Source organism: Xiphophorus maculatus, chromosome 16 (genome assembly GCF_002775205.1).
Source record: "Xiphophorus maculatus strain JP 163 A chromosome 16, X_maculatus-5.0-male, whole genome shotgun sequence".
NCBI classification, from domain to species: domain Eukaryota; kingdom Metazoa; phylum Chordata; class Actinopteri; order Cyprinodontiformes; family Poeciliidae; genus Xiphophorus; species Xiphophorus maculatus.
This window is the reverse complement of record NC_036458.1, coordinates 10,188,370-10,259,351: the sequence shown is the minus strand read 5'-3', so window position 1 is coordinate 10,259,351 and position 70,982 is coordinate 10,188,370. Positions and strand designations below refer to the sequence as shown.

General features: G+C 38.9%; 4 protein-coding genes and 1 long non-coding RNA gene across 11 annotated transcripts in view; 3 read left to right on the top strand and 2 right to left on the bottom strand.

Moving 5' to 3' along the window:
- The window catches only part of LOC102231683 (dynamin-2), a 30,525-nt gene extending 2,628 nt beyond the window's left edge, over positions 1–27,897 (top strand). Inside the window, exons 2-21 of one of the 7 annotated variants that reach the window (XM_023349593.1) lie at positions 6,695–6,768; positions 6,989–7,138; positions 7,276–7,479; positions 7,614–7,712; positions 7,796–7,956; positions 8,045–8,187; positions 8,534–8,669; positions 8,785–8,852; positions 9,399–9,537; positions 11,296–11,382; positions 13,611–13,681; positions 15,312–15,363; positions 16,405–16,437; positions 19,178–19,288; positions 22,166–22,275; positions 22,402–22,513; positions 22,734–22,898; positions 23,007–23,230; positions 23,331–23,582; positions 27,335–27,897. In XM_023349593.1, the coding sequence (XP_023205361.1) occupies positions 6,695–6,768; positions 6,989–7,138; positions 7,276–7,479; positions 7,614–7,712; positions 7,796–7,956; positions 8,045–8,187; positions 8,534–8,669; positions 8,785–8,852; positions 9,399–9,537; positions 11,296–11,382; positions 13,611–13,681; positions 15,312–15,363; positions 16,405–16,437; positions 19,178–19,288; positions 22,166–22,275; positions 22,402–22,513; positions 22,734–22,898; positions 23,007–23,230; positions 23,331–23,582; positions 27,335–27,371 (2,428 nt within the window). In that variant the 3' untranslated portion in view covers positions 27,372–27,897. Of the gene's footprint in view, positions 1–6,694; positions 6,769–6,988; positions 7,139–7,275; positions 7,480–7,613; positions 7,713–7,795; positions 7,957–8,044; positions 8,188–8,533; positions 8,670–8,784; positions 8,853–9,398; positions 9,538–10,097; positions 10,237–11,295; positions 11,383–13,610; positions 13,682–15,311; positions 15,364–16,191; positions 16,204–16,404; positions 16,438–19,177; positions 19,289–22,165; positions 22,276–22,401; positions 22,514–22,733; positions 22,899–23,006; positions 23,231–23,330; positions 23,583–23,884; positions 26,156–27,334 lie in introns of those variants that run through there. The other 6 variants (XM_023349592.1, XM_005801491.2, XM_023349591.1 and 3 more) reach the window with 6 other exon arrangements.
- On the bottom strand, positions 19,303–20,091 carry LOC111611722. The gene is made up of 2 exons (XR_002754183.1): positions 19,859–20,091; positions 19,303–19,584 (listed from the first exon to the last, which is right to left on the bottom strand). It is a non-coding gene; the product is annotated as an uncharacterized LOC111611722 (long non-coding RNA).
- Positions 27,898–27,932: 35 nt separating the features above from the next.
- LOC102225011 (transmembrane emp24 domain-containing protein 1) lies at positions 27,933–31,331 on the bottom strand. Its single transcript, XM_005801546.2, has 4 exons — positions 30,899–31,331; positions 29,983–30,080; positions 29,701–29,887; positions 27,933–29,620 (listed from the first exon to the last, which is right to left on the bottom strand). Exons 1-4 carry the CDS (start codon positions 31,070–31,072, stop codon positions 29,402–29,404), a joined length of 678 nt encoding a protein of 225 aa, XP_005801603.1. The 5' UTR covers positions 31,073–31,331; the 3' UTR covers positions 27,933–29,401.
- A 5,058-nt stretch (positions 31,332–36,389) lies between these two features.
- LOC102225273 (tumor necrosis factor ligand superfamily member 14-like) lies at positions 36,390–39,233 on the top strand. The gene is made up of 4 exons (XM_023348655.1): positions 36,390–36,906; positions 38,191–38,224; positions 38,314–38,385; positions 38,500–39,233. The coding sequence occupies exons 1-4, from the start codon at positions 36,685–36,687 to the stop codon at positions 38,910–38,912; spliced, it is 741 nt and encodes a 246-aa protein (XP_023204423.1). The 5' UTR covers positions 36,390–36,684; the 3' UTR covers positions 38,913–39,233.
- Positions 39,234–51,870: 12,637 nt separating this feature from the next.
- Positions 51,871–70,622, top strand: LOC102232612 (phospholipid phosphatase 3-like). The gene is made up of 6 exons (XM_005801493.3): positions 51,871–52,623; positions 64,874–65,031; positions 65,124–65,410; positions 65,545–65,602; positions 68,852–69,028; positions 69,188–70,622. The coding sequence occupies exons 1-6, from the start codon at positions 52,416–52,418 to the stop codon at positions 69,290–69,292; spliced, it is 993 nt and encodes a 330-aa protein (XP_005801550.1). The 5' UTR covers positions 51,871–52,415; the 3' UTR covers positions 69,293–70,622.
- Positions 70,623–70,982: the final 360 nt, after the last annotated feature.

The window sequence follows — 70,982 nt, the reverse complement described above, 5'->3', positions numbered from 1 at the left end:
GCAGAGGTTAGCTTGAAGTAAAAAGAGCTAATATAGGTTGCAAAATCAGTTTAATAACCAATGTGTTCCATGTTTTCTATAGTGGTTTCAAACACTGGCATCTGTATTCACAACATTTGCAGTTTTGTTGAAGCCTAGACAAATTTTTCTTAGATATTTTAGACCCACTTTCTGTCAAAACTTGGTGTTTTGCGTAACATATTCACTGCTTTGTTTCTGTTGTTCCAATTAAAAATGAAACATACATTTTCAGATATCACATCTTTGTTTGCTGTTATTTCCTCACTGCACCAATGTTGCTATTTAGAGTCAAATCATGTTCACAGCCCTAAATAAGGATGCCGCCACTAGTTCACATAAATATATCATTGAATATATTAGTCTGTCCACACATAATGGTTAGATTTTTATTTTATTTTATCACCACAAATTGGATGGATTGGATGCTTCAAGTGCAGATTTTTTGCAGTGGTATTAGACCGTCTTTGGTGTATAACTTTGTTACTGCTGATCTATAGCAGTAACAAAGGAATAGAGCTTCCTCCATTTAGCTCTATTTAGAGAATCGTCTGTCTAACTGCCTGATGAGCTGAGTTATTCAGGTTTTTAAACTTTCTCAAAAGTTGAAGTTGTCTGAAGTACAGGGGAAGTTGGCTTTTTTGTTTGTTTTTGTTGTGAACCAGAACAGCATAAACGCCATGTATGATGATCAGCTGAAGAGACACACAGGCATAACTAATATGCCAGGGGAAAAAAAAAACTAACATAGCATGATTTATTATTTTTGAGCAGCTGAATCCATCCTGAAGTTGGACATTTTGTTTGCCTGCAAAATTTTCATTCACTATAATATACCTTCAAATGTTTGATTAGAATATGAGTTGGTTGGAAGACAGTTTTTATTATTATAACTTAAGTAAAGCATGTAGTAGAAACTGATTCTCTGCCTTGGAGTTTGCAGTAATAAGTATTTCTTTTGTTTATTTCCTCTTCAGTCTTATCATATTTGAAATTCTGAACAGTGAGACTTTTTCGCATAACTTATAAACAAACAACAGTAGCAATAACATAGCAGTTCATCTTAGAAATGGTACCTTCCTGGCACAGCCACAATGCAAATAACCCACACTCTTAGCTGTATTTGAAATTATTCATTTTTGTGTTGTGAAGTCATCATACTTGGTAATTCAGACATCATAGCTGGCATTGCGGACTGGTCTGGGTGGAAAGAGTTATCAGATTTGTGACGTAAACCATGGCAAACAAGCCCTGAAACAATTTGCATAGGTTTAGGCAAATTGTTTGTATAGCTGTAGGCTGCTGTTTGTGAATGAGCCATCCAGCAGTTGAACTTTGGTGCTTTGTCCTGTTAACTAAAAACCTAACTCTTAAAATTAGAGGTGCACTGATTGCAGTTTTCTGGTCGCTAACCGATCTTTAAAAAGCCTGATTTGCCAATACCAATTATTTTTTCTTCTTTTATAACTGACGCTGCCAGAGGCCACTGAAAACTTGCTAAATCTAGCAACAAAGTTGCCAATGATGATGTGATTATTGTCACCTCAGGACTGTGCAGTGACCTTCTGGACGGGTCTGTCAGTCAATCCTCTCTCACTGCAGAGTAAAAGCAGGCAGTGACAAATTTTCAGACCTTTGTGGAGTAAGATCGGTTTGCAAGTATCAGACAATTTTCAAAAATTAAGTAAATAGGCACCTAGTTTAAATCAAAGTTGTCTTAAAAGGTGGGCATTATCTCAACTCCGTTTGGTAAAGCAAACCTCTCAGCTGAAAACAGAAATCTATCATCCCTGAAGCTTGTGGGATAAGTAAGACATACAAATAGTGATTGAAGGGATTTTCCAGTAAGCAGTTGGATTTTAGTCATGTCTGAGGAGGCTTGGGTGCATGGGGTTGGCTTTTGGTTCTCACAGTGACTGAAGGATGTGGGAATGCGGGTAGCCATGATTATGTGTTCTTTGCCACTCTGATGGCCCATTGAAAGAGCTCGATCAAACCACAAACAAATTTCTGTGCAACCATACTCTCTTAAGAGTTTAGTATAACCTCAAAGTTTCTCACACTGGAAGTGTGTCATTGTGAGCCAAGTGTGTGCTGAAATAAATAAACTTTCGGCTGTGAGTTGTAGCTGTTTAGGGAGGCTGCCCTACTCTCCTCTGATTCCTCCTCTTTCTTAGAGGGAGCCACACAGACTGATGCTCTTAGCTTGACTATAAATGATTGATGAAATGATACACAATCTGCTGAGCCTCCTCTATCATTTAAAGGCCATCAATAATAGAATCATGACCGCTTGCTTCTTTTTATTATGCCGCTGCCATTTATCCAATTTTCTCTCTAAAAACCGAATGGCTCACTTCTGCCTTTGTGTATCGTTTCCACTGAGAAGACACAAGAGAACGACTTAAAGAATAATTCCCTTTTGTGTTTACAAGTTTAAAAGTAACGGAGCTTTACTTTTATGTTAAAAAAGTTTCACCCAAAGTTCCTGGTTAGCCTGGAAGGTTTAGCTGTTAAAAAAACAATGAAGGAACCTTGATTGTCAGTGTACTAAAAGGCTTTAGACAATTAAAAATAATCTTCTCATTTGATCTGCCAATGTTTTTAGAGAAGTCACTGCTGTGCTCAGTAAGAAGAATCTTTTTAGTATTCTGATAGTTGAGCGTCTTTGTCTTTTTCCCTCAGCTGGAATTGATTTTATACTTTGTCTCCTTCTCTTTCGCTTGCTTACAAGCTTCACACTGAGCGTCCTATACTGCCGAACATGGAGACAACGGTCTGACTGCTTCACAGTTTGTCCATGACACAACACCAGTGCTAAAACACAGACGTGTGGCATTTTGCTGACAAGCGCGTTTTTGTTCTGGGTTCCATCCAGAAGGTTCTACTCTGTGTGACCACAGTCTGGGAGCATACCATGGCAACTCTTGCCTTGTGGCAGACACATAGTATCTAATCTGAAATCAGATGGCTGGGTGAACATTGCCTCATTCTCTTCAGTTATGCAGGTCTGGCTCTGCTATGAAAATAAAGAGAGAATCATGTGGGTAGGTGCCATCCTGAGCCCTGCTACAATCATTCAGATTGAGTAATTTCCACCAGATGTATGTTTCTTACGACAGCAAAAGGAACTGCGTGGAAGAGAGGAGGAATAAGTATCATCAAAGGCTGACAGTTGGAACCAGAAATTGAAATAAACTGAATAAATAGAAACATTTATTCTAGACAGTCAGATTAGACTAGAATCCTGTATAATGCATATAATTCTGGTATTAAAGCTGAACATTGCAAAGAGAATATCGATTCCAATCAATCCTCAATTTTCCTGACTCTTCTTTCTTCACCATTACATGATGTTTAGTCACTAAAAATATAAATTATAGACAGTTAGAGTCAAATATATGAGGGACATCCATACTAGAAATGCCTGACTGTTGAAATATTACCATCTCACTAATATTGCATCAAAGCAGGCAGCCCTGTGAGGTTCTGATAATTTGACTTAATTTATTTTGCTGCTTTAAGTTAGCCTAAATTGTTCCTCTTTTAGATCGATTAGGATTTAAATATTTGTATTTATAAAATACCAGTATAAGGAAGAATGTCACTTTAAGAGAAAGTTGTATTTTTCTTAAATGTATGAGTTCACATATTTTTCCTTGGTAGCTCAAACTGTATTACTTGGGTTGAATATTTTGAGTAGCTGACTGAACATTTCCTACCTTAAACTGGAAAGGTTTAGGTTGCTTCCATACAGGATGCTGAGAAAACATGGGGTTTCAGCTGTATTGGTTTGTTGTTTAAGTTACTTCACCAGTTCTTTGCTTCTTGGTTGGTGGTGTACCTCAGACTGGTTTTGATCTAGTTCTTTATAGATGTTTATGGGCCCCCAATGTTCACTTAAGTTTAAAGTGCAGTAGTTACTTTGACAGAGAAGAAGCCAGTATAACCAGAGCTGTGGTGAGTAGAATCTTCCTCGGAGCTTTTTGGATAAGTATTAAAGACAATAAATGGCTAACTAGGAACAAACATCCCTTTTCCATGGTTTGACCTAAAATAGTTCATTGCATCACCAACTTTTCTTTTTTGTTTTGAGCTGAATGAGCAAAACTGAACCAAGGTTTTAGCTGCAGCTGAAGAGCTGCTTCTCTATTTGAACTATTGGAAAAGCCTTTGTTTCACAATTTGCACAGTCTGGAGAAAAGCAGTTAAAAATTGCAACTTTTTTTGCTATTAATAATTCTCACAATGGAATCACAATCACATTTATTGGCAAGTTTGTGCAAACAAACAAGGAATTTCACTTTGGTTTTGCTTTACTCTCAATTTATGGTCATTTTAAAATTACGTATTTATGATTACGCTAAGGGCTAATATGCTTAAAGTTGATAATTCCTCTCATGTCAGCCACATATTTTGTGCAAATGGCTTAAGGAGAACAGACTGAACTCTTTCTCCCCACCTGCCTGTGTCTCAATGATTCATTCTTGCACCTGCAGCATTTGTTGTGGTTAGTTTGTGACTGAACTATTGTGTTGTGCACTGCTTTGCAGGTTGCATTTTGCAATTAGCCTTTTGCAAAAAAGTGGTCAACAGTAATCATCACAGGCCAACACCATGTCTCAGGTCTGAGACATGGTGTGAGGGTGCTGCATATATGGTTTGTTGACACATCTCTCACTGTCAGAAACCACAGGAGCGGCTTCTCACTTAGGTCATATATTTTATTTGCTTTATTCCAAGTAGCAGAATTGGTTTTACAGATGTAAAACCAATGTACCTTCATCATTTTAAGTGACAAAAAAAAGGTCATATGGCTAAACCTTATGATCAAGACATGTGATAATCTCTTTGATAATTCAGTTATTTGTACTTTAAACTTATTTGTTATTGTGCTATTGTTTAAAATGCTTCTTTCAGGGCACCGCTCTTTGTTGCCACACTTCTTGCAGTTGTAGCTAAAAACAGAAGTTGTTCCGCTGCTAAGAGGCAGTCTGCACTTAGTTTCACCCTAGCTTAATTATTTTAGGCATTTCTTTTACATTTAGAGCTGATTAAATAGAATTCAAATCAGATAAAATATAAATCAAACCGAATAAGGATTTAGAACATAGGTGTATTTAAATAATAAACCTCTTTTAGGATACGAAACAGAGGAAAATGTGTTCAAGCGTATTTTGTCACCCTACAGCGGAGAACAAATTACTACTTCTCTTACTCCTAAAATAAAACTTGAAGGTTTAAGCCACCGAAACCATCTTATTTTGCTTATCTGACTGATATGAAAAAAGCTGTTGAGAAGCAGTTTTAAATAAACATGAATGTAACGCACTCATATTCATGTAGCACTTTAGTGACACTAAACCGGAACAGTGTCAGCATAATCAGTAAATTGTAATCATATTCAGAAAAATTAAAAACAATGTAAATTTTCTTTGTAAAAGTCTGTGTACAGTAATTCTGTGTCATTTTGTTCCACATTTATTCATTTGTATATTTTTCTGTTGGCAGCGTAAACGCTGATCAAGCATGAAACCTTAGGTGCTAAAAGGCAAACCTCTTAAAATTATGGTGTTGCAATAAAATCCTCAGGATTTTATAATGAAAGCCTTTTTGACCAGATCAGCACAAAGTCTCAGTTAAGGCATTAAAACAGTCACCTGCCCCTTTCACAGGTACAACAACTAAAATGTTAACATTTATTTAATCATTGTCAATAACAAAACTTTGAATCCATCATTTGAAGCAAGGGTATCTAACCACATAATTGAAGCACAATGATGATCGCTTGCTTTTTGTTCAGCTGCTAACGTTAATGTTGTTGTCAACGGCCATTAGATTGCATTGCAATCGGTGGTTTTTACAGTTATCTCTGCATAGCACATTAGAAGTCTAGGTAAACAAAATAAAATACCTTTTATCATGATCAGCACTGTGTGAGCTGCACTTTATTCCCTCTGACTCATTTTTGCTTCAACATTCATCCTTTTTGTACATCTGCTTATCTGTGTGGACTGGTGCCTGTTTCCAGTGGTGATTGCTTATCACCACTGGAATGGTGAGATGTGGGATACACCCTGAATGTGTCCATCACAGGGTGACCAAACTCGCTCCTGATGGGAATTTAAAACAATCAATTAATATCACATTTATGTTTTGTACTGTAGCAGAAAGCTGGCATATCCTACGAGAATCACATAAAGATTTAAACTTCAAGTTTTGAGTTGTTACAACTAGAATTAGCTTGGCTAACTTTATAGTATGAAAGATGCTTCCTTGTTTACTTATTTAATAACTGTAATCAAAAGTAGAACATGACTAGAGAATTGTGTAAAATATTGCAGAATTTGTGTTTGAGTAAAATTTCCTTATTTTAGAAGGGAATTCAGCAAATGCATTGATCACTAAAGCTTTAATAACATTGTGAAAGTCACATTTCATTTAGAAAGGTAGAGAAAAAAGAATTTGCATTTTCTTGTTAAATTACCAAAGGCTATGATACAAATTGAACTCTACTATAATGAATAATTAAATGTTATTGCTTGTCAGTTAGACGTTTGTTCTGTTTGTTTTTTGTGTTTGCTCCATTGAATCCAGCATGTTTTCTTTGTATTTATTTTTAGAGCTTTTGTTCTGCACCTTTCAGCTGTTTATTTTTTCTGCCTCTCTTGCTCAGGGACTTTCTTCCTCGCGGATCAGGCATTGTTACTCGCAGACCTCTCATTTTGCAGCTGGTCAATAATATAGCAGGTGAGTACGCCTTTCCCAGGAAACACAAAATTCCAATTTTCTTTCATCACTGCCCTGCATATGGCCTCTCTGTCACTGTGCCTCAAGCTAGGCACCCTATTTGCTACTTTCATGTCTCAAATTTAATTTTCTCATTCTCCTCACTGCTTTTTCTGTCTTACTCCCTGCTCCTTATTTTTCTGCCTACCTCTTGCAAACTCATTCCCCCTCTTCTGTGCAGAATATGCTGAATTCCTGCACTGCAAAGGAAAGAAGTTTGTGGATTTTGATGAAGTGCGGGCAGAAATTGAGGCGGAAACAGATAGGATTACAGGATCCAATAAAGGAATTTCTCCTATCCCTATTAACTTGAGGGTCTACTCCCCAAATGGTAATAACATTGTTGTAATTATTATGCAAATTCTTTATTAATAAACATGAACATTTACTTCATGTCAGGTTATGGTAAATTTCAAGAATAAAAGGAAATTTACATTATATTCTTGTTTTTTTTCCCCCTCGTGACAGTTTTGAACCTGACTCTTATTGACCTCCCGGGTATGACCAAGGTTGCTGTCGGAGATCAGCCCGCAGACATTGAGCATCAAATCAGAGACATGCTGATGCAGTTTATCATCAAGGAGAGCTGTCTGATCCTGGCAGTTACCCCTGCTAACATGGACCTGGCTAACTCAGACGCTTTGAAGATTGCCAAAGAGGTGGACCCACAAGGTGAAGCATGTAGTTTTTACAAAGTTCAACACTGAAACATCAGACTTGCAACATAGCATTACACTCCGATACTTTGTATTTCCCATTTAAAGCATATTTGACTAAAACATGCTGCTCTTTATGAATATGTTCAGGTCTTCGCACCATTGGTGTCATAACAAAATTGGACCTTATGGATGAAGGCACAGATGCAAAGGATGTTCTCGAAAATAAACTGCTTCCATTAAGGAGAGGTCAGTATCGTGTAGCACCCAGATATATATTTACATGAAACATGTACAGACTGACCATATAATTGTTCAAAATGTGTGTACAGGTTACATTGGTGTGGTCAACCGGAGTCAAAAAGACATTGACGGTAAAAAAGACATCCGCGCTGCTTTAGCTGCAGAGAGAAAGTTCTTCCTGTCCCACCCCGCCTATCGACACATGGCAGACCGTATGGGCACCCCGCATCTACAAAAAACTCTCAACCAGGTCTGTGTCATTCTGCTTGTGTTTTGAAACGATCTCTTTGCCGTTCCATGTTATCATCTACTAAAATACCATGACTATGGGTTTGCAGCAACTGACCAACCACATCAGGGACACTCTGCCCGGGCTGCGCAGTAAGCTGCAGAGTCAACTCCTGTCTCTGGAGAAGGAGGTGGAAGAGTATAAGAATTTCCGTCCTGATGATCCGACTCGCAAGACAAAGGCATTGTTGCAGTGAGTGTAGCTTTTGATGTCTCTGCAGAGAGATACAAATTAATGATTAATGTTTAGTACCTAAAGCTAGGGCACAGTAAGTGTTTAGTTGTACAGGCCAAAGTAAGATTTGGGGTTTTACTATCCCAGTACACAAATGTGCCAGTTGACACATTAAGGTTGCATATTGAGGCATCTTTGAGCTTCAGAACACAAAGAAATGTGAAGGGATTGTAAAGTTTCATAATCTAATATCATAGCTAGACTTTAAAGAGATCCAAACTCTTGTAAATGAAAGATGTCTTGTCTCAAACGCATAAAAAAGAGATGATTCTCAGACCTGCTTCTGTTTCTGTTATAAATAAAGGATGGTCCAGCAGTTTGGTGTGGACTTTGAAAAATGCATCGAGGGATCTGGAGACCAGGTGGACACTAACGAGCTGTCAGGTGGTGCCAGGATCAACCGACTCTTCCATGAACGTTTCCCTTTCGAGCTAGTCAAGGTTAAGAGCGCCAGTGTTAATTTCCTTCTTGGAGTTTTAAGCAGTTTGTGTCTTGTCAAATGCACTTTAACTGTAAGGTTTGTTAAAAGTCTTTATCATCTAACTTGCTCTCCAGATTGTATTTGATGAGAAAGAACTGAGGAGGGAAATCAGTCATGCAATCAAAAATGTCCATGGTGTCAGGCAAGTACAGTCCAACTTCAAAAATTCCCAAGATAACACTTCTGAAATATATTTGACTCTGAATACTGTTGTCCTTCTTTTGTCAGAGCTTTAATTCAAACCCAAGTATTACAGACTAGCAGTACCAGCCGAATGTGATGTATTCAGAAACTGTCAGCTGTTCTATGAATTATGTTTTCCATTCTGCTGTTTCTTAGTGACTGCCTCTCAGAAATGCCACCCACTCATTTTCGGTTTGTGTCTACTAGAGTGTTCAGTTTATCAGGTGTTCAAGTAATGTTGGTCTCTATTGTATTTTGTATTATGAGCCATCTTATGTGCCACATTCATTGTTAGCCTTGCATTGGCACTTCATATCTTCTCCCCATTTAGGTTGTCACTGTTTCAATCCTGTTTGTCTGCCAATTTAGATGTTTCCTCAACACCTGCTTTGTCATTTTGTTCCATTGTACTTTTAATTTTTTTTTTTTTTTTTTGCTTCAGCCCACATGTCTGTTAACTGTTATGTGTGTTGGCTTCTTTGCCTCTGTCTCTGTGCATCCTCAGAACGGGGCTGTTCACTCCAGATCTGGCGTTTGAGGCCATCGTGAAAAAGCAGATTGTTAAGCTGAAAACACCCTGTCTCAAATGTATCGATCTGGTCATTCAAGAACTCATCAACACAGTCAGGCAGTGCACCAGCAAGGTACTGCAAGAGTCCAGCATCTCCCGACCCAGCCAAGACTCAGAGCAGGGACAACCACGGGCATAGCAGAGGGCATGCTCTCACAGAACATTAGCTGTAGTATCTAGATTTAGTTTCTATGCTTTAATTGAAGAACGTCCCATGTAGTTTGCCCTCTGCCAGCCCGGCCCTGAAAGCTGAGTTCAGGCAGCGCTGTCGTATTGTGGAGTGTTGTGACGGGTGGTGTGTGGTGATGGATTAGAGATGTTTTCAGGACTGAGATTCTGCTATCTGTGCTGGACAAGCTGCAGGTCTCATAGCTCAGTACATGTAAACAGCAGAATACAATGTATATCTTTACCACCCAAGTTTAGAAGGAAGTGGATCATTAGGGAACTAAACAACCTGCAGCTTGTCCTCCACTGTTTGAGTTCTTTCTAATCAACTAGAAAATGGCTTACTGAACAAACACTTCCTGTCTTCTTCCTTTCTGTCTTTCCAAATATTCCTCTTTCTTTTTATTTCCACCCCCTCCCACCACCTTCACAACAAATTGCCAAACTAATCCTGTGACCTTTCAGAACGGGGCTCTTCACCCCGGACCTGGCTTTCGAGACGATTGTCAAAAAGCAGATCTGCAAACTCAAAGAGCCCAGCCTCAAATGTGTGGATCTTGTGGTGACTGAATTCACTGCTCTCGTCATGAAGTGTGCCAAAAAGGTAACCAGGGATGCATATCACAATATAATGCCATGACGGGAGAAGAGATTTTTTTTTTGTTGTCTATGACTGCCATTAAAGTCCAGTTTTCATCCACTGCTCATCATTGCTTTTAAAGTCTGCATCGCCCCGTTTTTCCTCTCTATTGATGTCGCAGTACCATTGAATATAAATATTTTTGTGCAAATTGTCCCCCGAACGACTTATTGTATACATATTTCTGTACCTCTGCATCAGCTTTTCAGATGTATTTTTTCCCCCACTCCCACTCTGCTTCCTTTTTGCCCTTGCTGTTTAAGAGCCGATCGACTCAGTTGTGTGTTGCATGCTTGTTGACCCACACAGCAAAGTGACTGCCATTCGGCTATCACCTGAACTGGAAAGAAATTGAACTTATAAGAGCGGTTAAAAGGAATAATACTCCCAGAACATACCCTCTGTGGCTTCTTGGACAAAAGCATTTCATTTGTAACAGTGCATCACTGCCATCTTGTGGACAACTGAGGGCACGACACAGTAAGAAATGCTGTAAGATGCATAGTTGGCCAAACTTACCTCTTCCCTGCCTTTTGGGTTTCCTCTGCCTCAGCCCAGACTGTCATCTATCATCCAGTCTTTACTAACATTTGTTTATTCAAACCTGTACTACCAGTCACAGATGACAGTTTAAACGTTTATTGGCATGTCTAAAGTTTGCACTTATCAGTGTCTTGCTACCAATATATGGTTTAGACTAAATGTGTCTTGATTAACATAACCAAACATATTTAAGGTCATCTTTGACTGTTGGTACATAGCCTCCAACACCAATAACCACCATGTCTTTACAATCTGTGGTGTGTTTGTGTTGGATTGTGGTTGCCTGCATTTGTGTGACACTAAAATGTCACTTGACAATGTTTTTACTCTTTTCTTTGTTTCCTACTTATTCTCACTTCTCACTCCTGTTTTTCTCTGATTCTTGTTGGTAAGTCCTACTAAGGTAAAGCTGTGCGTGAGTGTGTATATGTCTGTATTCCTGTGTTAAATGCTGCAGTTACATGATGTGTTTCCTTGCAGCTCAACTCCTACCCTAGACTGAGAGAGGAGACGGAGAGGATCGTCACCACCCACGTAAGAGAAAGAGAAGGGAAGACCAAGGATCAGGTGCGTTGCTAGGCTTTTAATCCGATGATCTAGTGCCTCGTTGATCATCTTGATCAGTTCATTGTGTTGCCCAAGGGCAACTTGAGACTTTACAGGACCTGGCATTATTCCCCATTGTTACCATTGGGCTTCTGAACCAAAGCTTTAAAAACATGTTTTAAAGGGTTTTGTGAGGAAATTGGGGATTTACTGTATGTGTTTTTAAGAGTAAGAGCACAATAACTACAGCAGAAGAGTTTATATACTACTAGCTAGAAAGAATGTTTGTGGAAGAGCAACTTTAGTTGGAAATCAAAGGAGTTGCTTGGAGAAACTTTGTTTGTGAGACAGCTGCCTAGAATAGAGTAGAAAAAATCAAAGGTTGTTGACAAACTCTGATGCTAACTGTGCTGAGTAACACCACTGGCCTAATGACGCGTTTTGATGTTTTGAGAGGGATTTTAAAAGATCCATAAAGTCTATATTGGCAGCAGTGAAGTAATAAACACACACTGTTTGAATGTTAGCAACTTGCAGGTAACAACATTGCTTTGTTGCATCAGTCTGAAACTAGTCAGAACTCATAGCAGTATTCTAGCTGATCCCTAAAGATGATGAATAAACAGACAAACACAGAAATCATTATTGGATAAACTGTAAAAAAGGTCTAGTACCCTTCTCTGTGAGATGATGGGAATTAATATTCCTTCAAAGCATGAATTTCTGATTTGAATGTCAATCTAGTTTAACTTTATGAAATAAATATAATTTTACAGATAATAAAACTCAGACCACTGTAACATTATAAATACGCAGTAAATATTTGTTCAGTGAAATAAAGAGTGGCCTTGCTGTTTCATGACAAATCTGAAAATTAGACTTGAGAAAATTTAGAAATTTTAAAAGAAAAATTGTATAGGAAACACTTTTTTATTTCTATGTTAAATAAAACATATTTATAATTTATCGTCCGCTTAATCCAGTTTTAGGTGTAAATGCATGAATTAATGCAACAGTTTAGACTCAGTGATTCATCTTTCTTGCATTGGTTGTGGAAGCAGGGCATTAAGAGCTGTGGTGCTCAAATGAGAACCCACATTAAAACCTTGCTTACTGGTAACGGTTTCTTGTGGTTAAAATAAATGGTTTGATGTTTATCTCCTTTAAAAAGAAGTATGCAGAAACAGCTGACGTGGATTCTAGCTTGGACTTTAAAATGTGGTAGTTTAGCATATAAAGGTAGATAAGATGAAGTCTAAGGTAAAGTCATTAACTGACATCCACATTGCTTGTTAGCTGTTATGAGTCATCACCTTCTCAAATTGCTGATCTTCCAGTGGCAGTGTGAGTGGGAAAAAAACTCTACTGTGAACCTTTTTAACACCACTTAGGTTCCATCTTTGCATTCATCAGTAGATGACATTAAAAACTCTGTAGCTGTTCCCATTTAGGGCCAGAGACAGCTGAGGTTGTGTCCGCCTGCAGTTATCTACAAATAATTATCTGCCATTACTTCACTTTCTGTCCTGTTTGCAACAGCAAGCAACAACAGCCCAGCAGGGAACATTTGAAAGATGAAATGGGTTCTACTAAGTGCAGATTGATTATTATATGTATTTTATTACAGGAAGTGTACTCAAGAGCATTTATGGACCTTTTCTGACCTGTTTGTGCCCATTTTAAAATCAGGAATTAAATCTGTTTGGCAAAAATATTTCCTCCTTTCAGTTTTTATGCAAGCTCCAACATGAGTTTAAAAAGACACACGTTTTGTGAGATTCTTCTCTGTTCATTCATTAAAAACAAAAATATTTGAGTAACCAGTTGCGCAACAAAGACAGAAAACGTGTCTATTTATTTGGTTGCCTTTTCAATATTTAAAATGAGAGAAGACAACTTTTCTTACAGAATTTGAGACAATTTATTTCTTATTTAATTCATTCTAAAACACAAATAATATATGAGTGATTTCAGAAAAGATGACAGTAATAATGTCTCAAACAGTAATTTAAAAAGTGAGTAGCAAAACTTCTGGTCAGGATCTTGGTAAATTGGAAGATTTATAAACAGAAACCTTTGAGTAATACCGTTTTCTCAACTCAACCTCAGTGCTGCAGTACGCAGCCATGATATCACTTTTACCTGATGGATTTCAGTTGGTTTGTCTTACTTGAGCAAGCTTGAAATATCAGATGTGAGACTCTATGTTAAAGTCATCTCCGTCCTAATCTAATTTCTCTCTGTTAAAGGTTCTGCTGCTGATTGACATTGAGCTGTCTTACATCAACACCAACCATGAAGACTTCATAGGCTTTGCTAAGTATGTAACCATCCTTCCTGTTAGTCTATCTTACAGCTTAGAGTCTTGAACCCAGCCCCAGTACTTTTATGTTTATCCTCTCACCAGAGTGAGTGATGAATCTAAATGTCACCAGTTATACACATGTTATGTCTCTCTGAGGAGGGAGGTGGATGCCACAATAATCAAAATTGCCCCGTTGATCAAAGTTCCGTTATTTGTGAGTTTCTTTCCCCCTTGCATGAAACAATCCCATCCTTCCCCAAAAGTCAGACTTTTCTTGGAAAAAAAAGACAAAAAAAACCCCATTCCTATTTGCATCTTGCTGTTGTTAAAAAGCATGCTTGTTGAACTCAACGAAAGAGTGGCGCTCGCGATTTTTATCTGTTGCTGCTTTGTCTGGAAACTAATTTGCACACGGCATAGTTTTCATGTTTTTTGTGGTGTATCTCAAAGCAGTCTAGAGTTTGCGGGTGGTTTCATGTGCTTCCTAGTGCAGCAGTAACAGTAATTTGTAGTTGAGTGAAGCTCCTCTGCAGTGTGGATTTTTTTTCTGACAATGTAACAGAAAAGTCCCTTTGGGAGCATGTGTCAGGGTTTATGTTTTGCCTCTGCATGGCAAGGGAATTGACGCATTGCATCAAAGGTCAGCAAGAGCGGTTTAATGGTTTTCATGACATCACTTTCAGTCTTGACTACAGAAGGCTGGATGATGGTAGCTCCCCAGGGTACAGCAACAACAGGTGGGCATACGGGAAATATTCAAGGTTTTGTTTGTAAAACAAGTGCATGGGAATAAATATCAATGAAAAGTTCACTGCATAATATTAAAGACATCTCTCACAAAGAATGTTAAATTAATATTCAAGAGCAACAATATTTGATATTGTATTTTTTTTTAAATACAGAAATGTTTTATGGTATTGTCTACATCTTCTTACTGGACATTATAATTACTAGATAAATGCAATGTGGAGTGGAGGCGTTCAGAATGTGGTTCTGCTCAGGAAACCCCGATTGCTTCAGATTGTCTGAATTGTTTTGCGCGTTTCATCTTTCTCTTGACAATACTTCATAGGTTCTCTATGTTGATATTGGTCAGGCTAGTTTGCTTGGCTAATCAAGCACAGTGATGCCACAAAGTCTGCTGGGAAAACGTCTGTCAGTGGTCTTCACCTTGATTGTGTCAACCAAAATATAAAATGTTTATTTTGAAAAATGTTTCATAACATTCAAAGTTTCATAGAAACTGAATTTTGTGTTTTCCTTAAGTGTAAGCAATAATTATTACAATTAATGAAAACAAATGGTAGAAATGCCACTCTGAGTTTAACAAATATGAGTTTCACTTTTGAATAATTGAAATAAGTGAACTTCTTAATATTGTACTTTATTAAAATGCACCTGTGCATCTCAGAGTGCACAAATATTTAAAGCTTTTTAAAATTTTGTCTAACTTTGTGTTTTTGTTGTGAAATAAGTAATTCAGACTTCTTTAAAATTTGACAATTGATTTCCTTTTACGAATGAAAGCCAGAAGAATAAAAACAGGAAGTAACCATAGTGTTATTTAAAAATGCTGTGTCAGACATATATAGGAACTATACAAACGGTTCCATCATTGTTGTCTGTCTCTCTTTGTGTGCGACAGTGCTCAGCAGAGGAACATTGCTGCAAACAAAAAGAGGGCAGTACCTAACCAGGTATGTTTTGACACCTTGATTTGTCCTTTTCTCAAATGCCAGGTTTAATCATCTTTTCACAGATACATTGTATTACATAACCTAATTAATCAAATTGTCAACAAGCCACAGCAAATAATCAATTTCTTCCTCTGGTAATATTATCACCCAGTCTTTCGTAGTCCTGTTTATCTGTTTAACGTTTTAAAGCCGATATTTGTCTATTATTTAATGGTTTTATAACAACTTGTTGACCTTTTTGAACGCACCTTTTTTTAATGATAATGGTTTAAAGGGAGCGCTGTGTTAGATAGTATGAGGAAGAACCCGTTCCCTGCTTTCTGACACAAGCTTATCTCTTCAGGATCAACATTGATTTTCTGCATGTGATCCGGGCGTGTTACATTAGCACAACGATGATTAATAACTGAATGATGTTTGTTTTGCCTTCCTATTAACTTCCAAGCATCTTTGTGCTCATTAAAATTCAAAATGCGCATGGATATCACAACAATCATCTGAGTTGTGACATAACCAAATTGTGATATATCTTGAAGTAATTTTAATTGCATGTAATTCTTTTGCTCTGTTTCTTTCTCTGTCCTTTTTTCATCCTTTTCTCTGGCTGCCTCTTGGATTTCCTGATTTCTTGTTCCTGTTTGCTCCCTTAAACACTTTTTTTCTCTCTTCTACTATTCTTAATTTTCATTCACTTCCACCTCTTTATTCCTCACTTCTTCTACCTATCTTGCACTGTCCACTTCTTTGATTTCCAATTTGTTTTTGGCTTTAATTTTTACACTACCCCTCTGCTTTAACCCCACTTCCCTTCCTACTGTATTACTGCAGGGTGAGATTCTGGTAAGTACCCCGCATTAAACCACACCCTGCCAGGGGCAGCAGGGGTAGGCCATGCAGAAGAACTGAGGCCGTGTCAGTAAAGGTCAGCCAGTTCAGTTAGCGTCGAACACAAACTCCTCAGAGATACTTGAATGAACGTTGGCTCCTGTGTAAATAAAAGGTGATGCCGTCACTTTAATAAAATGTTTTACCCTTCTGCAGCTTGCCGGTTTAGGCGAGGCCCAGGAAGAGAAGGTAGAGTCTCCAGACTTACAAAAGTGTCACCAGTTGTAATTCCAACTGTGGTGCACAGCTACCAGTAATTTGGACTAACACTTGACTTATTTAAACTTATAATGTTTTTCTTTTAGGAGGCAGTAATTGCCAGTAATTCTACTAACAATGTTCAAGTGTAAATTTTGAAAAGGGTCTTAATTTATTTTTGTAGTACGCTACAATCCTACCTTCTCTCTACTTGAGGACAAGAGAGAGGATGAAGAACCCTACAGCCTGTAATTGCGGAGGTGTCAGTTCCTCTGTCACTTGGTGTTTACCTCTGCTGCTGCCTCATGCATGGTGATCCAAATGTTTGCCTTGTGAGAACCGTCCAGAAGGTCACTGGGGGAATAACGGGACCAATCAAATCAGCGACATACCCAAAAAGTGTATTTTTTTAATTTGAAAAATATAACATTCTTTTTTTTTTTTTTTTTTTTTTTTTTTTTACATAAAAGTTCTAAAATTCTACTAACAAAATCAAATGTCTGACGATAATTTCTCATCTCATCCAATCTGTTTTTTAATTAATCTGGTGACTTATCATGGCTTTGGGGTGTATGCTAATGGCTTATACAAAATAAATCCTCGTCAACATATCTTTGTTTTATTTTCTAAAGTTTAATCAAGGCAAACTTCATGTTTATACACAATACATACAAAATGTCCACACACTCCTAAAAAACAGCAAAGTTTTTGTAATGTAAGGAAATGAGACTAACAAATCATTTTAGAACTTTTTTCCACTTTAATGCAACAGATAAGCTCAATTGGAGAAAAAATATATATCTTTTAGGGGGAATAATAATACTGTGGTGTCATAAGTGTGTGTACCCTTAAATACTTTATTAGATACCTTTACATCCCTAATGAAAAGGCTGGCTCAGAGCATTATGCTACTGCCACCATGCACCACTATGTGTATGATACATTTTTGGTGATGTGCAGTTTTTGCTCCAAATACTCTTGCTTTTTGATGAAACATGGGTTTTATCTGACCAGTAACACATTTTCCTACTTGATTTTGGAAAACCCAAGACGTGTTTTCACAGAATTTAGCTGCTAGGTTTGGATTCCTTTTCTTGGTTAGAAAAGATTTCCGTCTTGCCACCTGATGACCGTCTTTACTATTCTAAGATGTATTGAGTGCTTTGAAAGCTCTTTGTGCCCTGCTGCCCCAACTCATTTCTCATAACAATGAGATCTTTGCAGACCCTGGGTTTTATTGTTGGCTTGCTAATGAAATTTTAGGGAAAGAAAGGGGGCAAAAAACTACAGCTCAATTTGTATGTCTGGTTAAGCAGAGGCTGTTGAAATGATGGCAGGTTGATTAGGACACCGCTATATATCAAGTTATGAGGGTGTACACACTTATGCAAGCACAATATTTTACTACTTCACAAAAGATGTATTTTTCTTTCAGTTTTACATCACAATAAAAGTGGCAAAAAAACTAAAATGATTTATTTTGGTCCCATTTTTTTCCATATCTCAAGCTTTTAATATAGAACTTGGAGCTTTTATGTCCCCCGCACATGTCTTATGAAGCATTTTTGTTGTTGATCTCAGATGTCTGTCAGCTTTAACTAACCAATAAATCAGCAACAACATTTAAGCAGAACATTCAATATAAACATTTGTAAAAGGAAACCAGAGCATCTATGACTCCCCTTTATATCGTACACAGGCTGACTGTAAAACACAGGAAACAGTATTCCCAGCTGACTGGATTTATAGTTTTACGTTTTGTTTGGGTTTTTTTTTTTCATTTCTGTAAAGCTTGAGTCATTACTCTCCAGGAACTCTGTTACCTCCTCTCCCATATTGATATTGGCACTATTACGCCAAGTAAATAAGCTCCCTCTCTGCCTCCACCATCTCCCACTGAAGTTCTCTTCTGAATGGAGAGAAATTGTACAACCGAAGTCTGAAGAAGGATTTGACATGAACCCAACACATTACCCCACGCCCCCCAGCTTTTATTTCACAACGTACTTCCTGATATTGTAGTAGGAGTGCATGGGAGTCGATGTAGAAAGATGTGATTTTTAGTAGAGCTTTTAAAACTAAATAACTTTTCTAAAATAACCTGCGACAGTTAGCTGTTTCTGTCTCGTCGTCCTTCGCTTAACATGTAACCAGCCGCTGTTTAGATTTGTTTGTCTGAAAACGCAGCATTTGTCGACTCAACTAACACATTCGTTCTGTATGCTTCTGAAGGAAAGCTGTTTAACATTTTCTCTGTGTAATCGAGCACCTCTGATCCTCTCTGATTAACTTCTGACGCCGCCGTCGACCTTTCGTATTTGCCCCTAAATTGGGGCAGGCACGCCCTAGAAAGCGTCTCACTTTCTTGGTTTGATTCATTTTCTGTTGAGTAAAACAGAACAAGGCTTTCATTTCTGTTCAGTAGTTTCAGTCTGGATATTTTTTTAACATCTAATTGCCCATTCTAAGATGCACATTTTACTATCCTCTGATTATTCCATCCTTTTTGCACTTCTCTCGTAGGAAGTCTTAACTATCACTAAAATCACATTTAAATAACATTTAATTTAAAACGTAAACAAAACTAGTGTTTAACCACACAGGTAAGTCAGTGTTTGAATCAATAATTCATCATTTTTAAATCTTACTTTCAGAAAAGCTTAACCGTTTCTATTGTTTCCCCATCTCCCTGCAATCCTTGTCTCCTCCACACGATCCCTTCATTGTGCAGGTAATCAGGAAAGGCTGGCTAACCCTCAATATCAGCATCATGAAAGGAGGCTCCAAGGAATACTGGTTCGTGCTGACGGCCGAATCTCTATCCTGGTACAAAGATGAGGAGGTGAGAAGAACTGCTGCTTCATTGACTTCTTTAATGTGACAGAAACAGGTACAAATCGGTTAAATTGCAGCAAATGGTGACGATGTTACAGACTGTACATATCCTTATGGAGGTTTGTTGTCATCAGAGGTGAGGAGCTGCGTGCATCCCAGCCTGGCCTAACCAATGTGCAGACTACTGTTCAACTGTAGCCGTAGGAACAGGTAGTCTGAACACTGGGCAGGCTGGGTGGGGGGTGAAAAGGACTGAGAGGAAGGACCCAGAGGTCATTGCGTCTGTAGGTCGCTACACAAGGACTGTAGGACAGAGGACAAATAGCTTAAATATTATCTACTAGTCATACATAGAATAAAATGACATAAATCACAACTGTTTATTGTGCAGAATAAAGTGTAGAGCATACACATTGAGACACTGCTTCAATATGAATCAGTGAAAACTGCTTTTTAAAATCTTAAGCAAGCAGCAGTTTTGAGCATTAATCGGTTAAGTATCGAAAGAAATATTAGAGAAAGTTTTTAAAACTATTTTGCCTTAAATTCAAAGCTGTCATTGTTATTGCTTACTCACCACTCGCTCTCTCTCAAGCCTTCGTTGTCTTCTTCCATCAAAAACGCAATCTAAAAAAATATTAAAGAACTGATTCAAATGAAAAAGTGAAACAGCTGTCTTTGTCTTCGTTTTCTCTTCCTTTCACTGACTTTCTTGCGGAAAAGCTTGGATAACAAGCGGGCTAGGATGGTGTAGGCAAACTGACGTGGCAGCCAAGCTGAAATGTTCCAGCCGGGATCTGACTTTGGAATTTGCAGGAAATCGTACTGGGTTACTGGGGCCGGAGGGGAGGGGGTGATTGTGTGTACAAGTGTGTAGGCGCTTGTCCTCACAACTCCTGCTGGGTGTTTGGGAAGTCGGACTTAACTCTACAAGTGTCTTTATGATCACACTCTGTGTTCACTTTATGCCTTTGTCCGGCTCTTTCCACCACATGTGCATTTCGTTCCTTCTGCACATGAAACTAAGGATTTACTCCGATGTGTGTGGATGTGTGGTGAGGGAGGGGGATTGTGTAGATCTTTGAGTGATGTAACTTTTGGGCCTGCGCCACTCTGTGTTAGCGCAGATGTAAATGCTTCCAGATGTCTCTGCTCAGCAGTGAAAGCTGGCACCCCCACTCCATCCCCCTAGAAACTCCTCCTTTTCTTCCTCCTCCTCATCTTCATCATGCATTTCTCCATCTCGTGGGCCTGGGGGTGGTCCACACTCAGGAAATGCATTCTTTCATGTTTGCGCATTGGTGACTCTGTAATAAAGCTGGTTTATCTTTTTTTTAATGGTACTATTACATTGAATATGTTAAGGTTTAAATGCGTTGTACACATCCAGGTTATTTAAATGTTTATTTTTATATATAATCATAAGAAGCCGAACGGAATAAATGCCATCACCAAAAGAAAGCGAAGTACATATTCTTAATATTTGAGATTGTTTTTTATGTATAGTTGAGCCATAAACATGGTTAAATAAAGAAATTTATTAAAAATAAATATATATATATATACATTTTGCTATGCTTTTTTCCCACATTTAAAGTTGAAGGTCATATCTACTTGGACACATTTTTTAAAAATCCTTCAGGGACTTCTAAATCTAATCTTCCATGAAGATTAGATTGCACAAAAACATGACGAATGGTAATTTCCACATTTAGATGTACTATGTTACCAATAATGAGGTGGCTGTGGAAGTATGTGCATCTGCTCAGCAGCTCTATAACCAGCATGCACATCTTCCTACAGTTATGGGATCATTAAGGAGACCAGGGGAGGATGCAGGGAAACAGAGATGTGTGATGAATAAATAATGCATTCATGTGTTTATAATTACATGATGTAAACTTGTGCATAAATACCTTTTACAGCAATGGCTTTCTTCCTACAGATTGCGTGGTTAGAAGAAACATGATTTTAGACGCCAGATGCATCTGGTTTTGATTTACTCTTTATTCCAAGTCAATATGTTTGTTACCTGAGAATTTTTTTATTCAAAGTACATCTCGTATTTGATCTGCTGACCATTACTTTTTCACCATGATCTAATTTAATTCAAAGTAGGATAGGCATGAACTGGATTCTGTGAAGACCTAATTATTATCAAATGTCCAGAAAAACCTTGATGAGTGACTTTGTGGAAGAAATGGACTGGCATTCATAGATACCTAACTTCAGCACACTTTAATACCTTTAGGATAAATTAAAGCGATGGCTGTGAGCCAGATCTTCTCGTCCAACATCAGTGTCCGACCACTCAGATGTGCTTCTGGAAGAATGGTTAAAACAAATCCACGTGAACACACTCCTAAAGCTTTTGGAAAACCTTCTTCCCAGACGATTTGAAGCTGCTAAGGTTGAGTCGACATATCAAACCCTGTGGATTAGGAATGGCAGAAAAGATTCTTCTTGTTTTATAACCCATAAAAAGTAAAATTTTATATAGCAAACATCTTAGTAGTGAAATAATTTAAAAAAGAATGCTTTGTCCTTTCTTCAGAACCCAATTTAAACTGCATAATACCCTTATGGAATAGCATGGAAATCAAAATACGTCCTTTTAAGAAGATGCTGTCTATGCAGTTTTCCTGCTAACTGAAGTAAAAATATATATATAAACATTAACAAAATGTCTCCCCAGTTACCAAGGTTGTTTTTAACATATTTGTAACAAATAAAATTTTATCACATTATTTAATAGATTAGGGTTAAACAGATGTAGTCATAGATATTTGCATGTATGAACTCAAAATGACGGCACCTGTGTCTGTAAAGTTGTTTTTATAGTTTGCATCGTATTTAGTTACATTTGTTCTTCGTCTTATTTAAGGAAAAAGAAAAGAAGTACATGCTGCCTCTGGACAACCTGAAGCTCAGAGACGTGGAGAAAGGCTTTATGTCCACAAAGCACATCTTTGCAATCTTCAACATTGAACAGAGGTCGGCACATTAGTTTACCCCAGCGGATGCACATCAATATTATCCTATTGATTTCTGTTCTCTTGCGTGGCGTAATGTTAGATATAGCCTGCAGGAAAACTTTATTGTTTTTCTTTGTCTGAACAGAAACGTCTACAAGGATCATCGACAAATAGAGCTGGCCTGTGATTCTCAGGAAGATGTTGACAGCTGGAAGGCGTCCTTCCTCAGGGCCGGGGTTTATCCTGAAAAAGACCAGGTATGACTAACAATTTACCAACATTGGTAACTCTTGGACTCCAACTTGGTACTTTTATTTTATGTTATGTAAACAAGGTAGTAAAAGACTAATAATTTGTTTTTAAGACTGTTTGTGGTCATTTCTATTCAAATGATGCCTTTATAATTCTGTAAAATATAGTATTCCAGCCCTCCTTTCATTTTATTATGGTTTTCTTTGGGGGTTTTCTTTGGCTAAGGTGGAGAACGAAGAGACGGTACCCACAGACACGTTCTCCATGGATCCTCAGTTGGAGCGGCAGGTGGAAACCATCCGCAACCTGGTGGACTCGTACATCGGCATCATCAACAAATCCATCAGAGACCTTGTGCCCAAAACCATCATGCACCTCATGATCAACAATGTGAGCGGAGCCAGCAGAACCTGCAGGCGAAGAGCGTTTTGTCTCATATGTGGTTCAGACAGTTGCTCCTGTGAAAATAAGTCCTTGTCATTGTGACGATCCTTCCAGGCGAAGGATTTCATCCACTCGGAGCTGCTGGCTTATCTTTACTCATCAGGGGACCAGAACAGCCTGATGGAGGAGTCGGCTGACCAGGCCCAGCACAGGGACGAAATGCTGCGCATGTATCACGCCCTCAAGGAAGCGCTGCACATCATCGGCGACATCACCGCCAACACCATCTCCACGCCAGTTCCACCACCCGTAAGCGACAATTGGCTCCAGGATTCCAGGTAGTTCAGAAATGTTGCTTTATCGAACAGTTTTTATTTTAGCATCAAATGATTTACTATTCTAGCGTTGGCTACATTTAAAGATATGTATCTGTTGCAGCCCAACCCCTCAGCGAAGACCACCTCCTTCATCGTCCCAGCCCCCCAACCGTCCTCCCGCTGTTCGGGGCCCGACTCCTGGGCCCTCCATGAACGCCACCCCAGCCTTTAATCCCTCCCCAGCGTTTGGTGCCCCTCCGATCCCCTCCCGCCCTGTTCCACCCGCCGGTGCCTTCAACAGCAGCCAGGATCCGTTCAGCGCTCCACCACTGATCCCATCCCGACCTGCCCGTGTCCCACCCGGTGTTCCCAGGTAAGACTTTGAACAAAGCCGCAATAATCACTAATCTTGTTGCACTTCATTTATAACATTTTATCACCAACATCTAATGATCGTGTCTTTCTAAAGTTGGAAACATTTAGTATGATTTCCCCCCACCTCACCCTTTTCCTCCACCTTTATCGCATTTCTTTGAACTCATTCTTGTCTTTTTATTGTTGGTTTCCTCTTCCTCTCTACCTCTTGTTTCTTCTCTCTTTGGGTTGTTTGGTTTCATCGCTGTCTCTTTGTGAGCGCGTCTCACACCTTGTCTGTATCTTCTCTCCCCGTTGCAGCCGAAGACCCCCTGGTGCCCCATCTCACCGGCCCACCATTATTCGTCCTGCAGAGCCTTCCCTGCTAGACTAGACCTGTGGCCAAGCCCACCTTAGCATGCTTTTTTGTTCCTGGATGTGTTTCTGCACACTGTTGGCCTGGAATGGAGGGGGTCAACGGGAGGGGATGACTAAGTGACGTGTAGATTACAAGCAATGTTAATAAGCTGCTAATACTTTCTATTTACACGCACAAGAAGCAAAAAAAACATTTTATCACTTAAATTTTCCATTTGCCTGCCATGTCTTGCAAACTAAAACCCATCAATGCCTTTAGCAAACATTTCAAATTCATTTCAAATTTTCTTTTAAATATTCTGTTTTTTTAATTCAACTGGTTCTCAGCCACATGCTACATATAGTCTCATATTATCTGGTACACGGTGTCTCCCCTCCTCTTTTCCTCCACTCCCTCCATTTTTAGCCCCAGATACTCTGGGTATAGAATACATTATTGTTGATGTTTTGCTGGTTTTTCACATCCCAACTCATTTCATACTGAAAACAGTTACTTAACATGATGTCTATGATGGTGTCAGATATAAATAATTTGTTCTTGTGTTGTCTTCATTTGAGTGACTGTCTTTCCTGATGACCATTATAAATGTAGCTTTAAAATTAAGTTCAGAGTCGACTCATAAAACACACCAAGACAAGATGCAAGTTATTCATAATCGTTCTGCCTCCGTTTCTTCATATAGAAAAGATTATTTTTCTTTAGTCCAAGCACTTCTAGCCACTGGGGCTTTGCAAGAAACCACTCGTAGCACGGATGCTGTAGTCTGGACACTATGCACCCCCACACCTCCAGGAGAGGGAGACAGACTGAAGCCTGTCTGCTCTTTCAGAAACGTTAAAGTTTGGTTAATAATCCTTCTTTTCTCTTAATCCCATTGAGATTTTGGTGAGGTTGAGTCTAATTCCTAGATTAGCTGATTCAAAAAGAGCAGATTTCTGTGAAAGAGGATTAGATTCTGAGCTGCTGAGTGTTGAGATGATATCTGGGTCACAGAGCAGGAAGATGTCTAGTTTCTCCTTAAGAAAATGTATTATTATTATTATTATTATTACAGTTATTGGTTCTGCTTCCAGGCGTCAGGTATATTGTAAATAGCTGGCCTTTACAGAAGAGATGTCTCATTTTCTCACAGGGTTTATATACATAAATATTAGGCATAATCATCCCAGGAAATGTAAAACAGCCTCATCAGTCTTTACAGTAAAAAAAAAGGACTGTCAATTCATTGAATTTTTTTTTTTAACCTCAGGATTCTAAAAATAATTTTTCAGCTCCTATTATTTATAACCTGGGCATTTGTTCTTTTTCATGGTTTTTGGACGCACTTCTAGTAGCTCGATTCAGCTTCTATCTTACCCAATTCCTTAACTTTTGCTCCATTTATTTCAATTCTGCTGCAGCGACGGGTTTTGTTGGGAGTGTTACTGGGTCTTTACAAACACAGCTGTAATTATATGCTGAGAAATGTCTGATTGCTTTTTAAGGGTTTGTTCTTTATATATATATATAGGTATATATATAGATATATATCTATATATATATATATAAAATTTTTATCTTTTTTTCATTCTTGATCTTCAGGGGTTGGGGGGGAATGGTTTAAGTTGGGAGTGATAATGGGCCACTTAGATTTTCTTCTCTTTTTTTTTGTGGTGGTGATTTGGTGGGCGGGTTGGTGAAAAAGTGCAGGTTCCATCAGAGGAGCTGCGTAGAACACGGAGAAAAAAAAATTACACAACCATTAAAAGATTGAAGAAAATGATTTATATAAATCCCATATTGCTGTCTTAAGACAGGATGTATACTTTGTGCCTGTTTTCTTTTCTCCTGATCTTTATTTCAGTGACAGAGCCTGAAAACCTAAAACAAAATCAGCATTGGATCCTAAGAATAATTACCATGATAGATTAAAAAAAAAGAAAAAAAACTAAATTCCCACATGCCTGTCACTCCAGTTTGTCCATGTGAAGACTGTAAAATCTACATGAACATGTAGGAATACTGTCTGTGTGTATCATCCATCCTTATTCCCTCCCCTTTCTGAAACTGCAGGAAGGGGTTGGAAACCATCCCTCAAACATCTTTCTTTTTGTTTTGCAAACCCTTATGAAGTGCCTCTGTAGCAATTAATGGATTTTTAATAAACATCATGACCTGGTTTAGAAAGAAAAGTAAATAAAGAGGTGTGTTCAATAAAGGGACTGGTTTTGGTGGTTGGTGTCTTCTTGTGTCCTGTGTGATCTGCTGTTTCTGTCTCGGATACAGAACCTTTATTAGTTTTCTGCTCCGATTCCTAAACCGAACAGATACACTTTGTATTTCAATTTCTTCTTTTGTTTTTACAAGTAGGTTAGTGATCTTTACCTCCATACTTGTTCTGTCATGCAAAAATATTTGCATAAACACAATAGAAGTCTTATTAAATATGTTCCTTTAGGTCACATACAATTGTATATTTATGTTTGTTTCCATACATGCAGTTGCACTGCAAAACTGCATCACTGTAGGAAAGAGTATAAAGGAAGATTAGGCAGCAAACAATCTGCTTTTCTCTGCAAACTCAAACATTTTCTATAGAAACTGAAAAATTATTGATCCCATTTAATCCCACATTAGTATTTGGAAAACGTTCTGGATATTCTTGCAAATATCCTAGCTTCACATAGGTATGTTTTAATGGCAAAACTAAAGCTTTGAATAAACCAATGAACAGCCAAAATGGCAAACAGTTTTCCCTTTTTTAACTTGTCTCTATATCTTTTCATTTTAAAACATTTCAAGCTTTTTTCAATAAGAGAGTTTGGTTTCTGGACATTTCTCAAACTTTTCTCATCCAATCAAACTTGTAATTATGACTTTGCTCAGATTTCAATGGAGGAATGCCATGATCTGCATGCACATGTTGCCTTTGTCCTTAAATAAGAACCATCTGTGTTTTTTTCCAGAAAGAATGATCTCAATGTTTAAACTCCACTTTGTCTTTTTTAACACACCCCTTTAGTCACTGATTAGTTACCCATAATGCAGCAGTCATGTCCCGACTGGTGGATCTTGCCACCTCCTAGTAAGTTTGTTGCAATATAGCAATGTATTTTCAGCTTTTCGTCTGTTTTTTGTCATGCGGTTGAAAGCTTAGTAGAATATAAGAAGAAAAAAAAACTTACTTCAATGTGATCCATGGTCAATTTTAGGGCAAGTATCAATATTTTATTCATGTTCCCTGAATTGTCCAACTGAACCCCCCTAAAATGTAAAACTGTCCACCGTTCTCTTTGAGTTATTGTGTAAATATCAGGTTGATGTTTGCTTCTTTGCAGAAAATCTGCAAAACCATTTCTTTACTGCATCTCACAAGGTCAACACACTAACGTAGGCTGATTGTTCCTGAACAGGCGCCCCCCACCGGCACCCCGTGGAAAACAGTGGTGACCCCAAACCAGCAGGCATTGAACTTGAAGAAGTTTGGCAATGAAGACACAGAGGAGCTGCATGCTTTATGTTCTTTACCTTTTCTAAAGGACATAAAGCCGCATCACAAGACGCCTTGTTTTGACATTTTGAGCTGCTGAAGCTTCTTCAGGGGCAATAAACTGTAACAAAGGTATTTAACCATTTAGTTCATGTTGGGAGTAGCCCTGAATATTATATAAATATTGTCATATCTTTTACAGAAAATTTGAGATCTGCAGGAAATCTGTTTATTGAACCTTTATCAGACAATGGTAAAACCAAGAGGTGGACAAAAGGACTTTTTTTTTATACCTTTTGTTTTTTCTAAAGTCGAAGCAATCTTGTCCAAGAAACTGGTTGTTACATTTGAAAATAATTGTCAGAACGTAAGGACCCTGGTTAATTAATATAAAAACAACATAAAACAAAATACAGTGATGTATATATATAAATATATATATATACAAGGCATCCATCTTTGTGAGCATTTAACTTCCTCTGTTGAATCCCAGTGTTTGGATTTGATGTTTGTTAAACAGATTTTTTTTATTCTTTTTTTTTTTTTTTTTTACCAAGCTATGATCCAATGAGGGTAGTATTTGGAAATGATTTCTCTGACGGTTTGAAATATCAATAAGACTGTTAATTGTATTTAATAAAATAACATTGGAGCAAATTATGGCTTTCTAGATTCACTTGACAATATTTGCAAATATCAATACATTATGGCTTTTATGATTGAATTATATCGTCTGTAAGTATATTTGATCATCAAACAGTTAATCTCAGCACTTCAAATTCATGAATTTATAAGTTTTACTTTCTCTTTGGTGTGATTATTATGACTTAAATATATATGCAATTGTGTAACCTACACACTCATTTGAGAGGTTGACGACTCCACAAGTGGTTGTCGCTGTATCCAACCCTATTAATGAACAAAATGAGTGGAAGGAAGAAGTGTGGTTAAAAGAAGCATTCATGAATTTGTAGACCTGAAAAGTCATCAGCTCTAAACATCAAGTATCAACACCCTGATTTATTTAGGACACGAGTTTCAGCGTTTTCAGTTTTTATTATTAGCTACTTCTAAACCAGTGATGATATAAGAGGCATAAGGTGAAAAACAACTGGACTGTTATGATGCACATTTAATTTCACATTTAATCTGGAAATTAAGGTCCCAGAGTGGAGAAAAATTTGAGAATCAAAGCTGTCCGAGTCCACTGTGACGTTTCCAAAGTTGATGATTTAGGAAGTCATGTCATCTACTGCTGTTGGTCCACTGAGTTTTCTCATGTCCAAAGTCCGCACAGCAATCTGTCAGTTCTTTTCACAACAGTTCATTCTTTCCCCAGCTTCTACCTCCAGGAAGATACTTATTTATTTTCTTGCAGGACTTGGCACCTGTTTAAAGTATCAGGCCTCCTTTAACGATTATGTTATCACAATGTTTTATTGGTCAGCAAGCTAAAACGGCCAGCTAAAATGAAGATAGCTAGGAGATTTGGCATTAAGAATTAAACGCTGTAAAAGCAAACCTTGAAAAATTAAACGTTAATAAAAAACCTGGCACAATTTTAGCTCCATTGCAAGCTGGCCTGACAAAACCCCCACAAAATCCTTGGAGCATACAGGCTGATCGCTTCCATGCAACATGGTAGTGACTCACGAAAAAGAACCTCAACTAAGCATTCAGTCTGAGCTCTATGAAGTGGTCAGACTTGATATTTCTGTATTTTATTAAGCCTGTGTCATTGGTCATTACCTGTGAACCACAGTAATCAGATTAACTGATATTACCTGCTCAAAATGCATCACAAACCTTCCTAAAATATGAGTTTCACTTTGGTAACTAAATTTCTCAAATTACCAGCATCTCTAAATCATGGATCTGTAGATTAACATGATGCAATGGAATATCAATACAAAACTTACAAAATAAAAAGTAAAAAAAGTTCTCTCTGTCGTATTATCCTGTGAGGGATAAAAGTAATGTGCTGGTTCTGTCAAGTGCAGACCCGCTTGGTATTATCAAAGAGACGTCTCAGGGTGTAAGTCTGAGTGACAGCCACACCAAGCATCACCATCAGGTTCAGGCAGGACCAGAAGGACACTCGCCACAGGTTGTCCTCTAACAAGTAGCGGTCCCTGGCCTCAAAGGCCCGCAGCACAGCCTGGACCTGACGGGTCTTCTCCAGGTGCCGGTACACCGAGTCCATTGTTCTCTGAAACAGAAAGATTAAAAGACAGGGGGCATCAGTGGGAGGCAGCAACTTACAAGATACAAGAAGTTTTCCCTTCTCACCCTGATTTCTTCTATTCTGTAGTCCGCCACGCTTTCAGTCACAGTGAAGTCGATCCACTCCTCTTGGCCTCCAGATGTGTTGTCTTGACTGTTAATTACGACTTTGAAAAACACCATCTTCTCAGACATCTTACTGAAGCTGTTGTCAAAGCATAACCGGTAATCTCCAAATTCTGTACGATCCACCCTGACAGAGACAACACAATGTGTAACAACAAGGAGACATTATTGGTAACCACGGTTTTAGCTTCAGATCAGCAGGAAAGCATTAGGAACACCCACATATGGATGCCGTCAGATGTCCTGAACTCAGAGACCACCCGCTGACCGCTGGGTGAGATCAAGGCAAACCCAACATCCAGACCGGATCCTGCGATTACCTTCAAAAAAAGGTCACATATCCAGAGTCATCCTCACATTTTAACCCATGCAGCTGCTCAAGTTCGCCTTTTGGTATCTTTGGAACTGCTACCTGAAATTCAAACCAAATAACACAAAGCAGCCGAAGCTTTCTCAGGTTATAAAGTATCAGGTTTCAGTCTGACAAAAACTGATGGTGACGTTAGTTTCCCATGATGACGCATTACTTTGGAGGTTCGTGAGGATGCTCAACCAACCCTGCTTCTACCCCAGAGAGTCTGCAGCCTCCACAGGGTGCAGCATCAACATGCTAACAGTGGTGTCATTTTTTTATCTGTGTTTTAGACCATCAAGAAAAACAATTTAGGGTTTAACAGTCAAACTGTGTCTTTCTCTCTTCTTCAGAAAATAGCGTGCATAGATATACGTGATTTAGGCTGTCCTGATTTTGTGAATAGAAATAGATCTGTTGGGCTTCTTCTCTGAGTTTGGTTGTACATTATGGATTCTTAGCTAGACGTTAGACTAGATTAATTAGCCACATTGCCAGAGGTCCTAATGTTTTGCTAATTCCTGTTTAGTAGCAGGCTAGGTACCTTAACAAGGAAACATATGTTTTCTGTCCTGCCCCATTATTGTGCATGTGCCTTTAAAACTTTCAGCGGTTTTCTTATCTCTCTGATAACAAGGCCAAAGTCCAAACTGTTGCTTGGTTGAAGCAACAGTTTGGACTCGGTTGCTTGCAAACTTTTAAAACAGCCAACTAAAAGATGTCCCAAACAAAACACTTAAATAGCAGCAAAAGGTGCACCGAAGTTCCTCTTCATATTATTTTTACCTGGTATTCTATCTCCATGGTGTCACCTGTCGTGGTAGTTTGGTAAAAACACTCTGTGCCGCCTGTGGGTAGCATAAATGTAAACTCCATGTTTTGGTTTGGCCCCATATCCAAAGCCAGCCCCACAGTCAGAATCAGACATCCCATCAGATAGAGCTGTGCAGACGAAGTCATCTTTGAAGGGTCCAGTAAATAAAGTGACTCCACTTCCACCAGAACCTGGGTAATTTCTCCTGTGCACAATAAGCCAAACTCACTGAATGTGTGTAATTACTTCCTGTCATACTCCGGTGGTTGAACAATAGTCTGTCAGATAGAGCTTGCGTCCTGAGTCAAAGCTGAGTCAGTGGAGCCACTATCTGTGGATCAGAAGCGCTCTGCGGTCTGGACTTCACACTCAAACGACGTGTGCGCCTGCAGTGTAATAAAAGCCATGAAAACAGCATGATGATTTAGTTTTTCTCTCGGTTATTACTTATTTCAGTTTCATTTTGCAGCAGAGATGAAAAACTGTGTGCAATAATACCCAAGTTTCAGGAGCGGATCATTATGCCATGACCTGACCAAACGAGGTCAGAGGCAAACAGTTAGACGCTGAGAGGTTGCTGTGAGTTAACAGGGTTAAACCCAGATTTTATTTTTAGCTGTGATGACACATTTATTAATGAATCAATCACTGACAGCTGTCGGAATAATATTTACGGTATATAAAAAACATGTAATTTAATTTTTCCCCCCCACTGTTCTCATTTGCATTTTAGTAAATAGAGGCCACTTCCGAAAGTTTTATAAGGGGTCATATGGGGGTGATGCACAGCTCTGGGTTTGTGCACCAAATAAAAAAAATAAAAAAAATAGAACTTCATGAGTTTTATTCACCTTAATTGATTCTTCTTAAAAGTTGTAATTTAAGTGCTGTGGGGAAAAAAATTCTCTATGAGATTTTTAAAAACAGCCTAACAACTGCCCCACAATTTTCCATGATTGTAAAAAAACTTTTATCTTCATTTTTAACTGAAGAGCAGTTCCCGACAAATCATGTTCTCTGACTCTAGGAGGCGCTGTTAGTTCTGAACATCTGAATCTTACTGGCCCACATATTTCTTTCAGCACACACAACACACACAAATGAACATAAACTCAGAAATTAAATAAATGTTCAAAACTCTTCACGAGTTTTGATGAGGATAAGTGAAAGTGAAACTAAGTATTTACTGATACTGTATAAAAGGACATCTATTTTCTTGATGTCTGATTTTAATTCTGGATTTTTAAAATAATTTCTGTTTGGTAATTGAGGGGAAAAAAAGTAGCTTTCATAAAATTCAAAGCATGCCATACCTTTCATTAGTGCTAACCTACATACCTGAAACTTCTGTTTTGGGTAGTTAGTAATTTTGGTAAATAGTTTTTCAGCACATCTGGTATAACTGAGTCATGTTTAGGTCTAATAAGCTTCATCAAACCACAGGACATGTCAAAACAAAGTCTTTGCCACTGAGTGCATTTGGAAACTGAAATCTGGCTTTTTATGTTGCTTTTGAAGTAATGATTTCTTTCTCTCTGGGTGACCTTTCAGTCTCAGACTTGTTTCACTTCGGATAACGACAGTTTTTACTAGCCTCAGACAAAAATCTCCTTAAGCGTTTAGCTTTTGGTTTTGTTTATCTGATTTCTCACCAAAACAGGTTAAACTCTGAGAATCAGTATATAACAGATGAATGTGTCTCCTTCAGCATTGTGGAAATTGTGAATCAGGCTCGCAAACATCCACAGTTTTCCACCTGGTATCTCAGCTGAGATACCACAATAAAAATAGAAATACTCCATATTGTCTATTCCAGTAGTTTCCTGGAAATCTATTCCAGTGAGAAGCTCGTGGAAGGAAACAAAAAAGGTTTTACTAAGAAAACGTATGTACATTTCTGAATTTTAAAAAATGTTATTTAAAAAAAATCCCAAAAGATTTGTGACATTTAGCAAATAGGAATAATTTGGGAAGAAAAATGTATATGAGTCTTTTTATTCAATGTAAGTATTTAGTTTCAACAGTTTTCGTGGACTGTCATGAATCAGTTTGTTTTGGAGGAAGTGAATATCAGATTACACCTGCAGACCTTTCCCTAAAGCCACATGTGGCGTGCAGACTTGACTGTGTCTAGGTTAGTTTTGATGTGTTCCCTCTTAAATATGGAGGGTGCATCGCCACAATGGAGTTAAAACTGGTGATCTGTCTGCTGATCTATACCCTTTAAGGAGCTTTGAAAAAGCTTCTACATAGGACACATTTTACCACGCTACTGCGACAAACGTCTGTGTATTTTGGGGGGGATTTCCTTCGGCAAACAAAGAAATTATAAATGATATTTGTACCTTCATTTTCACAGAAAACGATGTCCTTCCCCCCTCAAAAAAACATATGGTATGTATTTTGTCCTCTTTACTCTGAAATCTCAAAAAAGAGGAAATCTGCACAAATCATTTTAACACGTCCCCACATTATTTTATGAGGAAGTGGTCAGCGACCAAAGGTCAGCTCAAAAGAAAATGTGGACGTGTCCGTGTTGTAAAATAGATAAACTCTTGAAAACATGAACGTCACTGGTCTGCATGGTGCTACAAAACCTTTGGGGTGGATTTCTCCTTCTAGTCCAACATCAGTGTTTGACCTCATAAATGTCCTCTTGGTGGAATGTACAAATATTTCCATAAGCACACCCCTAGATCTGACTTCTCTAAAGACTTCAAGCTCATAAAGATAACTGATCTAATACTTTAATGCAGTATTTTGGCCGCACTGAAAAGAAGTCTATTTGAAGGTGTTTTACCATTTACGCATCAAAAGCCCATCATTTAAGAAATAGCCAGTAGAAATGGAGTCAGGCTTATCAGTTAATGCATCGTTAAATAAAGGTGCTAAGCTTTTGTCAGTTTTTTGGAGCTCCATCAACTGCTGTCTGGACAATGGCAGAGCATTCGCATCCAACATGTCCTCCTCCACACTTTTCTTTAATGGGACACGTTCGGATTCAGCGTTGCAGAGAAAACTTTCACTCAAGTCCAAGTCATCTTTATTGTCCTCCTGCCGACGCTTAAGTGCTGCGCGCGTAACTGCGCACGACGTGAACACATCAGGGAAAGTACGAACGAGCTCATCTGGACAGGTGCTCAACACCGGGACGGGTGTAACGTCTGGAGTAACTAACACTCGACCCCCAGCCAAGTCGTTGCCCATGATCACGAAGACGGCATTGGGAAACTAGGGCGCACCTCAACCACAGCGTTACCAGACCGCAGCTCAGACTGGATCACGACTTTGTGCAGAGGAACACCAATGTCTTGCATTCCAAAACCACAAACTGGCACATCAGAACCAATTACAGTGTCTCCGTTTAACGGCAAAATCCCCTCCAAAATAACGAATGGAGAAGCAGCAGTATCCCGCAATATTTTTACATGGATTTTCTCACCAGTAAGAGACACAGAAACAAACCCATCCATAACAAAAGGCTTAAAATCAGCATCCTCACAAGACTTTTTTTGTTAAAAGTGACTGGGTAGCGTGATTTACAGTTTTAATTAGAGCGACCGACTTAGCGTTCTTTTTCTTTAAAACCGGACAGTTGGCCACAATGTGTCCTCTCTTTTTACAATAAAAACACGTTACATTAGTTTTTTTTAAATCCAACACATGGTCTGACTTACTTTCAACGCCACTGAGCGCAGCAGGTGTATCTGATTCTACACTTTTTACCAAAAGCTCATGCACAAATAAATCTACAACAACACCACGCCCAAATGTTCTAATTAAACCACCGCAACGCACGCAAACTGTTCCAAAAATGCACAGAAAAACCAGCATAACTGCCACAAACCCAAAAACAACCTCATGACACAACTAGTTCCTGAAAGGTAAACTTTGTTTAAACTAGCCCCCATAAATATGTTACGTCCAACAAGGGCACAGCAACAAGGACACGTAGGCAAACTGAGGGTTCAAAAAATGATTTTATTTTAAAACTCTCGAACTTTTCTTTTGGTTCAGCTGCTTTAATTTTCTGTGCAGGAAAAAGATGATTAAATATGCTCAGTTCCCCGTGTCCCAAAAAAAGAAAGGGAAAACCAAAAATCCCAAAAGTATTAACAGGAAGTTGGACCTGGTGAGCCTATCAAAAAGAACAAAACGGTACAGCAGGGGGCCAACCCTAAACAGGGCCGTCGAAGCCCCTACTAGCACCGGACTGAAGCAACAAAAAGAATCTACTGCAAAGAAAGAATCTAAAACAGGTCAACCAGTCCCACCAGGCCAAAATCACCAGGAAAACAAGCAAAGGCTAACAAAAATACTGCATGGCAGGCTGGAGACGTCAGCGGCGGCCGACAGCTACTGGGGACGAGCGCACACCGCGTCAGGACGCATCCTCCTGGTGGTGGAGCGAGCGGAGGGCGGTAGGGCCGACTCCAAACATGTCGAAACCCAGCCTATAGGCGGCCCAACAGCACCACAAATTAAGGAGACCAAGTTAATTACAAAAAGGAACGATCAAAACTCCAAAGTATGTTTTAAACAAAAGTCATTCAACTAAAGTCAATACAAAACAATCTAAGAAAAAAAATCAACAAAAAATAATTATGTGCCCAAAGCACATAAGGAGTCAAGAGGAAAATTTCTAACCATAATGAGAGTCTATTTTTGCAGAAATGATATAATAAAACTGAAAAGTGGCAATAAACTTTTAACCCTACTTCACATAAACTTGATGAGGAGCACAAGGAAACCCACACAGAAGACAGAAAGCTAAAGCAGATGTTAAATAGACACGTTCTATGCTGCAGCATTCAGGAACCAGTTGAGGTCAGAAAAAAAGACCATTGTGCAGCGAGTTGTTCAATATGATCAATAAAGGCTATTCAACTGGACTGGAAGGTCACAACATCTACAAAATAAGAAAAAAGTTCAGGAGTAAAGGGTCAGTTGTAAGTTTAGTTTGACAATGTTTAACTATATTAGATCAAACCTTTCACATAGACTTAATCACTGATTGTTTTATCTTTAAAACAAAACATTTTAATCTTGTTTTTTGCTTGGACAAATTGTAAAACTGGACTTAGTCATTCCCTATGAACAGTGAAAAAAAAACTGCCAAAGAAACACAATCAACATTTTAAAAGATAAAGACTTTAGAAAGTATATCAGGACCGTTTCCCTTGAATAGAATATTGTGGCTTTCAAAACAGACAGAAATGTTTTAGTGGTTATACTAAAATTATGTGACCAGACTTTATTTCCTCTGAACAATGATGAGAATGAGAAGATCCTAAACTTGACTCTGTGTACAAATGCTGCTGCTTAAACGTGTAGACTAGCCGCAAAGAAACTGTACAGATGAGAGGAAGTGTGAAAGACTTAGCTGTTGCAGTGAAGTGGGAGGGCGTGAAACAGGGTTAAAATGCACATTGTCTGATCTCCACTTCACTTATATGGTCGTCTAACTTCAGCCGTTATATTTTAAACTGAGAAGCGACCTTTATGTAAAGTTTCATTTTGATACGTACAGTAAAAGTGGATCTTTTCCAGCCTTCACAGGTGCTGTGGGGATACATCTTTAGATTTCAGTTGCTGTCTGTTTCTGACTACTCATGAGACATCTCCACTTGGACCAACCAGATGTGAGCCCACCCATTTTGCAATCTTATTGCACCTCGCTGCCTCTCCACTGTAGTTTGGTCTCTTCAGCCCCTAGGAAACAGCAGCTTTGACCGCTGGAGGATCGTTTCTATCTGAGATGTTTTTCAATTTCAAAAGTGGCGTGGGGCGTATGGCTCACGACCCCTCTGTGTTTGTAGTGGACACCCATGCCACCCGACCAGCTGTGCCACCTCGACTGGGCAAACAGAAGAAGCAAAGCGGGGTCGCGCAGACTCTGCTGTTCGTCCTGGTGACCCTGGCACTGCTCGGCGTGTTCTTTGAAGCTTTCTTCATCTATCGCCTCTACCAATCTGAATATGTGAGTATCACGTAAAGAATTGTGTCTGTGATTTGAGCGTGCGCGTGTGTGTGTGTGTGTTTCACTGTACATTTTCTGTTCCATTACCTTTACCCCCCTCCCTTAGAATATCACTTTCATGATAAGAATTTAACCATCTTTACTACCAATTCTCGCTTTCAGTATTATTTTCATGTTTCGAGTGTTTTCTTCCACTTTTTTCATTGTCTCAGCTATTTTACTTTTTTTTTTAAATGGAGATATTCAGTTTTCCATGAATCATGCATACATCACGATTCTATATTTAAACTGGTTAAATTATGCTTACTATAAATACTGGAAATACACTGAATAAATTGAGTCTGTGAAGAAAAGGACTCAGTGAGGTGGACTGATAAATCTAGATGACAAACTTAGAGTAAATATGGGTTAAAATTAAAAGCATAATCAAAAAATAAGGTTATAATTAAAAGTTTTTTATGCACATGATAATAAGAGCCAACTGATATTTGAGAGAAACTTTATCTGCTTTTCCACCTAACTGGATTTCCAACGTGGAAACTTCAGTCTTCTGCTTTCCACAACGAGATGTTCCTTTTCTTAACGTCTCCCTTCATATGTGGGGCTCTTGAGACTGAGGGGTGAGTAAAAATGAAGGTCTCTTGTGACAGAAACCACACTCACATTTACTCAGATCATGTGCATGAAAGTTCCCCCCTCATCCCACTCCAATAAGTGCTGAGCTTGCATTTATTTTACGGTAAAGAGGAACAGAGGAACAGAGTGGACCACGGATGGAGAAATCTGGCGGTTTATACAGAACTCCTCTGACGTCTTTTGGAGTTGGACACACAGTTGCTCTTTGCCCCGAGATTGCGGACAGTGAAGACTCCGTGTTTGGCTTTCTATGAAATCCCGCTGCTGTCTGAGGGCAGCAGTCACGGGTTTTAGATTTAGGAAAAGTATTGATTCACTTTCTGTGGGTCTGCATATCATGCATGCTGCAAAAATTAGAGACAGCAAGGAAATGGTCTATTTCCTGTGTCATGATAATGATCTACCTTAGAAGTATTGTATACAAGCCTTACCCGAAACCCTTACAGTGATTGCTTAACACAAAACAAATGCTAGCATATGCTAAAAAAGGTAATGATTCATTGTAATGCCTTAGACCTTCTACATTCCAATGCAACCTGATGTGCACCAGTGGTCATGCAACTGTGTTTGAATGCTTGCCAGGAAAGCATGCATGCGCTCAGATCACAGCTAATCCACCTGAATGTCCTTTTTCGTTTACCGTTGCAGGGCCCCTCAGGTGTCACCTCAAAGCAAATCAGCGGTATGTCTCAGCATTTTTCATTTGGCATAATAAAAGGTTTTGAGGTCTATTCTTCTGACCGGAAAACAATGTGTCTTACTGTCACACAGAAAACCCTCCGCCGGATACTACAGACCCTGATGGTCGTCTTCTTCCATCCAAACCTGTTGCACATCTCACAGGTGAAACCAGCAATTTTGCAACTTCTTCTAATGAAATGCTCAATTTTTCAAAACCAAGATAAAAACAGCACATCGAAACAGCACTGACACCATTGCTCGTGTTTTGTTCATTAGACGGCCGAGACGCCCAAGACGCCCAAGACGCCCATCACGACCCACACGTCATGGCATGGAGCGTTATCGCAGAGCCTCTCCTGTATGAAATGAAATACAAAGACAGACATCTCATCATCCAGAAAGAGGGATACTACTACATCTATTCCAAGGTCTACTACTCACAAGGTGGTGCTTTTTGCCATTCTGTGATGATGCGAACTAAAATGTATGCTGGAAAAGGCATCCCCCTCCTGGAGGCCAGAGAGTATCTGTCAAAGAAAGACAAAGAAGACAAGAGTTTTTCCAACAGTTTCCTAGCCGGGGTGTTTTACCTGTCCCAAAATGATGCTATCTATGTAAATGTTAGCAGCACAAAACAGATTATCAGCCACAGATCTTATGAGAATGTGTTTGGTGCATATATGATATAGATATCAGACCGACAGGAGATTAAAAAAGAGCTTATAACTTTTTCAGGAACATTTTTAATTGCCTTTTGTACTTGATCGAAAAGCATTGTAACAGCAAAAGTGCTGAAGACGTTTTTCTACTTCAAATCAGACTTTGAGTGCTGATTTAAGATTTAACTGTTTGTTGTGTTGCTAAATATTATTTACTAACATAAACAAGGATGGTGCACTTTTTATTTTACTGCTTCAAAAAATTATGAATGTTATTTATTTATTCCTTTCGTATGTAACTATATTATAACAGTGCTGTGTTTATACAAAAAATATGCAATAAAGTCTATATTGAACAAGTAAAAGTTTGTCTTTCTGCAGTTGCGGTCTTGTGAGCCAGTTGAATTCATTTCCTGTTATATCAGGCGAGGCTGAGCTAAAGGCAGAATGGTCTCAGTAAAAGAAAATGTGTCACCCACTCTCTCCAACCACAAAGTGTTGGTTTTTTTTGTATTTTTTTTTTATTATTACCACTCCAACACGTTAACCTGAAATGCCATCAGCAGCTGAACATCTTCTGGTTGAAGCACGAAAAGTGCAGAAGTAAAATTTGAAAAACAAATTAGCTTCGATCCAAGTTTTTGGGGAGGAACACTGAGTCCCGTTTATGTTCTTTGCTCAAAAACTGGATGTCTTCTTGTTGACTGTAAACTTCCAAATGAGCAATTTCAATTCATGACTTGATGACAAATTCTCTTACTTGGTTTGTACAAAAAAAAAGTCCCGTCACTCTTTGAAGTGCATTGTTTCGCTCTTCATTTCTCTCACAGTCACTCTTACTCTTTCCCTTCATTTGTGACGGTTCGCAGAAGCCTTATGAAAGCACCCACTGACTTGTGTATTTGTAAACTGAGGAGGAAGTGGTGGTGGGGGCCGCTGGGGAGGGGTGCAGAGCAGAGGGGGGGGTTGTCAGTAGCAGAATGCCTGACTCACTTTCCAACCCCAGACCTGGAGCACGGTGGCTGATAAAGACGCACTGTCGCAGAGTGTGCATGTGTGTGTAGGGGGTGTGCGTGCGTGTTTGCATGTGTGTTGGCCCTTACTGATGCTTCTGCACTGTCGTCTTGAATGTTCAAGAATGAGTCATCATGTTCCAGCGCTGACTGTCCTGTGAGGTGTGCAGCTCTATTGTCTCAAAGGAGGGGGTGATGTTCTGTGCGGTTTGGATTCATGCCATATCATCATTAAACTCTAAACCAGATCTGACTTTTACAGAGAATTTGTGTGGGACGAGATTTCTCTGTCTGCAGTTATATTCTGAATCAATGAAACCATCTTTTTGTTCCACCAATGAAGCCAAATTGTGAAGTTAGACACAGGTACTCTGATGAAATGCTTATTTTTACACACTACACTGAAGCAAGATCAAACATGCGGCGTCGTTAAATGTTTTTCTCAGTGAAAGCACAAGTGAAAGTGTTGGCCGCTGCGCACCTCTCATGGTCCACGGCTAAATGCTGTCCCCTTGTGTCGGGCTCTTGAAGGGGAAACATACAGCAGGTGTTTGCTCTGAGCTGAACTCTTCCACTTTGATCCAAACATAATCAATTCAACAGACCCACTATAGTTGGGATTTATAAAAATTTTTTTTTACTTTTTTAAGTGGATATTTATAAAGTTGTTATGAGTTGTTATCAACATCTTCCATTCAGTTTGTAGTAATGTTTACATACCACAGCTTGGGGGAACTAAAATAGGGTGGATTTCTCAAATATTTGAAAGTGGTTCATAGAAACACAAGGATCCTTTACGCTGCTTTTCCATTTTGCGTTAAACAGTGATTTACATGAAACTCTGTTGAAGGCACTGTTGATCTGCAGTTCGCTCCAGGGATGTTCCATGTGAGACACGTGTTCCTGAAAGAGAACATGCACAATGAAACCGGGGCAGAAATGAAAAAAAATCTGCAGTAATGCAAAACTCTGTGAGATAGTGTTTGCTTTGTCTACTTTTTTATGATAAATAAATTCCATTTTTGTCACTGCATGGTTTGTATTCACTGGAATCTTTGATACATTGTATACAGTGTTTAAGCTGGGAGCAATTTTCTTCTAAGTTGGCTTCTGTGAAAAAGTATTTTCCCTTAATACATGTATTCCATTTTTTTTCCTTTCCGTTACACTTAGATGTTTCAAATTGTCAAACATTTTTAAACCGATAACTTAAGTGCTTTTAAAGGATTACTAAGTAATTTTAACCAAATGTTATGCCAGATCTCAGCCCAATTGCTGACCTTGTAAAATCTTAACAATGATTATGATTTTTTTTTTTTTAAATTCAGTTTTATGGCCTAAACCGCATCTGATTGCTGCCGCACTTGTGAAATCAAGAAATGACTCAATTTGAACCAGTCCTACAACAAAACCAAGACTAAAAAGTTGGGAAAAGCAACGCATTATGCCTCAGTCTGATGGAAGTGAAATCTCTGACATCTATCTGCCTGAAAAGGGTTACAAGATTATTTCTAAGGTTTTCTTAGAACCTTTGGGAATATTTTCTAAATTGAAAAAAAAGGGGGAACTTTTTGGGAATACGTTCTGCCACATGTAGCATATAGATGATGATCTGCTTTGCTTCATTAGGAAATGGGAACAGCTGGGGCAATCTACCGGAAACTGTTACTGCTTGTGAGAAACGACTTTTATTATATGTATATATCTATATACAGTACAGACCAAAAGTTTGGACACACCTTCTCATTGAATTCAATGAGAAAGTGTGTCCAAACCTTTGGTCTGTACTGTATATATATATATATATACATATATATATATATATGTATATATATATATATATAAATTGAGCCTTTCAAGATAGCTTTGAAAATTGTCCTAGACTGCCTTTGACTGGATGTATTAGCCGCAGTGTTGCGCTAAATCAAGTGACAACAATGACTTAAATCCATTGACTGAGTCATTTTTGAGACCCCAAATTTAAAGTGAAAGTGAGAGGTTAAACATTAATCATCCTGCATAGTCACTAAAACAAAGTTTCGACCCTCCCTGTTGCTTTCGAAGAATGTGCCCTCCAGACAAAACATAGTACAGATCTGCTGTTTGAAAAGGTGAACATCATGACATCTATTGACCTAAATTAATATATATATATATATATATATATATATAGTAATTGAGACCATTAATTCAGGTTCCTAAAGTCTTGCCATCAGTTTGTGACTTTAAGCTCATGTTCACTTGGATAACTTGGATGAAAATAATGTTGAGCAGGTATTAAAAACAGCCTTTACTGGCCCACATTAGAAATGTTTCTAATGAAAATAATCTGTATTAGTTATATTGCATTATGTGTATAATGTATATATATATATATATATACATGTGTATATCTATACATATTAAATTTAGAATGGTAATAATAATTAATTATAGTATTATTGTAATATTTTCTGTGTCCCACAAAACTGTTGAGTTTTGGAAGCTCTACTATTGCTGTGGAAGTTTTTAAGAACTACTTATAATGGCTGCACCTGAGCTTTCCCCGTGACATTTTGGTGGAAATAATGTGAAGAAAGCTGATAAATATTTCAGCAGTTGTTGCCTCCGTGGTGTGGAAAGTAAGTAGGGACAAACCAAGTTGTGCAAATGACTCTAATAAATGAGACAGAGTGGGTGGGCGTAGCTGAGGATTTCTGCTATCTGTATTTTATTGTAGCTCCCTGAATATCATTTTAGTTTAATCGAAACCTTCGGAGGCAGCAGTTAAGAGCAGCCTGAGAAGTATGACTCTGTTGCTGAGGTTTGGAAAAGAAAAACTTTCACCAACTTGGAAAATATCTTTCCTGGCTGCGATGACTAACTTCATGTTCCGGTGACCTTTTCTATAGCAGATGGTAATCATTTTAATTTAGGTCAATAGATGTCATGATGTACACCTTTTCAAACAGCAGATCTGTACTATGTTTTGTCTGGAGGGCACATTCTTCGAAAGCAACAGGGAGGGTCGAAACTTTGTTTAAGTGACTATGCAGGATGATTAATGTTTAACCTCTCACTTTCACTTTAAATTTGGGGTCTCAAAAATGACTCAGTCAATGGATTTAAGTCATTGTTGTCACTTGATTTAGCGCAACACTGCGGCTAATACATCCAATTAAAGGGAGTCTAGGACAATTTTCAAAGCTATCTTGAAAGGCTCAATTTTAACACCATATTATAAAAGCCCAAGAGACTTCTTCCATCACTTCTAAATTAATACAAACTGAAAATCGAGTACTAAAAACAATATTTTTATTAACACCAGGACAAAACCTGCATTAACAATAAAAAAAGCAGATTTCTTTGTACCAGAATGAGTAAAATTAACAATGACTGGGATGCTTAGCTTGTATGAGAAACTACACTTTAGAAATAATTCTATAAAACATTAACTCAGTTGTGTAGGTGGTGTATAACACATAAACACCTCAAAGCAATTAAAGGAAAGCACATTTTCCAGTTTGAAAACTGTCAGGTGGATGGACATAATGAAAATATTTTAAGTGTATTCCAGTGAATCATGACAGAAAAAACAAACAAATATGTGTAGCACAGAAAAACACAGTAACACATAAGGTTATACATTCGTTGAGTATCGGTGGAAATTTAATATTTACAATGTCCATGGTGTAAATAAGTCCAGTCAGATTAATAAATAGCTTCAACATAAATATATAAATTCATAGCGCATGGCAAATAAAGTCAATAAACCAGGATTTAGAAAGAATTGGTGAAAATAAAATACATTTTCAAGAAAAAAATGCTTATTTGCCAATATTTTTGGCACTTCTGTATAAAACATTCTTGAAGATTGCTAATTACATTGTAATGTAAAATAACTACAACCAAGAACTAGCATCTAAACAATTTAGTAAGGCCGTATCAGAGAGCTAAGATTAGAGATGAGCAAAACCTTATTTGTCCTCCCTTCGCAGAGTTACAGCATACTTTCTGGTAATTCTACTGGATATTACTACTGGATAGTAATAAAAAAATAGCTGTAAGGCATAAAAAAAAAATCAATTTGTAGTGATGATTTCAAACCCTGAGACTCATAAACATACAATAACTTTTTCTGACAGGTTTTGCTTGAGGACAAATTGTCAAGCTGGAAATTGTGAAGAAAAGTTTTTACCCCATTTTCTGAAAGAAATCCTCAAAGTTAAATTTGTCTGTTTAATCCACACTCTATGAAACTTATGCCCTTTCTGTTTATATTGGTTCCAAACAAATTCTACATACTAAACAACCTTCTATTCAGAGCCGGATTTCTACAGAGGAAGGGTCCATTTGTAAAGTTTCATTGGAGCTAATACTTTAGTTTCTTCAGCCAAAGGATGTCCAGATGAGTCACTGTCAAATCAGGGTTGATCCAGGCTTCAGGTTCAATAGTTATGTCAACTACAGCCCCCGCTGGCAGAAATATAGCCTTGCTGAGCAAGCCTGTGCTGTTTGAATGTTCATTGATCCATCCAATCAGCCTGGGTATGTTGTTCAGCTTGATGGTGACGGAGTGCAACTTGTCTGAGACTTGTGTTCTTTCATGTGGCGACAGCGTTACCTGAAGATTTAGGATATAGTGTCCCTCCTTCATTAACATGATAGGCTTTTCCAATTCAGTTCCAATCAGGTCTGATTCTGTTACCAGGTCCCATTTAATGGTTTTCTCGGCTAATCCTGTGTCTGCGAATGAAACAAACGCTCCTGTTAGCTGGATGTTTTCTGAGTTGTGTATAAAATGACTGAAACTGCACCTTTACTATAACAGTAGTGATAACTGCAGTCACACATTTTTCATGCAAACAAAAATGTTTACCTTGAGCTCTGAAGTTGACTAGTTCAATGGGGTTCTGTCAAAAAGAATACAATAGAAGTTAGTCTCGAAATCTGCATTTCTTTATGTCACAAACAAAGCAGCTACATAAAACTTAAGATTTATTTCATGTGGGGATTAGGCCACCACCTACGCCTGAGAGAGAGAACAGAATAGATCTTAAAGAGGAAAATGAAGAGAGATCTGTTTAGTTTAGTGGCATTTCCCCGAATGTGTCAATGACGTCACTGAGCTTCCTCCAAGACATGAGGAGAGTGGTTAGACAAACAAGTAACTGCAACAAGTAACTCAGAAAGAAATGGAAGTCATTCGAAATTAATCTGCTTGCTCTCCAGGATTTGGGTTTCTTAAATACCTAGACTGCAACTGTTAGAAGCAAATGCAATAATCAATAAATACAAATTATGGAAGTTTGATCACCATGAGATTGTTTTATGACATTATGAGACTAAACAATTGAACATGGTGAGGTCAATGGGAGCAAGAGATGGAAAATGTAGTCATCTTACCAATATACCTTGTACCGGTAATGGGGATGAAATTGGATTGCTAATGTTCGTAGGCTGGAAAGGGAAACAGAAGCACAAAACACACCCATGATACATGGCACTAGAGGAAGTTACAAAATAGTGTTTGGAAATGGATATTTCCTTTCTACGCCAGCAAAAACTTCCTTCAGGTTCCCTAAATGGCACAGTGAAATCTGGCATCAACGTGCTTTCAGAACGACGGTTGTGTATGACGTGACTGATCTTAGACCACTAAAGATTTATGGAGAAAGTAGTCTTGTGTCATCTCAGCAAAGTGCATTATTTTTTTTTTTTTGTTGTTTTTTTTGTCAGACATTTTCTGCCTGAACTCTGAGAAAAAGCTGTGACTACGTAGGATCCGTAGCGGGGGTCTGTACGCAGCTGACTACCACAAGCACAGGTGTGTTTCTCACCAGCTGAGCTACTGCCTAAACCACATGAAAGAACAGAAGCGCTGCTGAGGTATTTATGTACGCCAGTAAGGACATTATCATTTTAATTCATTCAAATTTTAGATAACTCTTTTAGTTTAGTTAGATAACTAAATCAAATTTTAGATTTAGTGTCATTATTGTTGATCCTACATTTTTACTCTCTACTTGTATATAAAAGCTCACCTGTCCCCGTGTGAAGAAGAACGGGATGAAGAAAAGCTGGGCTATGGTGAGAATACTGATCCAAATCAGGAGGATGTAGACCAGGGGATGCTGGCTCCTCTGTGGCATGATCTGTCCGATGGTTGCGTTCAGAGCCGTCTGAGCCCGGGGTACGCAGGAAGACAGATGTTGAGAAGTGACGACTGTTCAAGTCCTGAGTTTCCTCTGGTGTGCACCCAAGCAGAGTGAGGTCGCTTCCTGAGCTCAGAGCGTGATACGTTGAGGATGTTTTATGGTCGGCTCTATCTATCTGCAGAGCAAAAAATGATCCAAGTGGTACTTTCCCTTTTGTGCTAGTGAAGGCAGACACAGTAGGCCCAGATAGTGTCTGCATCTGGGGGCTGGCCCTTTCCTTCCCACTCACCACAAGTCACACCGAAATAAGGAACAAGGCTACTAGGGAGAACAAGAAGAGGAGAGAACTACTGACATTAACATATGTGAATTATTAAACTTCCTTCTTTATGTATGCATTCCAACACTGTAACCTTTCCTCTCATTTATGAAGTATTTTCCCTAAACGTATGTCCAGGTTTAAACCAAATGAAGAAAATCTGAATGGCAATAAAGGAGGCAACATCAGATAATAATAATAATAATAATAATGTTAAGAATTATTATCATTATCAAAATATTTTTTTTGGTCATTTTTTTAAACTGAAAGGACACACACCAGAAACGAATAAAGTACCAGATAGAAGATTACGCAAAATTACCATTATAATAAAAACACAATATTCTATCAGTTCTGGTTTTCTTATCTCCTATTTACATAAAATCCCAAAGTCAAAAAATGGTGCAATCTCTACCTTATCTCTTAATCTACACAGTATGGTGTATGATAGCAACCTAAATGTCACACAGAAATAAAGTGAGCAACTAACAAAATGTTATAACACTCTGTTTACTATTTGCACCTCACAAAATTTCCCACCTGCACAAAAATTCTAGTTGAGGTCAGTTTCACTTTCTCAGTTTGTTCTATGCTCATGGAAAGTTTTATGGCAGAAAAACAGGATGGGCTCTGGTTCTGGTATGTGTCATCAAACCATATGGAGGACCAACAGACAACATGACGATTGAGGTGAGGTACTTTTATCATTTTTAACTAGGAATCAAGAAGCACTATAACATGGAATAGGTACCAACTATCCTATTATATCCTAAACCCTGATTAAAGAATTTTTTTTTTATTAGAATAAATAAATAAATAAACATCCTGTGACGGTCATGTCAGCTGCAGCTGTGCACGTCAAAGTCATGTCGTGTCAAAAGACCTCCCTTGTGTTTATGAAAAACAAAATGCAAATGAGAAAGGAAATAGACCTATATCAGCAAAGTGTTAGTAGAATGGCTTTGCTTACTTCTGCATTTTCAGATGATGTAACTCTTTCCAAACAAAAGTCAAAATCAAATGCCATTAAGCTGAATGATTCATAGTTTCACTAGAGAAAAACAGAGGAAGCACTGTACTACAGATGTTTTACAATAACTTGTGAGCCAAAGTCAGAGTGGGTGAGGATGGACACCTGAGACGTGATAAATTCACGTTGGAAACAAGGAGTCATGTTGTATCTAGTGGGAAACAACATCAGCGTGATGCTGTCAGTTTCCGGAAAATCTAGTGAACAAACACAGAAAATTGAAAACGTTGACACAGACCTACATGTGGTAGCACTGATGTCATGAAATACACACTGCATGGGAAAACATCTCGCCAGTAAAACAAGACTCAATCCATATTTGATCAACTTTTATTCCTGTGACAGACACTGGTGTGCTACTTCTATGCTTTTCTCTAATGCTACTTCTATGCTTTTCTCTAAAGTATGATGAATTACAGCCATCTAGAGGATGACAGTCAGAAATGCACGAAGGTTTATGATAAATAGTAAGATTAATAGTCAGTGATAGACAATGCTTGTGATGCTTTGCTTAAGATGTCTTTTTCACTTAGTGAATGCGTTTAAAAATAAAATCATTCTTGCAGAATGACTGATAATTCATTAGTTGAAGATTTTCTTCAAACAACTTTAGTTATACATGGAAATGCCAGAAAAAGATAAATAAACGTGTTAGCTGTTACATATACTATTTTACTACATATAATATTTCTACTAGAAAATTGAATACTTTTTTCAGTTTATCATTATTTCAAAACTACTTTTTTCCCAGCTGAAATTTTTACTGTAGGTTTTAAAGCAACTATTTCACATTTAAAGAAATTCAATTATACAAACAATAAAATAAATGTACTCCTACTTGAAAAAGTCCAAATTTGTCATACCAGAAATTTCAATGTATTTCATTGTGATCTACCAAGACAAAGCAGCACATAACCGTGAAGTGGAAGAAAAGGATAAACAGATTTCAAAATCTTTTACAAATAAAAATCTAAAAAGCTTGTGATACATTGGTTTTACATTCCCTTTACTTTGTTGCTTTTAAATAAATATTGTGCAATGAATTACATTTTGAGGGAATCCTGTGTGTAATTTCATCTTGGTATAAATCCAGCTGTTCAATAAACATTTCTGATGTTTATTGGAGAACACTGGCGAACAAACAGCCACAATAAGACCAAGGAACATATAAAACAGGTCAGGGACAGTAGGCTTGGATTATCACAAGAGATCTTCCATATCACTGATAAATCCATGAGAAGTAGCAAAGGTATACCATGATGAGACCATTCACCTGAAACCACTAACACAGTGGAGTCCAAAATGAGTCCTTTTAGTTTGTTCCCTGCTCCGATGCATCTGAATCAAATGAGGGTTCATTAGCAAGACTCAGCAGAACATTGTCATGTTGAGAAGGTAGTTGGGCCATTTGAATCAGAGGACTTGATTCAAACGAGGACTGAAGCAGGGCACCCATGACCTGAATCTTATATTAAAAAGAGACAGACACTTACCAAACAAAAACTCCCAGACGTAAGGTCTTTCTTGATTAAAAGTGAAGAATTATTTTATTTTTAGTTACAAAACAAAAGACAGTGACAAGTTTGTCTGCCTCAAAACACCCCAAGTGACTTGTCTCAAGGTAATTCTTGAAGTTTATATGTAGGAGCAGATGAACATGACTAACATTGCAGGGAGGGAATAAAATAGAAAAAGGGAAAGAGTCTGCATGAACTTCCTTTTTGCTTTGACTTCCACTCTTCTTGAGGTTATACTCCTCCAGACAGATGGTGTCTTTCAATTCTCTTTGGTGTCTGCTTCTTGTGCCAGGAGGGACTGAAACATCTGAATCATCATAGCACGGAGGAAGTCCCCAGAAATCACACTGTTATGTCTCCACAAGACAGCCGGAGGGATGACCTCTGACCCCGCGGCTTCTCTCTTTTCTCTGTTTCTTGTGAATACTGGGTTTTAGCACTGAAACCTTCAGGAGGAAAGTGGTCTCTTCTTCTGCATTTCCGCACTGGGGATTCACTCTAATTACAACGGTCCAGTCAAAGCACAAACCTCAATCCAATTAAGAATCAAAATTTTAAAACAGATATCGATTGATGCTCGATGTTCAATCTGTTTGCATTTGAGCTATTTTGCAAAGAAGAATGTCATTATTTAGTTGTGACAAAAATCACAAAAGATCTAATTGCGGATAGAAGTGGTTCTACAAATACAATTGTTCGTAAAATTTGAACAGGGTATGAACACTTCTGCAAATACATCACTGATCGATCTAATTGCATGAAAAATGACATAATTTGAAAACAATCTAATTGATTGTTTTCAAATTAGAAACTTCCATTAAATCGAAATTGAAAATCAAGCTCTTTTTCTTTTTATTAGAGGAAGCATAGTTTTTGTGTGTCATTTTATTAATTTTATTTGTAATTTTTCTATGTTGCAATGATGTGTCAATGAGGAAAGGAAAGGGGAAAAAGAAAAAGTCACAGCATGTAATTAGCCATCATGTTTCACAACCTTAGGCTGTTTGCATTCCTTTGTCACAAACCATAACAGCAATCACATCTTCTTGACTTTTTCCCCTGCTCCTTCAGAATGCTTTCAGCAGGTGGCAGGATAACCCAAAAAGTGAAAATAAATTTGTCATCCATAAGTAATTACAGAATCTTTACTGGCAATGGAAATGAAATCATGTATTTTCTTGTATGCAGACACAGTAAGTTTCAGATCTCTGTGCATGAGGAAAACCATCCAAAACCAATTAACATGTCTTGGTTAACAAAATTAAATAGCAAAGATAACCAGAGCATGTAGAGCAAGACAGTTTTTCAATAATACTTTTAAGTTTTTGCTGAATGGTTATTCGGCAGGAAGAAGGAGGTCTTAGGGTCACATCCTAACCAGACAGCTTTCTTCTTTCTCAGTAAACTGGCTTCCTCTCACATTCTAAAAATATGAAAGAAAGGTTTGCTGTCACCTCTTAATTGCCAAGATATATGAGTGTGAATGCTTGTCCCCGTTTCCCTGTGATGACCTGGCAATCTGTTCAAGGTGTACTCTGCCTCTCAGCCACTGACCACTAGATGAGCTCATGGCTCTCTCATTTCTTCAAGGAACAAGCAGGTAAAGAAAGTGGAAAATCCACATATGAACTAATGTGGTCCTATGTGTACCTGGTTGTACCCCTCTTGGTAGAAACATCAGCCATTAACCTTACTCCAGAACATGCAGTCAGGTTCTACAGAGTCTTCATAAGGGTTTCCTTATGCTGAAGCAGAGACATTAAAAGTTTTAGGATATTGGTCTTGAGAACTCAAGTTTCAGACCCAGGGAGGATTTTTGGTCCACTCTTCTTTGCAGAATTGTTTTAATTCAGTCTCTTTGTAGGGTTTTAGAGAATGGATGGCTTAATTAAGGTCATGCCAGAGCATCTTAATCAGATTTAACATCAGACTTCAGACATCAGACTATGCCAGTCTAAAAAAAATCCTGTTTTTGGTTCCCATCAGTCACAGTTCCTGAAGCAGCAAAGCCCCAGGCCATCATTCTGCAAAAGACATGTTTAGCTCTTTCTGCCATGTACTTTTTAAAAAAAAAAAAAATGCCATGTTAGTTTGATCACATATGTATATTGGGACAGACCTTCAAAAATTATGACCTGCTGTGTGTTGATGATGTCAAAGTTCCTAGACATCATAAAGATATATTTTTATGCAAAATAAATGTTAAGACCGATTGCTGTTGTTTTTTTAGTCAGTGGTGGATTTTCCAAGTAACTGCTCCCTGAATGCCAATTATGCCAAGTGTGATTCTTAATTTTGAGCTGTTCTTGGATGAGTTGTCAATGCGCCATGGAGTAATTTTGGTTGGATGGCTCAGTACGTATTTGACGATAATCGCTCTCACTTTGATTCCCTGGACTCTCATAAGTCTCTGAAATAGCTTTGTGCTCCTTCCAGACTGAAGTGTGTTAATCATGTTGTTTCTGCTAAAGGGGTTTCATGATTTCACAAGTCAGGCAGTAAACGGGCCTGGGTGTGGCTGGTCAAAGTGAAACAAAACAGAAAAAAAAATGCTAATCATATTAATTAATGATTAAACAAAGTGGGGGAAAGAAAATCCACACAGGATCGTGTTGGTTTGTTTATTTCCCCCTCAATGAATGCAATCACCATTTCAGGATAGCTTTTTGTATTTACTCTGTTATTTATTGGAGACATCTGTGAAAGAACATACCATTTTTACCGTAAAAAGTGGCTTCTTTCCTCAACTGCAGTACAGAACAGCGCAGCTTAGCAGCCACTTGGATATTAGGAACAGCATAGTTGAACGATGTGCTGTAAACAAAGTGTCCTTTTATGAGTTTGTTAGTGGAACAGAACAGGAGCTGTAAGTGGGGCACGTCCTGACCTGGGTGGGACAGTTTAACGCCTCAGGAAATATCTGAGTGGATGGAAGCAGACAAACAGCAGGGAGGTCAGGGGCGGGGGTAACATGTGGGTTACAGTCTGATCAATACGCATCGACTTTCAGGGTCTGCAGACAGAACCCCTTTCGATTTCAGACCTAGAGCTGCAACAATTCACAGAAAACAGGTATGAGCAGTAATTGGGTTTTGAACCCAACAAAATAAAAGGGGAGGAGCACTGTGAGAACTTCAACTCGTTAAGATTCAAGGGACAGAGCAGAACAACATGCTTCTACTCAGAAATGTGTTGTGAACTTAATCTAGAGAGTACTGTTCCCTCCAGGTCTCTGCTTGATTCCTCAGCTTCTTTTACCCACGTCCTGTACTTCTTATTGATGACAAACTTTGCCTCAAGGGGAGCGGTCGATCAGTTGGTGACCGAGGTCTGCTGCTGTCAAACTTCAGCTGACATGGATCTGTTGCACCGACGGACGCACTGAACAGTTTGGGGAATTTTCTTCACTCGCCGACTAGTTGCGACAGGACTTCAATTATTTTGTCTTCAACTTTTTTTTAAAAAAAAGTTATACCTACGCATATACATAAAAAAAACCAACAAAACTTTACCAGACATGCAGAAGTTAAACTCAAGCGGGACTCACTGCAGCACGCTGCCCCGGGACGCAGAGCTGCAGCTGCGGTTGGCTGACAGCGGAGGCTCCGGGGAAGGGAGGGAGAACGGTGCAGGGATACATTTCCTCACCCAGCCCGAAGACCAGGGCTCGTTCTGTACCAAGCGGAAGATGCTTGTCGGCTTGGATGTTATATGTCTCTGTGTTGGTAAGCAATTTATTCAAGTCTAACTCATAAACCTAAAGAAGTCGCTGCTTTCGTAGACCGTTTTAAAACATGCAATTGATGATCAACTTTCTCTCTTTTCAACATTCTCACATGCATGTTAGGAATAAAGTTGCTTTTCAGGGAGAAAGGAAAGCAACATCAAATGGAAATTTGGTAAAGTTAACACAGCTGCAAAACTGTTTTCCAGAAGTTCCAGACGTGGAAAATGTTCCAAGAGGAAGAAAACTCACGTGGGGGAGAAAGAGGGAGGGAGGTACGGCGCAGGCAGGGGTAAGGGGTGGGATGGGGGTGGTCATCTGGCAGCAGTAGAGCTGTCCCGAGAATTCATCTGTTCCCATAGCAACCCCACAAAGTCCCCGGGACAAGAACGTGGGAATTAGGATAAAAACATGCCTCGTGCTTGTGTTCTCGTGCTGAAAATTACCCCTCCTCACCGAGCTCTTTAGCCTGTCTCACTGCAGGATTACTGAACGTTATCCCCAAGTAATTTACCATGCACAGCTGAAAAATTTTGTAGGCTTATTATGTGATAAATTAGCTGGCAGAAGCACAAAAAGAATTCTTAATACCAATATAATAATTGGGGAACCTCTGCCAGGGCATAATTGTGATATGGGAACAGTAGAAATGAGCTATTATGAAATGTGGATGTCAAACTATAATAGCCTTATCTAGGAAGCAAATAACAACAAACAATGATTTTCCTTATTAATGTTCTAGCATACCTATCTTGTCTCGAAACAGAAACCATTGCCTGCTTCATGTTCAGACAAAATAACAAATATAAACAGTCATAGTTGTAATACCAATCTACGTGTACAAGCAGATGTGTTTATTTAGGATTTTTCTGTTGATGGGATCAAGATTCATTGCTGTTATGTTTGGCTGGAAGAGCACAGGTGATGAGGCTGTTGTAGCAGTCTTAAAAGCCACATAATCAGAACTATTATTGTTGTACTTAGACTGAACTAAACTTTTCAAACATTTGTTGAAAGGATATAAAGCAAATACTAATGTGAGAATTCTGCATCAAACTTAGAGTAAGTTTGTTCAACTGGACACAAAATATAATAACGTAATGTCAGTGTTTTTTAAAGTTTCATTCCTTTGATAAATCTTGACAAAATATTTCTTTAAGTTACTATTCCTATTAATAATAAATATGTTACATGGCTGATGTTTACGAGAACACGAGTAAAAGTTTTAAGGATGCATTTCAAGCTGGTTTAAAACTTTGCTCTGTGTTGAATCTTAACCTTGGAGTGGTTGAGTGCTATTTGGTAAATTCTAAAGATTGAAAGGGTAGATCGGTTTATGCATTTCTTTATGACAAACACAGGGAACAGAGAACTGATGTTGTGTGAGTAAGTGTTGATTCGTTTAACTAGCAAACACGGGAGAGGTAGAACCCGTCAAGGCAGACCAACGGGTCTGCTCGTTGGCAGTTGAAGTGTAGAAAATAAAGAGACAAACAAAACTGCTTTGTGAGGCTCTTAGATTCAGTGACACACAATTCTTAACCCTAAAGGTATGCAATTAGCTTTTCACTTAGCACACTTCTTAACAGCTATGGTTGCTGGTTCCGAAAGTGGTTGGACACCTGTCATCGTCACAGAGTAGATGAAAAGTCAGTTCTACTAAAACTCCAAGCGACCATGCAGCTTTCATTCTCGCAGAGCTTCTTTCCTTGACCTCTTTTATCCTTAAAAATTTTGGATTGATATACATGCATCAGAACCTCATATTAATGTCTGGTAGACAGCATCTTGCTGCAGAAAAATTGCAGCATAAATTAGATGTAGCATAATTCCCAGATCCATACTTGGACTTCTTAGAAAAATGAAATGCTGAACAGACTTTGTATCTGCTGCTTTGTTGCAGCCTTCCTTTGGGAAGAATACATTTTCTTCATGGGCTAGGATTAGTTTTACAGTGTAAAATTTGTGCCATTTGTTTGGAGAGAGACCAGAGTAGTAAACTTTGCAACAACAAAACTTAACAACATATGTACCCTAATCTAAATGTAGAGCACAGGAATGTTATCATAGTTTGACAGATTCACTAGTATGTAGACATGAAGGATTTTGTGTCCATAGAAAAATAAAGTCAACAGGTGTTGAAGTGTACAAATCTTCTCTATTTGTATTAGTTAAAATTACTGGCACGTAAACGTGGTAGAAACAATTTGACCAACACATTTAGATTTATGCTTTCCAAAAAGCAGGTACTTTATATTTGTTGTGCCTTTTTCATCTTTTACCTTTATTACTGAGAAAGAGAAACAATTTCACCAGATGAGATTCAAGTGTTCGGAAGCAAGATCAAATGTAGGAAAACATAGCTTTGCGACATAATTGGTGAATGTTGTATTTGATTATGATTACCCCACATTTTTGTCTGTCCTGTCCTTGTTTTTCCATCACCACAATGTCCCCATCTCTCCTCCTGAACCTTCTGGTTGTGATCACTAAGACACGTTTATTATTTGTGGCCAGAGTGGATGGTAATCATGGCAGGTGGACTTCTACAGCCCCGCAAATAATGCGTTAAATAAGTCGTTTGCAATTTGTGATATTAAACACACTGTCATTGCTGTGTTGACTGTAATTAATCATATCATATGTGGCTCTAAAAGTAAATTACTATTTATAGAGTGACCCATCAGAATACATTTTTGTCTGGTATTTGGGTTTTTCTTGGTCAGTACTGGCCATACTTCCAAACTGTATTTATACAAGCCCGCATATCATTGGAAAGTTTATTTATTCTCTATTTATTCTTTATTTAACTCTATTTACACATTATGTAGAACAATTGCAGTCTGACTGATGTTTTCGGGCCTTTATTTATGTTAATTATGAAGATTTTTCACTTACAGCTAATGAAAACATGGCATTTAGAATTAGAATATTACATCAGACCAATGGAACAATATTTTTAATATACAAATGTGAGATTAACTAAAATAATTAGAATATCTGCTTAAACATTGTGCTTTTCAAAGCTACTATTAATGTGAAAAACAAGCCTGTTTGGAATGAGTATTCCCATTTCATGAATGTGACTGGATATATTTAGGATGAAAAAATCTTTGAGTGAGCATCAGTAAAATCTATTTAAAGCCCCCGCTCTATTGGATAAACTGCTACAAAAATTTAGTAAAATGCATTAAAGTGTGTTTTTCTTGACTTGCATTGGATCCACAGTGCAACCTCTTCTCGTGAAGTTGTGAAGTTGCAAATTCTTTGCATGCTGAAGTGACAGCCTTCAAATCACCACACCATAACATACAATTGGTAATAATTAATATTATTAGCCCTACAGTCTGCCATCTGTTTGATTCATCCTTGTCTTAGTTCTAGTAACTAGCATGCTTGCTGACAGCTGTTGCTGAACTTTGGCTCGTCTGTTGGCATTTGGAAGTGAATGGCCCCATTTATTGGAAATGAATCGGACTCTTCATTTCACAGCCTGCTTATCTCTGACAAAAAAAAAATCCCCCTTAAACACATTCGTTAGATCTTCACAGACAGTTGACCTGGAGTATTATTCATGCTTTGGATGGGGGAATTTCACCCTGGGGCGTCATCATAATTATGTAATCACCTGAAGAGTGATTAAGTCTTCTGAGGCTTTTGGGGCTTTTCTTCTAACGTTTAGCTCAATGCTGCAACATAAAGTTTCTATGATGTGGTCACATTTTTAGTCTTCAGGGTTGTTGACAAAATAAGCGAAGGCTTTGACACCGTCTACCTGATTCTTACTCAACACCAGGTTTGTTGAAAATTGTTATTCTTCAGTTATAAGGCAGGGCTAGTTACAGGCCGCAAAGACATGCACATAATGCTTGCTTCACAAAGATGGATTGTTCTGGATCAGCTCGGCTCTCCTTGTGTAAGCTGCAGAATGAAAATGCCTGAGTTTAGTCAAGTGTTTGCTTGTGTGCTTAAGTATATGCATTCCTGTTGAGACTGTGGGGTTCAGACTAAAACAGAGCTGACAAAATCTGTGCCCTGTGGCTGGGACTAAGATTTAGGGTCCAAACTGAGAGGTCAGCAGATTTTGGGTGTTTGTCATTTCTGAAGAGCAAGCGTGGACAGGTCTTCCTGTCTTTTCACAGCTTTCCACCTGCACTGGTGTTCTTCTCCCTGTCATAACCCCAATAAAGGGGTTAATTCAAGGATAATTCAAGGATAATTGGGCAATATATGAAGGTAGCATTAGGAGACCTCCTCTAAGCTTATATTGGACCAATAGGAATGCCTTTAGGCTTGACCTTTCTCTAGAGGTTAAACACTGAACTGTGTTCTTTTCACACATTTGATACGCACAAGAGGCAGAAGTACAGAAAAAGACATGGTTGTGGTTTTTCTTAGCTACTGAACTAACAGATTCACAAAATGAAAGGCAATTTAACAAGCAACCAGTGTTACAGCAGAATGTGTATCCCAGTTGAATAGTAAAAGAAAGCTATATTGAGATTATCATCATTGTGGAAAGCAAGATCTGGTTCCAAGACGTGAAGCAGCATGCTGCGACCGTAGATGGCTAGTATCTATGATAGAAATCAGGATTCAAGCAGAGCTTGTTCATTCAACCGTATCTCCACTTACACAACAAATTCTTTGTCCCTCTCTTAGCTTCAAGCAAACTTTATTTTAGCAGTCCAAGTGTCCCAAATGTAAAATCAGTGGTCTAAATGTGTTCTGTTTTTTTACACATCTCCATGTGTTTTGGGCGGGTTTATGTTAGAAGGTTTTATTCCTCGTCTTTTGACAGAGAAAGCTGCCGAGTGAGTAAGACGGCTGGAGGCCAACGCGTCACAGCACGTTTGCGTGTGCCTGCCCAGGAATATTAAATAGTTTGCAATGTGTGTAATTGGGTGTGCGTGCGCGTACGGGGGTGCGCGGGCGTGGGCGGGTGTGTGCGTGTGTGTAAAAGTGTATGAGTCATATGGCTTCTAATTCCAACGCTACTACAGCGGCCATGTGCTTGCTGTTTGTTGACAAATTCACCGGTCCTGTTTTTCTGAACGTCTTGGGCCCTGACTCCCTGAAGTTATGGAACAAACTGGCGTCACTCTGGGGCTGACAGATGGAGAGCTATTAAAAAGTGGCTCAGTCAAATCATTAGTCAGTGGAAGAAGTGACTTTGCATACTGCCTCTTATTAGTGTATTAATGCATCTTCTTTCCATTTGACAGCAAGGTCAGGGTTCAGAAATCCATTAAGAGTTCCTTTCTCCAGAAAGACTACCATCCACTGCACTGCACTTTACTGTATTGCTTCGTTCTTCTTGTGTTCTTCTTCATTGTGTTAGTATGTTACAGGACTGAGAAATGTCTCAGTTGCCTAAAGGCTGAGGGGCGAGTGAAAGCCGGAATGAGTCGACATCCTTTGGGAGGGATATGGAAGGATACAAGATGAAGATCTACAATACGGGGCAAAGGTTCAACCTTGGGTACCTGTGGGATCCTATACACAGCTGTCTGTTTATATCTCAGGAAGGAATACTCAGAAAACAACAGCTTCAAATGTAATTTTAATGAGACAGCTGCAATCTAGATGACAGTTCCATAAATGCCTTTGGTGGTTTATTGGTATTAGCCTTAATGAGTGAATGAAGATCTGTGCAGCATTTCAAACCTCAGCGCTCGTTAGTTGGAATCGGTCTGGAGAGGGGTCTCCACCAAGTTTTCCACCTGACTTTGATTACAAACAATAGCACTGCCTTTGAATGTTTTAAAAGTAAAGGCTTTTCTTCTTCTGTTTAAACAAACTTTGCTCTCACCATCAAGAAATGTGTAATGTTTATTGTAAAGTATGTTTTTCCCTTTAAATCACCACACCCAGGTGTCAATTCTTCTGTTGACATGCAAGAATTGCTCTCCTCCTTTGAAAATAACCTTCATAGACCTCTTAGATAAGACACAACAACTACTTATCCAATGCCACTGGCTTGTCCTTCCCTCACAATCACTATCTCTGGTCAGGTCAGATGAACCCTGAAGAGTGTAACGCTGCTAATAGCCAAAATGTCACTAGGTCTGTGTAAACTCATAAAGTTTCTGTCTGAGTCAAAATGCTGGTGTACCAAGAACGTCCAACCATTTCTTCTTTTGATTTGTGACTTTTTCACAAAGCTGCATTTGATTTCAGGTCAACATAAGGCATGCAGTCCACTTTTGGCTCCAGTCGGAAGTTTTTGTTCTAGCAAGTTTCCTTTTAAATCAGAATTGACCAACATAATACCCCTCCACAGGTACTATATACCTACCACTTCTTAGGTATAAAAACTTAGGTATAGTACCATCACTTCTTGTCAACTCCATAATAAATGCATTTTCTGGAATCCAATCCACCATCCTGTCCTTTTTTCACATCGCCACCATTCACCTTTCTGTGTGCACCCTTACCCTCTCACCGCAAAAGCCCCCCAAAGAACACCTTGAAGGTTTCCAAGGTGCATACAACTGGAACATGTCCCTTTTGTTCCTGCTGAATAAGACAGACAGACATGCAAGACACTCCACTCATACCCTTAGCTCCGAAACTGGTCTCCAGGAAGCCAGGCATTGAAGTGTGAAGAGAACAGAAGCAGTTGTGGGTAGCATGTCTCCTCTGGCCAGTGGCAACAATAAAGGTGTTGAAGCATGAATTCTCTCCTGGTAGAATTAAAAAAAATAATAATTCAAGTTAAATCCAGGTAGAAATAGATGTGGTTTATTTTTGTTGTATGTCTGTTTATTAATTTAAGCCAATGATATCATTGTTTTTAGCTAGACTGGTGCTTTGAGCTGAATCACTGTCTTTCTCTGGGCATTTTTCTGTCTCCATAAGATGCATGATGATAAATGAAGCAGGGGGGAATTCTTGCTTTGGGTCCAGCTGCAGAACACGTTGATGGTATCTTAGGGTTCAGGATATGAGTCTGTTGTGACTTCTCAGACCTCTTTGTTCTTCAGTGATAAATCTCTTTGTGGTGCCATTGGGGCAGACAAAATACATCAGAAGGGAAAGCAGAGAATGTGTCAGTGCAGCAGGAGTTTAATTGTTGTCCTCCCTGTCCATCACCTGAACTGGGTCACCAAGAAAGAACAGGGCAAGACATTGTCTACTGGCAATTGCATAATGTCGTTGGGCTTTAATTGGTGGTGAGAGTGAAACATAATTTCTCACATTGCCACAAAAGACCTAGCTCAGACTTTATAGAGATTACTTGGATGCCAGTTTTCTGGCATCACAAGCAAAACCCTCGCTGCTGTTTATTGGCATATTAGGGAAGACATCAGGCTGCTCCTTACATTGTTACTGGGGATTATTGTGCCCACAAAAGCCTCAGAATATGTCAACGCATATCCAGCATTTTTCTTCCTCTTTTGAAAGGGTTGAAAGGGTTGACTAGAAGAAAAATAAGCAGCTTGAAGATTTATGTAGAATACGTTGGTTCATGTAAGCTGGTCAAAGGTAAACAGGAGATGGACCATCTGTTGGGGTGGCTGCATAGCTCAGTCCCAAGCTGCAGGCCAGATAGACCTGTGTTGACAGGTCACTAATTGTGTGTCCTTCACTTCTGTCAAAGGGCAAAAGCTGATCCAAGCCTGTGCTATTGGGTGCAATAATACGGGTGGCCATTACTGCTGCTTAGATCTAGCTTTAGGCTGTGTCCCTTATCTATGAGGTTGAATAGACCAGTGGTTCTCAAATGGGGGTACGCGTACCCCTGGGGGTACGTGGAGGTACTTCAGGGGGTACGTGAAGCTTTTCAAAATATCTTTAAAAAAATCAGTAGGCTCCTCCATAATAAGTCTTGGGAAAAATTATTTTGTAAAGAGTTCGATAAAATATAAATGTGTGTTCATGCACTGAATGTTATATTCAGTATTTACAGGATATTTACAGCACTGTACCTCTGTTTTATTCCAAAAATGTTTTGCCCGTGTCAGGGGGTACTTGACTAAAAATATATTTTTAAGGGGGTACATCACTGAAAAAAGTTTGAGAACCACTGGAATACTGTATAACAGAAGCAGAATACACCAAGGTTATTTAGGCATGTGATTTTGTAAGAGCCCTTTGAATGTACAGTTTGTCCCTGTATTTTTTTATTATTCCTTTGGCATTGTATATTTTGATGAGTTGTTTTAATTCTGAGTTATTCTTTTCCCTTTCTGCTCTGGTGGTGTGTTTAGTTGTCTATTAGTATGTGGGTTTAGGCTTATTTGTATGTAATTGTGGGTTTTAAAGTGTATATGAATTTCTTTAGGCATGTGAGGGGTATTCTCTTAGTTGAGGCGGGGTCGTGTTTACAGAGCGGGTCCCAGCAGAGCCCAGATCCCTGACCCTCACATTCCAGAACCGCCACTAATTGCCTCCGTGTGCTGCTCCTCTTGGAGAAGCCCTTGTTGCATCTTTCATTACTCTGTCTATTGAATTGTTCTCTCACACAAGCATTACTGCCCAAATCATCAATAATCTTTCCCCTGACTGCCCGTTTTAGCCTGTTTTTACTTTGACACTCCATGACAGGGAATAACTATAATTTACTTGCTTTTGCTCGCAATCTTTAATTACTTCCTTGTTATTTTCTTGTTGTTGGTTGTTGTTTTTCTCCTCTCACAGTGAGCTCATTCTGCACCGTGGTCATAGATGTGTAAATTAGAACCAGAAGAGTTTCTCAGCATGAGGCTTGCCTCCCCTCCCTTTTCCCCCTCTTTTCTTCTGTCCCTATTGACTATTTGAAAGAATTCTGGCTCTGAACCCAGGCCCAGAGAGCAGCACAGTTTGGTTCGGCTGTTTGAGCCGAACCATTTCTCTGCCTCCTCTCGGTTTCCTCGCAGGCCCTCCTGTTCTGGCTTTCTTTTAAGCATGTCTAGGCCAGGTGCAGAGGTTGGCTCACAACTGCCTGATAGATGATGTGACAGTCTCTGGAGGGTTTTTGTGTCTTGTTGTGAAAACAGGTTGTGTAGCTGCAAAGCAAGCAAGAGTTTGTAATGTGCAGCTAGGCCTGTGCATTTGGTTTATGTTCTTTTTTATTGATCAACTAATTTTGAATGTGATTCACCTGATGATAAAGGTAACTTTTGTAGTTGATTTGAAGCCGGAGTGACTTGCGTCATGTTACTGTTAATACTGTTTAATGTATATTAGAGGCAAGTTGCACCATACGCAAAAACAGGGCTGTAGCAGAAGCCATTCTCATTGCCACTCACTGGTTGATAAAACATACCTCTGTCTGGCTCAGCATTTCATGGGTCCCATTAGGCACTGAGCAATGAAAATGATCCCTTAAAAAGTCCATGTTCGTTCTGTAACAGCACCGTGTTTGGACCCTAATGGTGGGCCTATCCATTATCTCTCTGTCAATGCAGCAACATATTGATTGCTGAAAAAGGACTGGCTCTATCGTAAAACCCGATGAGGCGTCCGAAAGGGCATGTTAATGGATTTCATGGACAAGCAAAAAGCCTCTGTCTCTGTTTGTCACAAAACTGCCTCAGTTATCCTTAACATACGTCAGTTATGTTCAAATGGTGACTAAGAGGACAAATCCTGTACCCAAATATCCTTTAAAACATTTTTAGCAGCATAGCAAATTGTTGTGAACTGTTGGGTGATACAAATTACTGTTTTAAGCTGGACTGTTGTAGATTAAACTGCAACAGAGAAACACACTGAAATGTCAGAATTAAACATACATTTCCAATAGCAAAAAGCATGCAGGACACCCTTTCTCAAACAGTTCCCTGTTTCAGTTTCTAATAATTAGAAGTCTACTATTTAATATAACATTTTCTATAACACTAATGCCTCTTAGGATATATTATCTGCAAAACAAATTCATGAATATTTTTACATCTGGTTTTGTTACTTTGTTGCGTAACTTAACACAGCGCATAACCTGAATTCCACAATCTCTATGGTAAAACCTGGTGGCAGCATCTTGCTCTTTGGATACCCTTCTTCTGTTGGGACAGGGAAGTTGGTCAGAGTTGAATTGAGTTAAATCACTGGAAGAAAACTTGTAAAAAGCTGTAGCAGACTTGAGACTGGAATGCAGGTTCACCGTTAGGCAGGACAACATCAAACATCCAGTCAGAGCTACAAAGGATTTTGATCAAAGCATGTTCATGTATTAGAACGGCCCAGACGAAACTCCTAAGTTGAGACCGAAATCCAATTAAGAATCTTTTGCAATACTTGAAAATGACTGTTTATAAACTTTTCATTCAATTTCTATTTTACATGAAATCACAAGATATAAAAGTTAGTGTCTAGATATGCAAAGCCGGTAAAAATATACCCCAAGAGAATTACGTTAAGCTGTTTTTGTACTACATAGTGTTGACTCAGAGGGTCGGAATATTAATGCATGGTTTTCAGATTTTTAATTGTTAAAAACTTTTTTAGGTCATTTATCTTTTTCCTTCCAATTCACAGTTATGGATTAATTTGAGTTGATCTGTCACACAACATTAAGGTTGGTGGTTGCAGCATAAAATGTGACGAAGTCCAAGTTGTATGAATCTTTTTGTGAAGCATGTCTGTACCTACCATTAGGAAGATTTTTCTGTGTGGTCTGTCAGGGTTGCAAAACCTCTGTGGTCGCTACACATTTTAAGCAGCTCTGCATCTCAAGATTTATAAGATTTCTAAATATGGAATAAAGTACATGCAGTCCCATATCAATTTACTGCCGAAGCTTTGTGTTTTGACTTGCTTTACATGATTTAAAATCAAAGACGTCAAAACAAAAGCTGAACATAAATGATTAAAGGATACCTGTGGGAGGTGTAGGGGTGTGGGTATGTATTTGGTGACTGAATGAGATGAGTGAGAGATTGGGGTCAGATGAGAGGTGCCTCCTATCTATCTCCCTTTCTTTGTTGGCGTCATGGCCCCTGCTATCTGTCTGCTGTGGGTTTTCCTCTCTGCTTCCCTGCTAAACTTCCTAAACATGGCTCTGTTTGGTCTTTCTGTAAGGGCAACTTGACTTTGAACAGAGTTCAACCAGTAAATCTTGACTGTACCAGACATTTCTAAATCAAGTTATCATGCAATATGAGAATTTAGTCTCAGGAGTATTCAGAATGTTAAGTGGCAGAAGATAATTGCCATGGCAACTGTTTATCTGTACAGTGAGAGTGATCTTGAGTAGACGTGAAAGAGCTGAATGAAGACAATACAATACCTGACAATGGCTAAATGGATTATATTTAAACCTTAGATACGCGTTTCCAGACCACTGTTTGTGTGTTTGAGGGTGTGTTTGCTTGTTGTTTCTCTTGCCTGGATTTAAAGTTTATATCCTGTGCACTACAAAGTCACGTAGTCTGAAAGATTCCCTGGCAGGAGCAGTGTTTTTGGCCTGGGTGCGTTCCAAACAACGAGCAGGCCTGGGATGAGAAGGAGAGGCAGAGGTTAATGATTAGTCCCATGTTCTCACTGCATTCCACAGGGGGACATGGGATAAAGAAATGGAGGATTCTGGGTAAGCCTTTACAAGGTTACTGGCTGTTAGTTTAAAAGTACATTCATTAGTTTTTTTGTGTTCCGGGGGGGGGGGGACACTGAAACAGAATTGCCTCTCATATCACTGAAGTTTTGCACTACTTTTAACTTTCACCGTCTGACTGGGCTATCTGTTTTACAAAAGTTAGACTTTGACCTCTGTTTTGATAATCATTTACGAGGTTGAAAACTCAGGCTAGATGATTACTCATTACTGGCATAAAATTAGATCTCTTTGAAGAGTGAACTCATTGTTCTTTTTACTCTCTGAAGTTCTCTGGTTTTTGTTACTATGCTCTGTAATGCCCTCTTCCTCCTTCCTCTTTTTGATTGTCCACTTCTGAACTTTCCAGTGCCATGCTCATTTTTCCGTGTCTTTGTCTGTCAGTCCTCTTCCTTCTTCCTGCTCCCAATAGCCGCATCCAGGTTGATGCAGCTATGAGTGGAATGTCTTTCCCCAGTTATTAGCAGTTTGTGTACCCAAAAGCCTGATACATAATATCGCTCCTTACTTTACCTGTATCTCATGACAGAAGTCAGGAGAAAGCCAGCCTTTTATGCTGCCAACAGCCTGTGTCTGCATCAAGGCTGCCTCCTCTCTCTTCTTTGTGTCTCTGTGATCCTTGATTCACAAACCACAACTCAGACATTCATCAAGTCATCTTTTGTTTTTGTCTGCTTCTCGTTCCTCACCCTTTTTCTTTTTCTTCTCTCATCAGCTTCAATCCCATTTTTTGCATGTGAATTGAAGGCAGTGACTCCGTATGAACGAGGCTTTTTCTGCGGAGACGACAGCATCACCTATCCATACTTGGAGAGGGAGGCCATCCCTGACACCCTGCTCATCGCAGGTGGCATCGCCATCACTGGCTTAACAGTAAGGCCGACCATACATAAGTTCCTCATGTTTTTTTCACGCAGTTGTCCAGCGTGACATTAACAAACCAATTTCTGCTGTTTCTGTTCCAGATTGCCCTGGGCGAGTGCTACCGTGTGCGTTTTCGAGGCGTGCTCTCACGAGCTTTTGTTAGAAACCGCTACGTGTCGTGCCTGTACAAGGAACTGGGAAGCTTCCTGTTTGGTTGTTGTGTGGGCCAGTCTCTCACAAACATGGCCAAGCTCAGTGTGGGGCGCCTGCGGCCATACTTCCTCTCTGTGTGTAACATCACATATGAATCCATTAACTGCACTCCTGGCAGCTACGTCAATCAGGTCAAATGCAATCCACGCGATAACAAGTTGGTGATAGAGGCAAGGTGTGTGTCTATGTTTGTTCTTTAATTTATTTGTGCTCAGTGATAAAGTGCTAACTAAGGGTGGGTTATGGTGTTAGTTAATTCAAGAAGTAAATGTGTAACATGTGACATCTTTTATTAATCTTCTCTTTCAGGAAATCCTTTTTTTCCGGGCATGCTTCCTTTGCCATGTACACCATGCTCTATCTGGCAGTAAGTGCTTTACAAACACATTTTCCAAGAAACTAATCACAAACCTTCAACAGAACAGACCACAAACCTAATCACAAAACCTGACCTTCACTTTCACTTACGAGCAGATGTGCTGCAATTATTAAGGTGTTTTTTTTCCCCTAAGTGCTGTAGTTCCAACTTTCTCTTTAGTGAATTAAAACTTTGAAGTACTGGTCCATTGAGGCTAGAGAACCAAATTTGCGAGTATTCATGAATCAACTCAACATAGATGAACAAACACCGACAGGCATGTGCTGTTTAATACATTAACTCCTGATTGTGAAGGAGGGGATGTTTGAGAGCGGCAGTTCCCAACATGCATCCTGCCTCAGATCGAAAGAACTGGAGAGACAGAGAGATGGTGGGGGCTGGAGAACGAGGGAGGCTGTTTTCCACAGGGAGCATGAATAGATGAAGAGACTCCACAAACAGAGGAGGCCTTGTTGTGGTTCTCATTTAGCAGAGGGGGTGGAGGGCTGAAAGTGCCTGCTGAGAGATCGACAGGCTTCTTTCAGCAATAGACACCCTCTAAACCCCCTTCTCCAGCCCCCTCCCCCCTATCTCTTCATCTCTCTCCCTTTGAATGCACTGCCCAGCGCTCATGGCTGCTTTGTGAGAGAAGTGACAGTTAGAGGGAGACAAAAGCCTGTCATCATCCATACAGTGTCCACATTCCTTGTGTATTACCCATAATTAATCCATAATTGATCATTTCAGATGACCTAAATATTTCCATGCACATAGTAGCCCCTCTTATGTTTCATTCATTTGCTTTATGCCATTGGAAAAGAAAGCCTCAGTGTGTCTAACTGGGATTTTATGTGATGTGGTCTTTAAGCTGGTCTATGTGTGACATGGGGGAAAAAAATATGTCTGTTTTTTTTTTTATTATTTCTTACCAGTAAAATCATTTGATAGGCCTAAATAAAACCCAGTGCTACCAACTACCTTTAGAAGTCACCCTGACATAATAGAAAACATTTTCTTCCATCCAAACAACCCATAACTGTGGTTGAGAAATTAAAGTTGAAAATTACTTTCACATAAAGAAGTCTCTATTGATGTCTAAATGTGGTTGAATAGTGGTTTGGTTCAAATGGTCTAACAAAGTCTGACTTTCAATTACTTTTTCTTTAAAGGGGCCAGAAAAGTAAAATTTTCAACATTTCTTTCTGGCTAAATAGAGACTAGGAGTGACCAGCCTGAAGGAACTACTGAGCAGAAGAAAAAGAGTCTTCAGGGAATTATTGAAGAGTACACAAAAGAATAGAAACAGCAAAGAGGTGTACAGGAAGAAACTAGAGACAAAACCACAAAAGAATAATATCAGAGATGTGTGGTTAGAGATGAAGAAGATCACAGACTTCAAGCAAACGGAGGATTACATAAACGGAAGTCTGGAAAGAGCAAATGAACTGAACGCATTCTTCCTCAGATTCAGTTCAGGAACAAACTCATCATTTCACCCTCCATTGACCCACAACTTTCCCTTCAAACCTCAGGGGTTTTATCTTCCACCTCAGTCATAGACTCCTCTGCTTCCTCAAGTTTGTTTTCAAGCAATTCCGGAGATGCTGCTGCTCCCTCTGCCTCTCCCTCCCACTTTTCTTTCTCTAGAAGTCAGGTGAAGAGGCAGCTGGAGAGGCTGAACCGTAAGAAGGCTGCAGGTCCAGATGGTGTCAGCCCCAGAGTCCTGAAGCCCAGAGCAGCTCTGTGGGATTCTGCAACACCTCTTCAACCTTAGCTTGACCCAGAAGAAGGTTCCAGAATTGTGGAGTTTTCTTCAGTACAGAAGAAAACTCACCCATCAGTCATCAACGACTGTAGACCAGTAGCCCTGACATCCCTCATCATGAAAGTGCTGAGAGACTCCTGTTGGACCATCTGAGTAAGCAGACAAGACATTTCAGGACCCCCCTCCATGGCTTATTGCCGTGGAGTTGGAGTTGCCATCATGCACAACAAACACACTGTGATCTGGAAATAGGAGGCAACATTGTGAAAAATCATAGTCTTTAATTTTTCCAGTGCATTTAACACAGTTGAGTCTGATGTGCTCCATCAGAAACTTTAGAAGACACAGGTGGAGGCCTCAACAATCACCTGGATCAATGACTACCTGACAACTAGACCACAGTTTGAGAGACTGAAGGACTGAGTGCCTAACCAGGTGGTCAGCAACACAGGAGCACCACAGGGGACTGTACGCTCATCGTTCCTTTTCCAGCACAAGTCCAACTCTTGTAATCTGCAGAAATCCTCAGATGATTCTGTAGCCGTCGGGTGTATCAACAAGAAGTTGAGTCCAGAAAACTGGCGGACCGCTTTGTGACATAGTGTGGGAACAATCAACTCATCTTGAACGCGAACCAAACAAAGGAGATGATTGTAGATTCAGAAGAAACAGGGTTAGATCAAACCCTATTTCCATTGTGGGAGAAGAAGTGGAGGTGCATACCTTCTATAAGTCTGTTGTAGAGAGTGCATTGTTTTACAAAAGATGTAGAAGCTAAAAAATATTGTTTCTGGAAGGCTGCATACTTTTTTTTCATAAATTTGACAGTTATTCTACATACATATCCATTACCAGGTGATGAAGTTGATAGTTGTAACAGGACTACTGGAAAAAAGAAATAACAGGAAATAAAAAATAATAAGAGGTGTTCAGACAGACAGCTTTGCACATTGGCTAATGTTTCAATAATCTGTAGACGGCTCAGGCCTGTAGGTACATGCCTCTCGGACTGTAGCCAGCTGCTTGTGCATAAAGCAGTGGGAGTAACACCTGCTCACAGTAGAAATTGAGAAAAACCCAATGAAGGTCGACTTTCCTGGAGGAATGTGGGCCCTGTTGTCTGATAAGCCCAGACAGACCTCAGATAACTTTATAAAGCACTTCCTGCCTCAACATCGCACTTAAATGTATTTTGAAGCCGCAAATTTCTATTTTCCCTTTAGTGCCAATGTGGTTGATGAACGTAGGGATGGAACACGGCATAAAAACTGTTTATGGAGTCACGCCAAGTTTCTGTTTTCCCTCTGGGTTGCAGATGGAGCGGATGCTCATCTTTCACTTAAAGTACTTTGTCTCCGTTTGCAGAACTTTAGTCATTAAACATAATCACAGTTTTATGTGTTTGGGGCATGCATTAGCACACAAGCATCTACATGCATATATTAATAGTGTGAGGATTGTATAATAACAGTATTTATCTTCTTTTTTTACAGTTCTACCTGCAGGCTAGGCTGTCATGGCGAGGAGCTCGATTATTGCGTCCACTGGTGCAGTTCCTCTTAGTGATGCTGGCCATCTACACAGGCCTGAGCCGAATCTCTGACTACCGCCACCACCCCACTGATGTCCTCACCGGCTTCATACAAGGGGGGCTCACTGCATACTGGGTGGTATGTTCAGAGTTACTTTCCCCTTTGCAAGATGAATTTCTGTTTCCTTTCGGGGTGTTGGGTTAAACAGTAGTCTCGTTCCATCATCTCACTCTGCTCTCTCATGTGGGGTTTGTGTATATCTCCTGACATGCTTTTTTTTAAAATCTCTGCTTGCAGGCTTTTCACATCTCGTCCATGTTCAAGCCCTGCACCCGTTCAGACATGTCTCCAACAAGCGTGTGCTTAGAGAGTCCACTGTCCAGCCAGCAAACGGTTTGCTAGCAGGTGGTGTCAGGAGACAAACAAGAGGGGATGGACTGCAATAAAGCAAGAACAGATGTTGAAAAGATAAACATTAGTATATAAAGTAAGGGAATCATTTCAAGACAAGGATGTGATAGAGTACAATCTAACGCAAGCTTATACATCTTGACATACTCATTCACATGCTGATGTGCTTTCATGTAACATGTTCACACACTCGTGAAATACAACAGGCTCATACGGCGGTACGTAAAACCTGCCCAGTGAAAAGAATGAATATTTCAGATATTTTTTTATATAAATATAAGATATATACATATTTTACAAGATGATTTTATAAGCTGCTAATGTTAGACTTTTTTGGTCTTTTTTTTTATCCCCAATGAGGAGGGTTTTAGAGTTTGTCTTGGCTTTCAGAGCACATCTAATCACTCTTTGATCATGAGTGATCCATGGGAAAATACCAACCTCCTCTTTATTTTTGCTTCTCTGTTCAACTGGGAAAAGATCGACCAGCAGCTTTGAACCAGCAGGTTCAAAGCCACTTCAGATGTGAAGAGCGCTTTGCACAAGTCAGCAGAACTAGCAGAGATGACCAACGAGCACTTGCGTAAGTGTGGGACAATCTTTACCTCTGGTGCTACGATGGGCCACCTTCCACATCAGGCTGCCTGGCATCACCTTGACTAAACAATCCCCAGTGTGTTTGCAATACAGTACAATACAATACAATGTTACCGTTCTCTTAGGAGTAGCCGAGTTGGTTTCGGCTCTTCTTCTACAACACCACTTTTTGTACTAACCACTTTTCTCAGAAGGTGGAGGCTTGACTGAAGTTTTTGTAACCTCTGACTTTTGCCCCGGACTCCAATCTCTAAGCTGCACCTTGATTTATGCCACTGAGACAGGAGACATTGCTCTTCTGTATATCAAAATTAATAGCACTTGACCGTAGATAACCTTCTAATTATAATCTATGTTAAATGTTTTATTACAACTGAATAATCAGTGTTTATTATTCTTAACTTCAAACTCATACACTATGATTTTGTCTTAAGATTCTAATTGTGCAAACTGTATGTAAATAACTGTCATTTTATGAACCACAGAATTTTAAAAGTATTAGTTCCAAGACTTGGACACATTTTACTTGTTTGTGTAAGTGTATGTACAGGTGCAGAGTGTCGCTCTTGTGCCTTTTGTAACAACTAGACTGAGCCACAGATATTATCACAAAGCTATATGTGTTGCGTTCCCAGTTATTGTTATTTGTTTATGTCTATATCTGTGAATGCCGCAGAGGCAGAAATAACCACTGTACTCAAAAAAAAAAAAAAAGGAAAAAAAATCCCAACCAAACCATTAAAGTGAATGTCAACTGTTTTCAACTTTTTCTGCTGTCTGTTATTTTTGGAAGAAGGACATGTGAAGCACGATTTTCTTTCCCATGTCTGCCTGCGGTACTGTTGCAAAATATGGTGTTAGGCAAAACACAATGGGCCAATCAGAAACAGCAAATCAGAACCCTTTTCAAAACAAACAAAAAACACTTTTCGCAAGAAAGCACAATACCAGTTAATATGACAGAAAAACTAATTTATGTGAATTTACTTAGTAATTTACGTACTAAGTACGTGAAGATTCAGTCAAGTATAAGAGGTTTGAAACTCTGGAAACTGCATAGATTAGCAAGGAGATTCTGGATATA

Coding starts and splice junctions, on each gene's coding strand:
- LOC102225011 (XM_005801546.2), bottom strand. CDS start 31,072: ATGACTTCGTCTGCACAGCTCTATCTGATGGGATGTCTGATTCTGACT. Junction 30,081..30,898: donor CCATGGAGATAGAATACCAG/GTAAAAATAATA, acceptor CTTTTTTTGAAG/GTAATCGCAGGATCCGGTCT. Junction 29,888..29,982: donor ACATCTGACGGCATCCATAT/GTGGGTGTTCCT, acceptor TGTCTCTGTCAG/GGTGGATCGTACAGAATTTG.
- LOC102225273 (XM_023348655.1), top strand. CDS start 36,685: ATGTTTTTCAATTTCAAAAGTGGCGTGGGGCGTATGGCTCACGACCCC. Junction 36,907..38,190: donor GCCTCTACCAATCTGAATAT/GTGAGTATCACG, acceptor TTACCGTTGCAG/GGCCCCTCAGGTGTCACCTC. Junction 38,386..38,499: donor ACCTGTTGCACATCTCACAG/GTGAAACCAGCA, acceptor TTTGTTCATTAG/ACGGCCGAGACGCCCAAGAC.
- LOC102232612 (XM_005801493.3), top strand. CDS start 52,416: ATGCAGAAGTTAAACTCAAGCGGGACTCACTGCAGCACGCTGCCCCGG. Junction 52,624..64,873: donor TGTTATATGTCTCTGTGTTG/GTAAGCAATTTA, acceptor TTCTCTCATCAG/CTTCAATCCCATTTTTTGCA. Junction 69,029..69,187: donor GGCTCACTGCATACTGGGTG/GTATGTTCAGAG, acceptor CTCTGCTTGCAG/GCTTTTCACATCTCGTCCAT.